The sequence below is a fragment of the Apodemus sylvaticus genome, chromosome 13 (assembly GCF_947179515.1).
Source record: "Apodemus sylvaticus chromosome 13, mApoSyl1.1, whole genome shotgun sequence".
NCBI lineage: Eukaryota > Metazoa > Chordata > Mammalia > Rodentia > Muridae > Apodemus > Apodemus sylvaticus.
In genome coordinates, this window is record NC_067484.1 from 51,498,626 (window position 1) to 51,563,808 (window position 65,183).

General features: G+C 42.1%; 3 protein-coding genes across 3 annotated transcripts in view; 2 read left to right on the forward strand and 1 right to left on the reverse strand.

The window, feature by feature from the left end:
- Positions 1-35,107: 35,107 nt before the first annotated feature.
- Positions 35,108-45,832, reverse strand: LOC127664214 (eukaryotic translation initiation factor 1A). Its single transcript, XM_052156092.1, has 3 exons — positions 45,723-45,832; positions 44,839-44,894; positions 35,108-37,809 (listed from the first exon to the last, which is right to left on the reverse strand). The coding sequence occupies exon 3, from the start codon at positions 37,610-37,612 to the stop codon at positions 37,178-37,180; it is 435 nt and encodes a 144-aa protein (XP_052012052.1). The 5' UTR covers positions 37,613-37,809; positions 44,839-44,894; positions 45,723-45,832; the 3' UTR covers positions 35,108-37,177.
- A 135-nt stretch (positions 45,833-45,967) lies between these two features.
- Positions 45,968-57,536, forward strand: Tmed7 (transmembrane p24 trafficking protein 7). Its single transcript, XM_052156091.1, has 3 exons — positions 45,968-46,389; positions 49,467-49,712; positions 53,740-57,536. The coding sequence occupies exons 1-3, from the start codon at positions 46,198-46,200 to the stop codon at positions 53,974-53,976; spliced, it is 675 nt and encodes a 224-aa protein (XP_052012051.1). The 5' UTR covers positions 45,968-46,197; the 3' UTR covers positions 53,977-57,536.
- Positions 57,537-64,317: 6,781 nt separating this feature from the next.
- The window catches only part of Ticam2 (TIR domain containing adaptor molecule 2), a 14,801-nt gene continuing 13,935 nt past the window's right edge, over positions 64,318-65,183 (forward strand). Inside the window, exon 1 of the mRNA XM_052156088.1 lies at positions 64,318-64,634. The gene's annotated coding sequence lies outside the window, so the exon portion shown is untranslated. The remainder of the gene's footprint in view (positions 64,635-65,183) is intronic.

Consider the following 65,183-nt stretch of genomic DNA (forward strand, 5'->3'; position numbering starts at 1 on the left):
TGATCCCAGCACTGGAGAGGAAGAGATCAATGGATTCCTACAGCTCCCTGGCCAGCTAGCCTCGTCCAATTGTCAAGCTCCAGACCAAATCGGAGAGCCTGTATCAAAAAAATGAGATGGACAGTTTGTGATGAATGAATCTGAGATTGATCTCTCTCTCTCTCTCTCTCTCTTTCTCTCTCTCTCTCACACACACACACACACACACCCTCACACACACACACACACACACACACACACACACACACACACACACACCTGAGCATAGACACATTAAATAAAAATAAATACCTTATAACAAAAATGCAAATGAAAACAAAGCAAACCACCCACCTGGCGCTGTGATATGTGCAAGACAAGCAGGCAGGTGTGGAGATAAATAGGAGCTCTGGTGTTAACATACCACTGCTAATTGTCTTGATTTATGTCCAACACTTTGGGTCCTTGAGTCTAATAGAGGGTCTCGTAGGGTCAAATAAATGGATTTGGCGCTTAAATGGTGTCTTAGTCAGGGTTTCTATTGTAATGAAACACCATGACCAAAATGTAAATTGGGAGGAAAGGGTTTATTTGACATAAATGTCTATGTGGCTGTTTCTCATCGAAGGAAGTCAGGACAGGAACTCAAACAGGGCAGGAACCTAGAGGCAGGAGTTGATGCAGAGGCCATGGAGGGGGACTGTTTATTGGCTTGCTTACCATGGTGACTTACCACCAGCCCACAGATGATACCACCTACAATGGGCTGGGACTTCCCCCATCAATCACTAATTAAGAAAATGCCTTACAGCTGGATCTTATGGAGGCATTTTCTCAGTTGAGGTTCTCTCCTTTCAGATAACTCTAGCGTGTGTCCAGCTGACATAAGACTAGCCAGCACAAATGGTATCTTAGTTACCTGTCTATTGCTATAATGAAACATCCTGACCAAGGCAACTCACAAAGGGAAGCATTTAATTGGGGCCTTGCTTACAGTTTTAGAGGGCTAGTCCCATGATCATCATTGTAAAGGGTATGGTGGCAGGTTCTTCCTAAACAGTTTAACTAACTAGGGACCAAGAAGTCAAACATATGAACCTATGGGGGCATTCCCATTCAAATTACTACAAATGGGTTGATTTAATGACTATGAGTCAAATATGTATGGAAAGTCTATAAGTGGGGAGCTAGGTTGGAATCAAGTCGTGAATTATGTAGTCTTAAAGCAGAATCTCTTTGCTTTTAATACCTGCAACCTATTAAATAGGCCTACCTACAGTATCAAGGGTAATCTCTGTCCAGTAAGACAACTGTGAATGTTAGCTACTGTAATGGTTGACTTTGTGAACTTGACACAATTGGAATCTTCTGGGGAAGAAAGAGTCTCAGTGAGAGACTGTCTAGATTAGGTTGACCTGTGAGCAATACCTGTGAAGGATTTTTTTTTTAATTGGGTTAATTGAGGTAAGGAGATCTAGCCTGAATTTATGCAGGACCTTTTCATGTACAACCCCAGGACTGTATAGAAAGCAGAGAGATGGCTGGACTCTGAATGCATGAACTGATTCATTGACCTGTCCTGGCGGCATGTGGGTTTCGAGCTGTTCTTCCAAGTTCCTGACACCATGTCTTCCCCGCAATGGTGGACTGTAACCTGGAACTGTAAGCTAAAATAAGCCCTTTATCCCTTAAATTGCCTTTGTTAGAGTATTTTGCTTTGTGTTTTTGTTTTGTTTTAATTGAGACAGGGTGTCACTGAGTATATCTGGCTGGCCTGGAACTCACTATGTACATCAAAGTGGTCTCAGACTCACAGTAATCCCCCTACCTGTGCTTCCCAAGTACTGGGGTCAAAGGGATTCACCACCTTTGATGATGGCTTTTCCTGGTTGTCAATCTGATTACATCTTAAATGAAACACATTCCAGAAATGCATAGCATACCTGTGGTCTAGATCTTGAGGCTGGAACACAGGTTTCTGACCCAGATCTTGAGGCTTAGTGGGCAAGAAAATCTTAGGCATAGGCGAGGTCGTACACACCTTTAATTCCAGGAGGCAGAGGCAGGCAGATCTGAGTTCAAGGCCAGCCTGGAACAAAGTAAGTCTCAGATCCAGGTGTGGTAGTACACACCTTTAATCTGAGCCACACCTTATGCTGGAAGCCTATATAGGGACATTGGAAGATGGAAGATTCATGCTTCTTTGACTGCTTGCACTTAGTTGCCAGCACATGTTGGAACCTACTTCTACAGAAGAACAGCTGAAACAACTAGCCTCATGGGACTGAGCAACTACTAGATTCTTGGACTTCCCATTCACAGCTACCTATCATTGGGTTAGTTGGACTACAGTAAATTCCATTAATATACAGAGAGACATTCCATAAGTTCTGTGACTCTAGAGAGCCCTAAGACACCACTGTACCCTGATGATCAAAGTATTTTATCACAGCAACAGGAAACAAAAAAGTCACCATATCTACAAAATATTTTCACAGCAATACTTAGATTGCTGCTCCATTAAAAAAAGAAAAAAAACTATGCATTGTAACCAAGCCAAGGTGGCAAACAAAATTATCAGTATACCTTTGCTAAATACAGCATAAAGCATAATTATACTGAATGGGGTATACAGAGAAATGATGAGAAAGTCACTTCTTTAGGAAAGTTCATACACCCTCTTGTTAGTTTTCCCCACCGCAGTGAAACACTTGAGTCCAACAGCTTTGAGGAGGGAGGTTTACTTTGACTAATTGTCTCTCAGAAGCTTCAGTCCACAGTCATAAGTCTGTTGTCTCTGGGTCTGTGGAAGGTAGACTCCCTGTCCTAGGAGTGTGTGGTGCAGCCAAGCTGCTTACTTCATGGTAGTTGGAATCAGAGAGAAACACAAAGGAGCCAGGGCACCAACATCCATTTAGAGGACAAACTAAAGAGACCCAACTTCCTATTGGTTCCCACACACCTCTTAAAGATTCCACACCTTCCTAAGAGAGCATCTCTATCTGAACATCAAGCCTTTAACACACAGGGTTTTAGATAATGCTAGGTAATATTTAGGCTCTAAATCACAGCCATGGCTAGTAATAGTGGTTGGTATTTTTAAAGGCAACTTAGGAATCAACTGTTCAGTCACTAATATCACCAACAGCAGCATATGCATTAGTGTAGTATATGAAGACTAATAGAGGTGGTGGTTTGAATATGCTTGGTCCATGAGAAGTGCTACTATTGGGAGGTGTGGCCTTGTTGGAGGAAGTGTGTCACTGTGGGGGTGAGTTTTGAGACCTTCCTCCTAGCTGCCTGAGGATGCCAGTCTTCTCCTAACTGCCTTTGGAACTCTTGGCTCCTTCTCCAGCACCATGTCTGCCCAAACGCTGCCATGCTTCCTACCATGATGGTAATGGACTGAACCTCTGAACGTGCAAGCCGGCCCCAATGAAATGCTGTCCCTTATAAGACTTGTCTTGGTCATGGTGTCTGTTCACAGCAATGAAACCCTAAGACAGAGGCACAAGCCATACTGCTGGAAATATAATTACATACCAGTTAGCAAAATACCACACACAGAGAGACACTAAGAAAATGTCACCAATTGAGTTACTATCACCTTAACTTTGGAAGCAATCTCAGCAGTCATTGTTCAGTGGGATCTAAAGGAAATGCCTGCTGAGAATATTAACATATATTATTAAGGAGAAAAGGAGCCAGTATTCATGTGTCTATTATACATGAAACAGAGCCATAATCAATTCAGTTCCCTGTCCCTCAATAGCTAACTCCAGTTCTACTCATCTTTTGTTAATTTACTTTATTGAAAATTTCATGCATCCTTAGGATCTGTTTTGATCAAATATACTCAGTTCCTCCCCTCCAGTTCCTCTCTTATGCTCCACAACACTTTTCTCTCCCAACTTCATGCCCATGCATTCTCTTAACTTCCTGAACTACTTGACTTCTCTCTCTCTCTCTCTCTCTCTCTCTCTCTCTCTCTCTCCTCTCTCTCTCTCTCTCTCTCTCTCTCTCTCTCTCTCTCTCTCTCTGTGTGTGTGTGTGTGTGTGTGTGTGTGTATGTGTGTGTGTGTCTTTCTCTCTAATACTGGCTGACTCTACTTATTCCTGCCTATGTGCTCATGGGTGTAGGACCATCTACAGGAGCATAGGTAGCTATTTCAGTTAGGGTTCCATTGCTGTGAAGAGGTGCCATGACCAAGGCAACTCTTACAAAGGACATTTAGTTGGGGCCAGCTTACAGGTTCTGAGGTTCAGTCTATTGTCATCAAGTCAGGAAGCATGGCAGCATCCAGGCAGGTATGGCGTTAGAGGAACTGAGAGTTCTATATCTTGTTCCAATGGCAAACAGAAGACTGACTTCTAGGAAGCTAGAGGAAGATCTCAAAGCCCACCCCCACAGTGACACATTTCCTCCAACAAGGCCACACCTTCTAAGCATGCCACTCCCTGTGGCCAAGCAATCAAACATAGAAATCTATGAAGGCCATTCCTTTTTAAACCATCACACTATGATTAATAAATATCTGAAAATAACAGAAATATGTTAATAATGTTTAATCTAATATAATTAACTGAAAAGCACGTGTATCATTTTTTGAGTTGAGATGGGCTTCCTCATGCTGCAAAACTGACCAAAGGATAATTCATCTGTTTGGTTGGGTTGCTAATTAAAGTATGGACAGATGAATATACATACTCTGTTTTGACATATCATTTTGGCATCATTCCTTTTATAGAGCCTGTACCAATTTTTAATCATGTTGCAGAAGCTTCCTGTGAACCCACAAAAAGCAACATCATAGTGATTTTATTATATTATATTTGAAGCCTAGAGTTGAAAAAAGAAGTGTCAAACATAATTGACAAAGCTACTTCATAACAGTAATATTTAAATATAAAACATTTATGTGTAGAGATAGATACAAAAGCAACTAAAACCTCAACTATAAATAAATAACAAGAACTATTATTTAAGTCCAGTAATAATAATTTACAGAGTTTGAGTCTCTCAGAATTAAACCTTCAGGCTTCTGTCAGATAACAGGTATTGCATTTCTTTCCTTGAAGGAACAACCCTGTGTGCCTGCCGTGCCAGGTTCCTCCAGTGATTATCTAGGGACGCCATGACCTCTGTGCCCACTACACCCACAAAGACAAGGAAGTCTCTCCAGAAACTATCTCCTGGAGGCAAACATGGTGGATGACACAGACTACATAGCTGCAATCCTGGCACTTGAGGGGCTGAGGCAGGAGGATTACAGTAAGTTTGTAGCCAGCCTGGGTTATTTAACAAGTATCAGGCCAGTGAGGGCTGTCCAGAATAGACCTTGTCTCAAAAACCAAAAAAGGAAAAAAGAAAATGTGTTCTGAAAAAGTCTCCAGAGACATCTTGGTTTTATTATTTTTTTTTAAAAAAAGGAGATAGATAATTCAAGTGTTATTCCATTTTACTCCAACTTGAACATAATTGTAAGGACCTTAGAGCTTGCACTAATCTTAAACCAATTTGTATTTAAGCCATCACATTTACCCACTTGCTTATAATACTATAGCTGCAAAGGCTGACACTCAAATATATGAACCTTGTGGGAGCCATTCTGACCATGGTGTTTACTATTCTAAATATTCTGTTTATAACTTTCGGGTGTGTGGGTTTGCCATTTCATAGTTAACTATTTTTGGGTTAAAGTGCTGATGTTTGAGTGTAGTGTTTTCTCAGCCTTTGTCTCAATCTCTGGTCTTTCTCTGACTTGCCCAAATCTACTGGTGATGCTTTCCTCTGTGTCTCTAACCGACTGACCGATGTGGCCATCCCAGCCTTTAGCTTAGCCTTGTTGTTCATCTCAAGTTCCTTGCTGAATTCTCTTTCTTGTCGGCTTTTTTCATCAATATTACTGATTTTCTCATCCATTTTGTTGACTTTTCTCTGTCTTCTTTTTCTGGGTCATGGATCGATTTCTTTACTGGATTCATTTAGTTGTGTTCATTTGAGTTCACTGATCATTTTTGCTAGTAAATTTCCCAGATCTTCAGTTGGTGTTTTACCCATTTCTCTGTCTTTGGATTCTGTAACTGAGGGTTTGTGATCACTGGGACATCTCTTCCAGTGTTGCAGAGAAGGGTCTTCTACATCTGGTAGGTTTACCTCACAACAGTTTGAGATTGCAAATCTACCTGAGGAGAGAACGGATATCTATGTAGCTGGAGTCACTCTGCCTGGCTTTCTTCTGTTTTTGAGTTTTTCCTTTCTGTTTCCCTGAACTTTTCAGGTGTTCTAGCATTCCTCTTGTGGATGTCCAAAGTTTTCCTTAACTTCCTCTATATACAATAGAGTCTGCTTCTTCTTTCTTCACCACTTTTTTTTATCAGATCACAGAGAGACAGCTTCCGATCCATCACCTTACCCCAAAATAGTAGATAAACATTTGTTCTCAGATGATCCCTTTATTTTTTTTACTTTTTATTTTTGGTGATGGTGCTTTTCTTCATTTGTGGCTATATTAGTCAACTGCTAGAAACACACACACACACAGGATTTATTAGAGTGGCTTACAGGCTGTGATCTGACTATTCCAACAATGGCTATCTCTCAACATAAGAATCTAGTAGCTGTTAAAGCTTGGATGTTTCAGTGGTCCTCAGTATAAGCTGGAAATCCCCAAAAAGTAGGCTCTAATGCCAGTGAAGAAATGAACTTGCCAGGGAGAGCAAGCGCTTCCTTCTTCCATGCCCTTTATATAGGCTCCCACCAGAAGGTACAGCACAGATTTAAGGTGGGTCTTCACACCTCAAATGACCCAGTGAAGAAAAAGTCCTCACAAGTGTAGGTGGCAGCTTGGGTTTTAGGTAATTTCAGATATAGTCAAGTTCAGAACAAAGAATAGACATCACGGTGGTTAAACCATTATCTAACTTGGAGCAAGAGACTGTGTGTTTGTCTCTTTGGAAACATTTGCTGGTTGGTGAAGCCCTGCCAGCTAATGTGTGCCAACCAATGAGGTCAGGACATCTGTGACCTTTGCAGTTTGGTCCCATGTTTATTTGTCATAACTCTTTCCAACCAACTTGCTTTGGAGCACGATGAAATTGAGGAGAAGAGCTTTTAAGGTCACACCCTGTCCTTTCAACATGATCCACGTAGTTGGGTTCTGCTCTCCATGGCAACGCAACGGGACATAGTGAACACTGATGCCAAACTGTCCTGTGTTCTTCCTGTGTAGTCAAGGTTCTCCAAAGAAACAAAACCAATAGGACTGTGTGTGAGAAAGCAGGATAGGTGTTAAAGAATCGGCTTGTGAGTCTGTGGGCTCAGCAAGTCCTAATTCTGCAGAGCAGGGCAGGATGTATCTTCAAGGATTACCGTGTTGAGTTAGTTTAGGGGCAGTCTAGAGATTGAATCCCTCCATTGCTAGAGGGGAACCCCAATTCTTTTTTCCTCTCTCTTAAAGCTCTGATTTTGTTAAATGAGGCACACCTACATTATGGGGGTAATTGGCCATTACACTCTCTCATTCCAATGAGCCTTCCCTACAGTTTTGAATGTTGCCTGGGCTGTATCCAAGCACGGCCTGTGAGGTTAACCCAGAAGTGCCTGTGTTGGCAGTTTGATTGCACAGAACTACTATCTTAGCTAAGGTCTCCATTGCTGTGAAGAGACACCATGACCAGGGCACCTTTTAAACAGGACAACATTTGAATGGGGCTGACTTACAGGTTCTGAGGTTCAATCCATTATCATCATAGCGGGAACCTTGGCAGCATCCAGACAGGCATGGTGCTGCAGGAGCTGAGAGTTCTACATCTTGATCTGAAGTCCTTCAGAAGACTGGCATCCTCGTGCATCTAGGAAGAAGCCCTCTCAAAGTCCACTTCCACAGTGACACACTTCGTTCAACAAGCCCACACCTGCTCCAACAAAGGCCACACCTCCTAATTATTTTTGCCATCAATTCTTAGAATAATTGTTATTCTAAGAATTTCCTTCTGAGACAGTCCTATGTTGTCTGTATTTTCTTATATTTCTCTTTTTAGCTTAGTGTGTGTGTGTGTTCCTAGTGTCAAGGAAGCCAGAAGATGGCATTAGATCCCCTGAAACTGGAGTTACAGACAGTTTCAAGGTGACATGTGGGCACTGGGAAGCAAATCTGGACCCTCTGAAAGAGAAGCAAGCATTCTTTTTTTTATTTTTTTATTTTTATTTTTATTTTTTGGATTTGGTTTTTTTGAGGCAGAGTTTCTCTGTATAGCCCTGGCTGTCCTGAAACTCACTCTGTAGACCAGGCGGGCCTCGAACTCAGAAATCCTCCTGCCTCTGCTTCCCAAGTGCTGGGATTACAGGAGTGCACCACCACGCCCGGCAGAAGCAAGCATTCTTAACTGCTTTGCCAGCTCTCCAGTCCCAAGTAAAAGATACCAATAAGAATTCTTGTATAAAGTGCACAGTTATATGCCCTGACTTTTAATGTATCTAACAGAAAAATATAAACTTGAAAAACTCTAGAAAATGAGAATAAGCCCATTACAACATTTTTTGGTCTTGAGTTGAAAGCACAAAATTATTTCATGCATAAAAAAATAGCAATATTGATTCTATATGTAGAATCTCCAAATTGACTAGAAACCTAATCAAAACAATTGGTAATAGGTACTTTTTTTTAACTATGAGGTTTATTTTGAAGTATACATCATGATACACAGTCACAAGGTTTTACCAAACTAGGACACTGCACACACGGGGTCACAATTACTTTAATGATCCCTTTTCCCTCTTTTACACTTTAAAGGCACACTTATTTCTACTCACTTATCGCCCCAGGAACTCTGAACAAATAAATTCTCTGATCAATGGCTTCCCTTGGGAGAATCCCACTTTTGCCTTGAGAACACTTATTCTCTATTAGCTTATAATTAACGTGACTTTTTGAGGTTTCAGTCATGAATTATCCAAGACAAAGCTTGTCTGATAGAGCCAAGCCTATAGCCAGAAGCACGGTGAGTGTGCAAACAAACTGAGGGTCTCAGCACTGGGAGCCCTGGACACTAAGTGTTGGTAACACAGATAGTCTGTGTGTAGCTCAGCATCTGGTTTGAGTTCTGCAGCACTTGGCTTTCAGTTAAAAATAGATGTAACACGGCTGAAACTCTCCCAGAGAGATTAATATGGCAAAAGTCACTCAGATGGAGGAAACAGAAAGAAGTCTTGACACAACACCTGTTTTATTTTATCAGCACATTTAAACATGGACTCTAGTACTGTGGAACCTGTCAGTAGTCAAACAATATAAAATACAAGACTCCTTTTTCTTTTCATAGGACTCTAACAACTCTTGCACCATCCTGGCTTTCTACAAAATTATTTATGAAAATGGCATATGTGTACTGTTCTGAGTATGTTTCTGGAACAAAAATTGGCCAAAGTCATATAAAGCCACAGAGGAAGTTCCAATAGTCAATTGTTAGGTGGAAAAGGCTGAGTTGGGATCAGATGAGTTTGTCCCCTTTTCTACAAGTTCATCTGTACCCCAAAACTTAGTAAGTCTAGGATGGCAGGAGCTAGAGCATTGGTTCTTGTCACTATTACCCTTTCCTGTAGATGGGAAATTATCTTAGCTAATTCTTCTATTGCTATGATGAAATGCCATGACTAAGACAATATATACAAGAAACCATTGGGGGCTTGCTTATATTTCCAGAGTGTGGGACCATGATCAGCATGGTAGGGAGAATTGCGGCAGGTAAGCAAACATGGCAGTAGAGGAGTAGCTGAGAGCATAATCACTGAGACAACAACCAAGAAGCAGAGAGAGAGAGAGAGAGAGAGAGAGAGACAGAGAGAGACAGAGAGAGACAGAGAGAGAGAGACAGAGAGAGACAGACAGACAGAGACAGAGACAAAGAGAGACAGAGAAACAGAGAGAGACAGAGACAAAGAAACAGAGAGAGACAGAAACAGAGAAACGGAGAGAGAGAGACAGAGAGACAGAGACAGAGAGAGAAAGAGACAGAGACAGAGAGACAGAGAGATACAGAGACAAAGAGAGACAGAGACAGAGAAACAGAGAAAGAGACAGAGACAGAGAAACAGAGAGAGAGACAGAGAGAGACACAGAGAGAGACAGAGAGAGATAAACAGAGAGAGACAGAGAGAGAGAGAGAGACAGACAGACAGAGAGAGACAGAGACAAAGAAACAGAGACAGAAACAGAGAAATGGAGAGAGAGAGAGAGACAGAGAGACAGAGACACAGAGAGAGAGACAGAGAGAGAAAGAGACAGAGAGAGACAGAGAGACAGAGAGACAGAGAGATACAGAGACAAAGAGAGACAGACAGAGAAACAGAGAAAGAGACAGAGACAGAGAAACAGAGAGAGACACAGAGAGAGACACAGAGAGAGACAGAGACAGAGAGAGAAAGAGACAGAGACAGAGAAACAGAGAGAGAGACAGGACAGAGAAACAGAGAGAGACAGAGACAAAGAAAGAGAGAGAGAGAGAGAGAGAGAGAGAGAGAGAGAGAGAGAGAGAGAGAGAACTGGAATAGTGTTGAATTTTCAAACCTCAAAACCCACCTCCAGAGACATGACTCCTCCAATAAGGCCACACCTCCTAATCCTTCCCAAAGAGTTCCACCAACTGGGGACCAGGCATTCAAACATGAGCCCGTGGAGACCATTCTCATCCAAACCACCACAGTGGTCTTCCTTTTTATTATAAGTTTCACTTATTTCACCATGTCCTACTTCCTGGGTGGAAGTTGCCCGGAGACCTTAAGCTACACAATCAACAATACTGTACTACGTGGATAGGGTCAAGAGACTAGTTTAATGTGGTGCCGCTGTGACAAGCAGAGTAACTATCTTTCAGAACTCTTATTTCATCCTCACTACCATCTTTAACATGCTGTCACTTGGGTTACTAAAGAAGTGAGGATTAGAGTCAAGCACAGAATATAAATGTTGTCAAGGTCACTTTTTTAAATTTTTATTGAATGTATTCTTCATTTACACTTCAAATGTTATACCCTTTCCCTGTTTCCCCCCTCCCAGAAAAGCCCCAACCCATCCTCCTACTCCTTGCCTCCAAGAAGATGCTCCTCCACCCAACCCACTCCCACCTACCCCATCTCGATTTCCCCATGCTGGGGTATCTATCAAGACTTCATAGGACCGAGGACCTCTCCTCCCACTGATGCCCAACAGGGCATTCCTCTGCCACAGTTTTGGCTGCAACCATGTGTACCACTTGGTTGATGGCTTAGTCCCTGAGATCCCTGGGGTGTCTGGTTGGCTGACATCATTTTTCTTCCCATGGGGTTGCAAACCCCTTCAGCTTCTCCAGTCCTCCCTCTAACTCCTCCACTGGGGACCCTGCTCTTAGCCCAATGGTTGTATGCTAGCATCTGCCTCTGTATCTGTAAGGCTCTGGCAGGGCCCCTCCAGAGACAACCATAACAGGCTCCTTTCAGCACGCACTTTTTGTCATCCATAATAGTATCAGGGTTTGGTGACTGTCTGTAGGATGAATCCCCAGGTAGGACAGTCTCTGGGTGGCCTTTCCTTCAGTTTCTGCTCCATTTCCTTCAGTTTCTGTGTCCATAACTGCTCCTGTGAGTATTTTGTTCCCTTTCTCAGAAAAACTGAAGCATCTATCCCTTGTTCTTCCTTCTTCTTAAGCTTCATGTGGTCTGTGAATTGTAAGTTGTTTATTTTGAGCTTCTGGGCTAATATCCACTTATTAGTGACTGCATACCATGTGTGTTCTTTTGTGACTGGGTCACCTCACTCAGGATGACACTTTCTAGTTCCATCCATTTGCCTAAAAATTTCATGAATTCATTGTTTTTAATAGCTGAATAGTACTCTATTGTGTAGATATACTACATTTTCTGTATCCATTCCTCTGCTGAAAGACATCTGGGTTCTTTCCAGCTTCTGGCTATGATGAATAAGGCTGCTATGAAGATAGTGGAGCATGTGTCCTTATTACATGTTGAAGCATCTTCTGGGCATATGCCCAGACCTTTAACATTTGAATTAATAAACAAAATAAAGAAGTTCACTCCTCAGTGCAGATTGGCATCAGCCATATACCTGGGTCCTCAGGTATATGTCTATGTCTAATTTTCTGAGGGACTGCCAAACTGATTTCCAGAGTGGTTTTACCAGCCTGCAATCCCATCAATAATGGAGAAGTGTTCCTCTTTCTCCACATCCTCGCCAGCATCTGCTGTCCCCTGAGTTTTTCATCTTAGCCATTCTGACTGATGTAAGGTAGAATCTCAGGGTTGTTTTGATTTGCATTTCCCTGATAACTAAGGATGCTGAATATTTCTTTAGGTGCTTAAAACTCATTCGAGTTTCCTGAGTTGAGAATTCTCTGTTTAGCTCTGTACCCCACTTTTTAATAGGGTTATTTGACTCTCTGGAGTCTAACTTCTTGAGTTCTTTGTATACATTGGATATTAGCCCTCTATTAGATGTAGGGTTGGTAAAGATCTTTTCCCAAGCTGTTGGTTGCTGTTTTATTACTTGTATGTGCTGGGATTACTAACGAACCCCTTAGAGGTGGACAAACACCCACGGTGTGCTGAGAGTGCTCCTGCAAACCTTTAACATTTGATTAATAAACAGAATAAAGAAGTTCTCTCCTCAGTGCAGATGGGCACCATCCAGTCTGTCAAGGCCTGGGTTGTCTCTCTGCTTAAACCATCATTTTCTCCTTCCCCGGGCACTGACGTTCTTGATTGTCAGGCCTTAAGTCTTGGGGAGGAAACATCAGTTCCTCTGCTTCTCAGGCCTTTGGCTCACACTGCACTAGGGGCTTTCCTGGATCTCTAACGTGCAGCCTCCATAATTAGGTGAGCCAATCTCTGGATCAAGATCCACTCCCCACCCCACCCCCCAAACCTGTGTGTGTTGGGGTGGGGGGGTCCCGAATGTATAATACAGATTCTTAGGTGAAGAAAGGTAGAAGCCACTGGTCCCTTAGCTTTTTGTGCCTACAATACAGACTAAATCCAAGTGGAAAAAAGTCAGCAAGATGCTTGTAAGTGAAATGCCACAGCATATCACAAGGATTATACACAGTGACACAGGTAAAATTTGTTTCTGGAAGGTAAATACATATAAGTAACACATACTCATATGTGTAACTCAGCAGAACTGTAGGTGTGTTTATACATATGATTTATATATACATATATAATATCTATATTTTACATATGAAACAATAATAATTTAAAATAGAACATGAGTTGGGGGAGAGGAGAAGCTGGGGAGGGTGAGCTGGATCAGAAGTATGTAAATCCCATACTCATGTATGAAATTCTCAAAAATTAGTAATAGAACCAGTGTTATAAATAAGAACAACCATATGATCATCTCAATGATGCAAAAATGATAAATACTCTCTAATGATGGAAAAACACTTAATATATTAAGACTAGGAGATTACTTTGACATACTAAAAGGCTCATATGAGAAACTGCAAAAACACATTCAGTGGTGTCAGACTGGCATCTTTTCTTCTATGGACACTTCTGTTCATTCCAGTACTTAAAACTCTAGGCAGACTAATTAGGCAATAAAAACAAATAGAAGGCTCAAAATTAGGAAGAGAGAAGCAGACAGCTCTTTGAGCAAATGATGTGACCCCCATAGATAAAAACATTAAAGATTTTCTGTAAAACCGAACAACCCTATTAAAAAATGGGGTACAGAGTTAAACAAAGAATTCTCACCTGAAGAACTTCGGATGGCGGACAAGCATCTTAAAAAATGCTCAACTTCATTAGTCATTAGGGAAATGCAAATCAAAACAACCCTAAGATTTCATCTTACACCAGTCAGAATGGCTAAGATTAAAAATTCAGGAGACAGCAGGTGTTGGAGAGGGTGCGGAGAAAGAGGAACACTCCTCCACTGCTGGTGGGGTTGCAAATTGGTACAACCACTCTGGAAATCAGTCTGGCGGTTCCTCCGAAAACTGGGCACCTCACTTCCAGAAGATCCTGCTATACCACTCCTGGGCATATACCCAGAGGATTCCCCACCATGTAATAAGGATACATGTTCTACTATGTTCATAGCAGCCCTATTTATAATTGCCAGATGCTGGAAAGAACCCAGGTATCCCTCAACAGAAGAGTGAATGCAAAAAATGTGGTATATCTACACAATGGAGTACTATTCAGCCATTAGAAACAATGAATTCACGAAATTCTTAGGCAAATGAATGGAGCTAGAGAACATCATACTAAGTGAGGTAACCCAGACTCAAAAGGTGAATCATGGTATGCACTCACTAATAAGTGGTTATTAACCTAGAAAACTGGAATACCCAAAACATAATCCACGCATCAAATGAGATACAAGAAGAAAGGAGGAGTGGCCCCTGGTTCTGGAAAGACTCAGTGAAACAGTATTCGGCAAAACCAGAACGGGGAAGTGGGAAGGGGTGGGAGGGAGGACAGGGGAAGAGAAGGGGGCTTACGGGACTTTCGGAGAGTGGGGGGCTAGAAAAGGGGAAATCATTTGAAATGTAAATAAATTATAATAAAAAAAAAGATTTTCTGTAACCCAAAGTAACGGTGAATTTTCCTTAAGATTATGGTATACAAATAAAACCCACAAAACTCAGTTATATTCTGCCTGCTGACAGTGAGCAGTCTGTGGTGGGATTTACAAAACAATTTCATCCATGACAGACTCTAAAGGAATGAGCCTGATGTGATGATCCACTTTGGAGGCTGAGGAAGGAAGAGTCCACGTTTGAGGCCACTGTAGGCTGCATAATGAGATCCTGTCTCTGAACACACACACACACACACACACACACACACACATGCACGCGCAAATGCACATGCTCAGCATCCACACAAACACACACAAAAGTGCTTCTGCAGAGGTCAGTTGACAACTCAGGAGAAAAATCTGTGTGCATATGGTTAAGTGATGTTTGATAGCCATACCAAACCATTCAATACTGAAAAACGGTGCTTACAGCAAATGAGGCAGAGAAAACTGCATCTCCCCATTCTAAACAATAAAACTGGGCCCTTACCAAACACAACATGCAAAAGTAAGTAACTTAAAATGGATCAAAGTAAGACCTAATTTGAAAACTCTTAGAAGCAAACACTGGACTGGATTTGGCAATGTTTTCTTAGGTGTGATAGAAAGGGCACAAGAAATTAAAAAAAAATGGTAGAATTATGCTTTTTATAAATTTTAACATTTTGTACATCGAAAAATAATACTGACCAGGTTAAAATAAAAGAGAAGAAGAAAGTCACACAATAGCAGATACTTGAAAATCATCTGATAGGAAGTGATATTCAAAATATGTAGATAATGCGTAGAACTCAGCGGCAGGAAAACTAACAATCCAATAAAACTAGACAAAGGACTTGAATGGAGAGCTATCAAAGATGTACAAATGAGCAATAAAAATATAAAGATATGCTCAGAGACTCAAAGAGTCACTTGGGAAATGTTACTGAAAATGTCTACGCTCTACCACACCATACCAGGTCAGGTGGCCACTATCAAAACGAACAACACAAACTCAGAAAGTGGTATGCATTGGTAAGGAGAATACGTACACACATAAGCAATGTGGCCACTATGACAGTGTGTAAGAGTATGGCCGTTCCTAAAGACAGCACAGAATTGCCATGTGTATTAGCATGCTGCTTACTGCTATCAAACCAACTGAAGAAATTAACTTGCAGGAGAAACGTTTCATTCAACTCATTATTCTGGAAGATCTAATCCAAGATCAGGTGCTCACACTGCTTTGGGCCTCTGGTGGGTGTGTTCCACGGTAGGGAGCAAACTGTCCCCCTCATAATCAGGGAACAAAAGAGAAGAGAAAGAGGTAAGAATCCCGGTGACCTGAAGACTCACACCAGGCCTCGTCCCTGAAAGGACCCATCACGGACATGGTGGTTTGAATGAGAAATGTTCTCCTTCCATCAGTCTTTGGTACTGAACACTTGGTTCCCAGGGGTGCTGTTTATAAATGCTTAAGGGGTATAGTATTTTTGGAAGAAGTATGTCAGTGGAGTCAGGCTTTGAGATTAGAAGTCTCTCATCATTTCCAGGTGACTCTTTCTGCTTTGTACCTGTGGTTGAAGATGTGAGTTCGCGGCTTCCTGCCACCATGCCTGCTGCCTGTCATACATACTTCCTTACCACTGTAGACTCTAATCCCCTGGAACCACAAGCCAAAATAAAGTTCCTTCTATAAGGTGCCCTGGTCATAGTGTTGTATCACAGCAACAGAAGACTAATATGCCTTCTGTGATGTCTATTCCCAGTTGTTAACTTGACTGTATCTGGAATGAATTACAGTCCAGAAATGGAGGAACACCTGTGACCCAGATCTTGAGGCTGGAAGGCATACACCCTTAATCCAGATCTTGAGGTGCGTCTTTAGTCGGAGCCATACTGTCTGCTGGAGGCCTACATAAGGACGATGGAAGATCAATGGCTCTTCTTCACCTCTTGCACTTCTTTGACAGCACATCTGTTGGAACCTACTTCTTCGGGATTTCAGCTTATAGAGAAAACCGGCTGAACCACCCAGGCTTGTGGGACTGAGCAGCGACTAGATTTTTGGACTTCCCGTTAACAGCTGGACATTGTTGGGTGAGTCCTGCTGCAGCCTGCACATTCATTCCATAAGTTCTGTGGCTCTAAAGAACCCTGACTGATAAAGAACCTCTCAGTGGAGCTAGCCTCAGAAACAAGCCTTTAACACATGGACCTGGGGCCGGAAGTAGCACCATGTGACCTGGGTAGTCCACTTCCGCATGTATTTGGAAGACTCAAAGAGGCTCGCAAAATGTTTTACACTCGGGAGCATAGCATCGCTATTCGCAGTAGATGACGAATTGACTATCCCAGACAACCATCTACAAACACGGAAATGACGCAGGAAACATCTGCGACATGGTATCAATTAGAGCCAGGTGGTGGTGGCGCAGGCCTGTAATCCCAGCACTCTGGGAGGTAGAGGCAGGAGGATTTCTGAGTTCGAGGCCAGCCTGGTCTACAGAGTGAGTTCCAGGACAGCCAGGGATATACAGAGAAACCCTGTCTTGAAAAAACCAAATCCAAAACAAACAAACAAACAAACAAACAAACAAAAATATCAGTTAGTATTAAAAGGGCAAGGTATTCTGTTATGTACTACATGTCAGACTCTTGGGACATTACAAGCCAATCGCAAATGGATAAATCTGAGACAGTTGACCGGAATTCCACAATGGACTGGTAACATCTAGGATATATAATGTAAACAGCCAGACCACAACACAATTAGAACATGGAAACAGACATGAATAGACATTTCACTAGGGAGGGGGGGATCTCCAAATGAAAGCTAGCACATGAACAGGCATTCAGAATCACTAGCCATTAAAAAATAGAAATTAAAATTATAGTCATGTGCCATTACATCCTATCAGAATGGCTAGAATAAAGAGTAGTAGAAAGAATGAATGGATATGGAAATTGGACTAGCTGTTGGCAGGAATTTAAAATGGTCCAACCACACTGAAAAATATTTTGATAATTTTCTATAAAATTAAAATTTATGACCCAGCGGTTGTACTCTTGGGCATTTATTCAGAAAGAATAGCAACTTATGCTTACACATACAAAAAAGAAATAAGCATGCATTACATTCTTTCTTCTTAAGAGCCAGGAAACTGGATGTGTGGAAAGTTAAATGAACCGTGGTGTATTTATTGCCAGGGATCTATGCATACACAAAACCACTTGGATGACTCCATGAAATTACAACGTGAAGAAGGGCCAACCCCAAAGCGTTGTTCAACGTGTACTTCCACTTACATAACATTTTTTTTTAAATGACTGGGTTTTAGGAATGAAAGACAGATTAGTCATCGCCAAAGCCTGAGGATAGGAGGGTCTCAGGAGAGGAAAAATATGTGCGGGGAGGGGGTATAAAACTTTCTTGTGTCTGGCTTAAGCTTTGCTCAGTACTGGGGCCCCTGAAGACTCTGGAGCTGCTGTGAGGTGCTGGCTAGCCCCAGGGAGGCCGATGCTGCCATGTGATTAATTTCGGCACCCAGAACAGAAAAGAGGTTGGAACTGTTGTTCTCTGCAGCATCTGTCTTTAAAAGTTCTTTAAATTTCCAAATATGGCCAGAGAAAATGTAGAAGAGGCAGCGCTTAACAGCTCCCGTATGCAATTAGCATCCAACAATCATTAGCACTGGACGGCAAGCAGAGCAATCAAAGGATCTCTACCTGATTATAGCATTAAGTACCACAGGATTTCTCCAACAACCCAAGAAAAGGCCTCTAAAGGCCAAGCAGAGTAGTAACAGCTTTCTGGCCATCCACCCTTTGGTATTATTTATGAAGTCCAGACATGATCTTCATGAGTCTAGAGATTTGCGATCTTGCTTTCGCCCTTGACACAACTGTGTTCCATTTTCCACAGCTGTCACCACTTTGAGACTCTCTGGAAGCCACAGCTGAGGAGCCCGGAAATGTGTTTTATGAAAGGTCACAGGCTACTTGACTCTGGACTGGTGTGTTTACGGAATCCCAAGTGTAGCTATTAAAGCACATCGCTGCCTGTTTATCCATTGATGCTGTTTGATTTCTGCTCACATAGATTTAAACTCTGTTCCCTTTGCAGAGAAGAAAGAATATTTTCTCTCCCCAGCTCCCACCCTCCTTTTCTAGAATTCCAATTGTTCCCACGGAGAGATGGGGGGGGGGTAAAGGCAAAGTAACTCAGGCCCTGTCCTCCCACCCTCCCACCGTCTGGGCTGGATGTGCACAAATCCTCTTTCCTCTCTAATCTGTATTTGACTGAAACCTTTGAGCGGTTGCCAGGTAACAGGAAGCCTATGTGAAAATCAGAGGAGGTGGCAGTCCCTTATGCCCCTCCCACTCCTTGGATAAAAGATACCCAGGGCTTAAGACTTTTCAAAAAAAATTCTAAAATTTAAAGCCTGTTTTAAAATTCTAAAATCAGTGTCATACTGCCGTTCTGTTCTGTTCTATTTATTCATTTATTCATCTATCTCCTTAATTTTTTAGTCTTACTGTGTGACTCTGGCTAGCCTGTTTTATGCAATCATTAAACACTTGGCTCATGGCTTTCTTTGAAAACAAGAATTGCTGACTTATGCCCTAGGATAATACATGTATTTACACATACATAATCTTTTTTTTTAAAGATCTATTTATTTATTATATGTAAGTATACTATAGCTGTCTCCAGACACTCCAGAAGAGGGCGTCAGATCTCATTACAGATGGTTGTGAGCCACCATGTAGTTTCTGGGATTTGAACTCAGGACCTTTGGGAGAGCAGTCAGTGCTTTTAACCACTGAGCCATCTCTCCAGCCCTATATGTAACATTTTGCTTCATGGTTTTAGCAAGTCTCAGACCAGCTGAACTGCCTCAGCCAACCTGGGCATGGTAGCTGCTTGTTAGAATTAAAGTATCGGGGACTGGATTATTTTCAGAAAGTTCAAAGTCAGAAAGAGCCATATTCCAAATGCAATGGTCCCCAGACATGCTGCACACTCACATGTATGTAATGGGGTTGCTGAGGAAAGGCACAGGACCAGACATGCTGCACACTCACATGTATGCAATGGGGTTGCTGAGGAAAGGCACAGGACCAGACATGCTGCACACTCACATGTATGCAATGGGACTCTGAGGAAAGGCAATGGTCCCAGACATGCTGCACACTCACATGTATGTAATGGGGTTGCTGAGGAAAGGCACAGGACCAGACATGCTGCACACTCACATGCATGTAATGGGGTTGCTGAGGAAAGGCACAGGACCAGACATGCTGCACACTCACATGTATGTAATGGGGTTGCTGAGGAAAGGCACAGGACCAGACATGCTGCACACTCACATGCATGCAATGGGACTCTGAGGAAAGGCAATGGTCCCAGACATGCTGCACACTCACATGTATGTAATGGGGTTGCTGAGGAAAGGCACAGGACCAGACATGCTGTATGCCCACAGCTTCTGCAGGAGGACCTAGAGGCAGCTAGCAAAGTGATGTTCCAGGGATGGGAAGAAGAGAAGCCAAGCCTTGCCTTCTCTATTTCTTCCCCACTGTAGTGAATGAGAGGTAAACAACAGCAGTGTTCCCAGATATAAGAAGGTGGAGAGTCTTGGACTGTATAATCTGCGTAGGACCGGAAAGCTGGTGATACCCTCAAGATGGAGAAACATCCTGTCTGGAGTACTGTACCTCACTTTACAAGCAGAAAGAGAGAGGGATTAGATGCTCTTAAAGATATATGACCAGGATTCGGCGGCGGTGGCGGCGGCAGCGACGGCAGCGCAGCAGTGGCTGGTCCAGCTGAAGGGCCATCAGCAGTGGAACCAAGGCGACACAGGGTCCAGTTAGGCCCTGCGCCCACAACCACTGACCTTCGCTGACCAGCTGGGCGGCAAGCAGCTGCAGTTGTACGGCACCTTTCCTGCACGGAAGCCACTTCAGAACTCGGCCTCCCACCAGTCAGGAGAGGTGCATCGATCTTGGTTTCGGACTCCAGGGATCGGACAGACTGAGGTACACAAACATAATCCGAGGCCAACACCACGGTGGTCTGAGCCCGACGGGCGTTGGCCTGCACCCAGGCCCTGGGCTGGTCGGGGGGCCATCGGGGTGCCAACCCAGCCAGGAGATTTTTTGCCCAGGCCTGTGCGCGCGCCGCCATTTTGCCTGCAGGACGACAGAGAGCTCTGGCGGGCAGACCTGTAATAGGCATAGCCTGAGGTTAACAAAGCGGGGGTCTAGGCCCCAAAAGGCACAGGACTGACCCCAAGAACTGGGCGACTTGGTGGGCCATCTGTGAGTCAACCCGCCCAGGAGGTTGTTAGCACAGCAGACTCTCCCGGCGCTTTCAGGGAGCGCGGGCACGCACGCCCACCATCCTAGTCACCTGGCCTGGCAGACCCAATTAACAGTCATAGCCCTAGGGGAACTTTGCTCGGACCTTGGCCTCCCAGGCTTTTGCCTGGACTCAGGGACTGGGCGGCCAGGCTAACCTTGTGTGCGCCAGCCCGGTTGGCGGATCGGCTGCCCAGCGGAGTGAGCGGAACACAGGGGAGGTCACAGTAGCATACATCTTCGGCACTCCATGGGGGTGCACACAGGCTCCATCTGGTCCACAGACACAATCTGGGGCAAGGCCTCAGGCAGAAGCCCTCAGCTCTACTCTCTCCGCTTCCGGATCCAGATCAGCCTGGGCGGCAGCACCACATCTCCAAGTCCTGCAAAAGGCTAGCTGGGCTTCCGGGCAGCCAGCTGGGAGAAGTCAGTGTGCTCCAGTGAATCCAGCGGGCCCCAGCGGGAGCCTTCGGGTGCTTGCTTTGGGATCTGAACAGCCTGGGCAGCAGCACCCTGTCTACAAGCAGTGCAGGAGTGAGAACTAGATGGCAAAAGGCAAATGCAGGAACGTCACTAACAGAAATCAAGGCAATATGGCAACATCTGAACCCAATTCTCCTCTACCAACATGTCCTGGATACCCCATCACACCAGTAAAACAAGATTTGGATTTAAAATCACTGGTCATGATGCTGGTACAGGAACACATGAAGGACATACTTAAAGAAATTCAGGAGAAAATGGATCAAAAGTTAGAAGCCCTTGCAAGGGAAACACAAAAATCATTGAAAGAAATCCAGGAGAATACAAAAGCCAACAAGGAGGAAATGCAAAAAACACTTAAAGAAATACAGGAGAACTTTGGTCAACAGGCTGAGGTCATGAAAGACGAAACACAAAAATCTCTTAAAGAAATACAGGAGAACTTTGGTCAACAGGCTGAGGTCATGAAAGAGGAAACACAAAAATCTCTTAAAGAATTACAGGAAAGCACAAACAAGCAAGTGAAGGAGCTAAGCAAAACCATCCAGGATCTAAAATCAGAAGTAGAAACAACTAAGAAAACTCAAAGGGAGATAACTTTGGAGATAGAAAGCCTTGGGAAGAAATCAGGGGACAGAGATGCAAATATCAATAACAGAATACAAGAGATAGAAGAAAGAATCTCAAATGCTGAAGATTCCATAGAAACTATGGACTCAACAGTTAAAGAAAATGCAAAATGCAAAAAGCTTGTAACCCAAAATATCCAGGAAATCCAGGACACAATGAGAAGACCAAACCTAAGGATTATAGGCATAGATGAGAGTCAAGATTTACAACTTAAAGGGCCAGCAAATATCTTCAATAAAATTATGGAAGAAAACTTCCCTAACCTAAAGAGAGAGATGCCCATGAATATACAAAAAGCCTACAGAACTCCAAACAGACTGGACCAGAACAGAAATACTCCCCGTCACATAATAATCAAAACACCAAATGTTCTAAAGAAAGAAAGAATACTAAAGGCAGTGAGAAAAAGGCCAAGTAACATATAAAGGAAGACCTATCAGAATCACAGCAGACTTTTCACCTGAGACTATGAAGGCTAGAAGGTCCTGGGCAGATCTCATGCAGACTCTAAGAGAACACAAATGCCAACCAAAACTACTATATCCAGCAAAACTCTCAATCACCATAGATGGAGAAACTAAGATATTTCATGACAAAACCAAGTTTACCCAATATCTATCCACAAACCCGGCCCTAAAAAGGATAATAGGAGGACAACACCAATACAAGGAGGGAAACTTCACCCTGGGAAAAGCAAGATAGTAACCTTTCATCAAACCCAAAAGAAGTTAAGCATTCAAATTTAAAAAATAACGTCAAAAATGATAGGAAGTAACAATCACTATTCCTTAATATCTCTTAACATCAATGGACTTAATGCCCCAATAAAAAGACACAGACTAACTGAATGGATACGTAAACAGGACCCTACATTTTGCTGCTTACAGGAAACGCACCTCAGGGTCAAAGACAAACACTACCTTAGAGTAAAAGGCTGGAAGACAATTTTACAAGCAAATGGTCTCAGGAAACAAGCTGGAGTAGCCATTTTAATATCAGATAAAATTGACTTTCAACCCAAAGTCATCAAAAGAGACCCTGAGGGACACTTCTTGCTGGTCAAAGGAAAAATACAAAAAGAAGAACTGTCAATCCTGAACATCTATGCCCCAAATGCAAGGGCACCCTCTTTCGTAAAAGAAACTTTATTAAAACTAAAAGCACACATTGCACCTAACACAATAATTGTGGGTGACTTCAACACTGCACTTTCCTCAATGGACCGATCAGGAAAACAGAAACTAAACAGGGACACAATGAAACTAATTGAAGCTTTGGACCAATTAGATTTAACAGACATATATAGAACATTCTATCCTAAAACAAAAGAATATACCTTTTTCTCAGCACCTCATGGTACCTTCTCCAAAATTAACCATATAATTGGTCACAAGACAGACCTCAACAAATATAAGAAGATAGAACTAATCCCATGCCTCCTATCTGATCACTATGGAGTAAAAGTGGTCTTCAATAGCAACAGAAACAACAGAAAACCCACATACACATGGAAACTGAACAATACTCTACTCAATGATACCTTGGTCAAGGAAGAAATAAAGAAAGAAATTAAAGACTTTTTAGAACACAATGAAAATGAAAACACAACATACCCAAATCTATGGGACACAATGAAAGCAGTGCTAAGAGGAAAACTCATAGCCCTGAGTGCCTCCAAAAAGAAAATGGAGAGAACATACATTATCAGCTTAATGACACACCTGAAAGCCCTAGAACAAAAAGAAACTATTTCGCCCAGGAGGAGTAGAAGGCAGGAAATCATCAAACTCAGGGCCGAAATCAATCAAGTAGAAACAAAGAGAACCATACAAAAAATCAACAAAACCAGGAGCTGGTTCTTTGAGAAAATCAACAAGATAGATAAACCCTTAGCCAGACTGACCAAAGGGCACAGAGAAAGTATCCAAATTAACAAACTTAGAAATGAAAAGGGAGATATAACAACTGAAACTGAGGAAATCCAAAAAATCATCAGATCCTACTACAAGAGCCTGTACTCAACACAACTGGAGAATCTGGAGGAAATGGACAATTTCCTTGACAGATACCAAATACCAAAATTAAATCAGGACCAACTAGACCATCTAAACAGTCCCATAATGCCTAAAGAAATAGAAGGAGTCATAGAAAGTCTTCCAACCAAAAAAAGCACAGGACCAGATGGCTTCAGTGCAGAATTCTACCAGACCTTCAAGAAGAGTTAACACCAATACTCTTCAAACTATTCCACAAAATAGAAACAGAAGGAATACTACCCAGTTCCTTCTACGAAGCCACAATTACGCTGATACCAAAGCCACAAAAAGATCCAACAAAGAAAGAGAACTTCAGACCAATTTCCCTTATGAACATCGATGCAAAAATACTCAATAAAATTCTTGCCAACCGAATCCAAGAACACATCAAAACGATCATCCACCATGATCAAGTAGGCTTTATCCCGGGAATGCAGGGTTGGTTCAATATACGGAAATCCATCAATGCAATCCACTACATAAACAAACTCAAAGAACAAAACCACATGGTCATTTCATTGGATGCTGAAAAAGCATTTGACAAAATTCAGCATCCTTTCATGCTTAAAGTCTTGGAGAGAACAGGAATTCAAGGCCCACACCTAAACATAGTAAAAGCAATATACAGCAAACCGGTAGCCAGCATCAAACTAAATGGAGAGAAACTTGAAGCAATCCCACTGAAATCAGGGTCCAGACAAGGCTGCCCCCTTTCTCCTTATCTTTTCAATATTGTACTTGAGGTACTAGCTCGGGCAATTCGACAACATAAGGAGGTCAAAGGGATACAAATTGGAAAGGAAGAAGTCAAACTATCATTATTTGCAGACGACATGATCGTCTACCTAAGTGACCCAAAAAACTCCACTAGAGAGCTCCTACAGCTGATAAACAACTTCAGCAAAGTGGCAGGTTATAAAATCAACTCAAGCAAATCAGTGGCCTTCCTATACTCAAAGGATAAGCAGGCTGAGAAAGAAATTAGGGAAATGACCCCCTTCACAATAGCCACAAACAGTATAAAGTATCTTGGGGTGACTCTTACCAAACATGTGAAAGATCTGTATGACAAGAACTTCAAGACTCTGAAGAAGGAAATGGAAGAAGACCTCAAAAAATGGGAAAACCTCCCATGCTCATGGATCGGTAGAATCAATATAGTTAAAATGGCCATTTTGCCTAAAGCACTATACAGATTCAATGCAATACCCATCAAAATCCCAACTCAATTCTTCACAGAGTTAGAAAGAGCAATTATCAAATTCATCTGGAACAACAAAAAACCCAGGATAGCTAAAACTATTCTCAGCAACAAAAGAAAATCTGGGGGAATCAGTATCCCTGACCTCAAGCAATACTACAGAGCAATAGTGTTAAAAACTGCATGGTATTGGTACAGTGACAGGCAGGAGGATCAATGAAACAGGATTGAAGATCCAGAAATGAACCCACACACCTATGGCCACTTGATCCTCGACAAAGAGGCTGAAAACATCCAATGGAAAAAAGATAGCCTTTTCAACAAATGGTGCTGGTTCAACTGGAGGTCAGCATGCAGAAGAATGCGAATTGATCCATCCTTGTCTCCTTGTACTAAGCTCAAATCCAAATGGATCAAGGACCTCCACATAAAGCCAGACACTCTGAATCTAATAGAAAAGAAACTGGGGAAGACCCTTGAGGACATCGGTACAGGGAGAAAGTTTCTGAACAGAACACCAATAGCGTATGCTCTAAGAGCAAGAATTGACAAATGGGACCTCATAAAATTACAAAGTTTCTGTAAGGCAAAAGACACCATCAAGAGGACAAATTGGCAACCAACAAATTGGGAAAAGATCTTCACCAATCCTACATCAGATAGAGGGCTAATATCCAATATATATAAAGAACTCAAGAAGTTAGACTCCAGAAAACCAAACAACCCTATTAAAAAATGGGGTACAGAGTTAAACAAAGAATTCTCACCTGAAGAACTTCGGATGGCGGACAAGCATCTTAAAAAATGCTCAACTTCATTAGTCATTAGGGAAATGCAAATCAAAACAACCCTAAGATTTCATCTTACACCAGTCAGAATGGCTAAGATTAAAAATTCAGGAGACAGCAGGTGTTGGAGAGGGTGTGGAGAAAGAGGAACACTCCTCCACTGCTGGTGGGGTTGCAAATTGGTACAACCACTCTGGAAATCAGTCTGGTGGTTCCTCCGAAAACTGGGCACCTCACTTCCAGAAGATCCTGCTATACCACTCCTGGGCATATACCCAGAAGACTCCCCACCATGTAATAAGGATACATGTTCTACTATGTTCATAGCAGCCCTGTTTATAATTGCCAGATGCTGGAAAGAACCCAGGTATCCCTCAACAGAAGAGTGGATGCAAAAAATGTGGTATATCTACACAATGGAGTACTATTCAGCCATTAGAAACAATGAATTCATGAAATTCTTAGGCAAATGGATGGAGCTAGAGAACATCATACTAAGTGAGGTAACCCAGACCCAAAAGGTGAATCATGGTATTCACTCACTAATAAGTGGATATTAACCTAGAAAACTGGAATACCCAAAACATAATCCACACATCAAATGAGGTACAAGAAAGGAGGAGTGGCCCCTGGTTCTGGAAAGACTCAGTGAAACAGTATTCGGCAAAACCAGAACGGGGAAGTGGGAAGGGGTGGGTGGGAGGACAGGGGAAGAGAAGGGGGCTTACGGGACTTTCGGGGAGTGGGGGGGCTAGAAAAGGGAAATCATTTGAAATGTAAATAAATTATATCGAATAAAAAAAAAAGATATATGACCAAGGGTTTTCAAACGTCAAAAGAATGTTAAAATCCAAGGGAAAATCCAAACAGCAGAATTATTCTCCAGATTCGATGTCATGGAGCAAAGTAGGATTTAGAATTATTATTATGATTTGGGAATAATATTCAACAAGTCCTCAGGGAAATTCAAAAGCCGAAGAAAATAAAAACTAAGAAAGTAAGTAATTGGGACAATATTTATATTTTTGTACACCACTCTGAAAATATTCATAAATGGTAACCAAAGCAAAGCAAAAGAAAAATTAAGCAGAAAACAAGCAAAGACCACACTATAACTATAATTCATAGGAGGGAAAACTAATCTAATTGAATCAACTCTTAAGTGTCTCTTTCCCATCTTACTACTAAGGAGTTCATGGGAAGTCAGCCTATTCCTGGAGAACAGTCAGAGCAGACACTGAGCTGAGGCTTCCAGACACAGTCCACAGAGACCACAGAGGCTGTGAGAATAGATACGTCCCTGACCAGAAGTCACAAGCCAAAACAAGGTACAAATTGATTTAACTTTAAATTCTGTTCCCCTGACGCCTTCTTCTGACCTCCATAGATACCAGGAAAAAACTGTTCTTCAGAACAGTTATTTTTGTTGGGTCTTGTTTTTGTTTGTTTGGTTTGGTTTGGTTTGTTGGGTTTTTTTTTTTTTATACAAGAATGCAAAAAAAAAAAAAAAAAATTAAAAGCCTGACCAGACCACCTCCCATGATTAATGCCCCACCTTGACCCCCCAGGCCTGAGAAAGACATGTCTGACTCCAGTGGTCTCCTACACATATGTGTGCAGAGCTCAGAGAGGCCAGAAAAGGATGCTGGATCCCCCAGGAATTGGAGTTAAAAGTTAAAAGTTAAAGTCTGTGAGCCACCATGTGGTTGCTAGGAATTGAACCAAGGTCCTCTGGAAGAGCAGTCAGTGCTCTTAACCCCTGAGCCATCTCTCCAAGCCCAAATCATTATAAAATGATTTAGTAACATTTTAATCTGGTTTACAATTTTTAGTGTTGTCATTCTGGAGAAATTTTAGTGTTTTGTCTTTTTTATTTAAATACTATGTGTTAGTTTTAGAACTACAGTGGTGATCTAGATGGCTCAGTGGGTACAGAGGATTCCTGCCGAGAATGACAGGATGAGCTGGATCACTGGAACCCACTTAATAGAAGAAGAGAACTGGCTCCTGACACTGCTGTCCTCCAATCTCCATGGGTGCCACCTTCATGAATAAAAATAAATTAAAAATACAAAGTATGAAATATTGCACATTTTACACAGAAATAAAGAATGTCATTCCTAACCCTAACAGTTGGTCGAATGTTGCTCGTATTTTTGAGTATTTTTGTTGTTCCTCTCCTTACCTACTCTTTTGTTCCCCCTTCAAAAACTTAAGATCAAAGGAGCCCATTCTCCTGCCTGGCTTCACTTCTTCCTCCTCCACCTTTCACACTGAACAGGGTACTTTCATTTGAAAACAGTGTTTCTGACATGGGAAAAAGAAATGGGTGTGGGCCTAGAAGTTATAAGCAGACATGGAGGTCGAAGGGTAAATCTGGTGGCCAGTGCACACGTTGAGATGGGAATCCTGTGCTCGGGCAAAATAACTGGGAACAGGTGTAAATGAAAGTCACAGTTGCCACAGTGGGTGGAGCTCAAGGACCTGTATGGATGTACATATCATCTGTATGGATTTACATATCATGTATGTATGTACATATATGTGTGAGAAACAATTCAAGCATTCATTTCTGAGAGTCGGGATCACGCTCTGGCTGGTGGAGCAGTGCTGGCAACAGAACATGAAGTGATCAGGTAATTTAGAGTCTCTTAGTACAGGGTTGGTGAGTGAGCCCTGGATGCCCCCCAGGCTTTTCACAGGAGGCTAACCTACTGAGAACAAAAACTATTCTCACCACACCGAGACTGGAGAGATTAAGGGCTCTGATTTAGGCTTTTTTTTTTTTTTTTAATAACCACCAATCAGAGGAGGGAGTTCTGTATGTGAAAATCAAAGCATCTTACTATGCCTTCAAGCCACTCTCCAGTATGGGAGTTACAGACTGATAAGTTTGGCCATGTGTCAATAATTGTTGGACTGAGTGATGAAAATATTGCAGGGGTGGGTGTCCCGTGCTGTATTCTTGACAACTGCATAACTAAAAGCGTTCTGTTTGTAACAATTTTATCAACTCAGGAGCTCTGGGGCTTTTTTATCAGTCTTGATCAGCAGCTCATGTCCAGTGTCTAGAACAATCTCTCCCCATCCCACGCCTGTTTAATCGCCATGCTCGGTATACACTGAATGCCTTTACACAAAGATTCCAGCTTCTGGCTCCCTCCTGTGCATTCTATGGATGAATTTCAGCTCTGAGCCATGCTCTTGACCCAACGTGGATTCTAAAGTGAAGTGCTATGTTGTGAGTCTTCCATTCCTCATGACAAACCTTAGTGTAGCAGTACCCACTGGCACAGTGGTGACAGCGGAGGACAGGGTTGGGGACACTGGGGAGGAGCAGAGCACAGTAAGTATGCCTGGTCCGCCCTCACATTTGTCTCCAACCTCCTTTTCCCAGACCGCCACCACCATGTTTTGTGCACTGTATTTGTCATAAAATATCTTGAATCTTTAAAAGAATGTTATTTCCTGGCCAGAGCCGTCTGGAACATTTGTGGTTCTCATGGACTAGGGGTCAATACAGCATTAACATTTTTCTGGAATTCATAATTATCATCTCAAGGGAGAGATATACCTCAATATCCTCTATGCAGGTATAAATATTGTTCTCATTTGTCATGTTTACTAATATGAGAAGCATGAATTTTGAAGCATCTCACAGCAATTTTATAACTCCATTTAAAAATGAGAATCTTGGGCTGGGGCTGTAGCTCACTTGGTACAGTGTTTGTCTAGCAAAGACTTTCTAGAAGTCAGGTATGGAAGTATGACTCACAGAACACTGATTCCTAACTCCCTGGGTCCTGAATGGAAATACTTAGCTACTTTGTTGTGGAAAACAGGATCGTGGTGTGCTGTCTACCACAGGCCTGTGCCCCCACCCCAACTCCTATTTTAAAGTAAGCCCCAAATGGACATGGGCATGGGCATTTAGAAAGCAGGTCATGAGGCTGGACCTGTCAATGAATAGAATCAGTACCCTTGTAAGAACCAGGTGAGAGGATTCCTCTTTTGGTATCTCAAGACATGGCTAAGCCGCCTGTCTGTAGACAAAAGGCTCTAAGGAAGAATGGGCACAGCCAACACATTGATCTTGGAATTGCCAGCCTTGAGTGCCATGAGAAATGAACTTCTGAGGACTGGAGAGATAGCTCAGCGGGTAAGAGTGCTGACTGCTCTTCCAAAGGTCATGAGTTCAAATCCTGGCACCCACATGGTGGCTCACAGCCTTCCGTAAAGAGATCAGATGCCCTCTTCTGGTGTCTGAAGACAGCTACAGTGTACTTGCATTTAATAAATAAATCTAAAGAGAGAGAGAGAGAGAGAAATGAACTTCTGATGTTTAGCCTACCCTGTTTGTCTTACTTTCAAGGACAGCCCAGACTTATTGAGAAAAGGTAGTAAAAGGGGGTGAGGGTGGGGAAGGGAGCTGTTGAGTAGCTTTCTTCACTGATTTATTGTGAGACAATTTTACATGGGCCTCTTGCCTCATGACCTGTCTTGAAGAGCCAATGACTCTGTTCTGAACTCTCTTCAAGAACATTTTTGATAACCAGTCTTGGATGACAAAGATCATACTTTTTTTAAGTCAGAAGACAGTTTATTCTCCGGTACAGAAGACAAATGTGTCCATCCGGAACAAAGGTCGGGCAGACCTACTTTGTCTTTTCAAAGATGGAGTTGCCCTGAACTTGGGGTTCTTTTCCTACAGCACTCTACTGCCACCTCTGCAGGAGTGGCTGGCTCTCTCTGTTTTGCCTTACAGGAAATGAGGCTCAGAGAATTGATATGAATATGCTGATGCCCACGTGTGCTGTACATGATAAAGTTTATTGTCTCTAAGGGGCTTAGTAGCTTATCAAACAGCTTAGCCAATCAACAGAACTGAACAACAGTGGACACAAGCCAGACCTACCGCACCGGATGCCCCACCTAATATGGCAACACGCATTCTTAAGTACCCATGGATTTGGTTTTTTCGAAGCAGGGTTTCTCTGTATAGCCCTGGCTGTCCTGGAACTCACTCTGTAGACCAGTTTGGCCTTAAACTCAGAAATCCGCCTGCCTCTGCCACCATTGCCTGGCTCCAGTATGGTTTCTTAATCGTGGTATAATGTAAATTTCTTAATCATGATATAATAAATTTAGAAATTAACAGAAGAGCCAGTGGTGGTGGTGCACACCTTAATCCCAGCACTTGGGAGGCAGAGTTCGAGGCCAGTGGGTTAAAAAGGAAATCCTAAGTGAACTTTCCATGTGATTAAAACTGAAGATAGAATACATCCACACAGTAGCCCTCTAAGGAGCATTTAGAGCTGTAAATGCCTGTATTAAGAATGAAATCTCAACAGGCATGGTGACACACACCTTTAATCCCAGCACTCAAGAGGCAGAGGCAGGCGGTCTCTGTTTGAGACCAGCCTGGTTTACAAAGTGAGTCCAGGACACTTACAACCCCCAAAATGAAATCTCACCTACACAACCAAAACCCACCACACATCAATAGATTACTCTACTTCAAGAGATATAAAACTAAACCTACAAAAGAAGAAACAGGAAAGGCAAGGGTAGAAACTAATGGAACCAAGTGTGAAAAATGAACATCTGGTTCTTTGAAAAGTTGCACAAGAAGTCTTTAGAGACTAAAAGAGAGGAGAAAGTGAGAAAGGAGGGAAAGAAGAAAAGAGAAGAGAGGAGGAGAGGAGAGGAGAGGAGAGGAGAGGAGAGGAGAGGAGAGGAGAGGAGAGGAGAGGGGAGGCTCAAATGGCTAACACCAAGAGTGAGCATCGCCTGCTAACCCTAGAGAGCACAAGAAAGGTGCACTGGAATGAGGTTGTCAGCATTTTCCAGAGTGAAGCCACAGTCTTCCATTCCAGCCATGACTGGGCTATCTGAAGGGCAGACTGAAAAAGTTAACCAAGGCATTACTGAAATGCCTGTGCTTACCAGTCAGCTAAGGAACCTTCAGCTTGAAAGCCTACCTACCCAAGCTGTTCCCATCCTCACAGGAGGAACTTGGTGTTAACAGATTAACATCAGCATAAAACCAGTAACAATGTAGCAATTCTACACAACACAGGCACAAACATCTATAAAAGTGCCTTTATACTGATCATTTCGAAAACAGCAGCAATTAAAACCATGACCCACTCAGGCCGGTGGTGATGCAAACAGTCCTTCCTGTCTGAGAATTATGGAAATTCTGGTCGTCTGAACACAGCACCTTGGGAATTCTGTAGCAGATAAATGCCCTTGTGTCGGACTCCAGTAAACTCCGGCAAGTGGCTAATTTTAGATTACAACACTCAACTAGGGACCCCAAAGTATTTACTTAGGAAAATATGGCTATATAGTTGTACATTAGGGACCTATAAGGATAAAAGAACCACCTGCTTGAAAAGGATACTCAGATGTCATTAGCACTTGGCAAGTTTTAGTTTAACTTTTTTATTATTAATTTATTTAATTTATTTTTGACTGTTAGCGGCCCGTGCTCATTTGTTTGCTTGGGTGTATAGCACTGTCAGGAGAACCTGCTTTCCATCCCTTTATGAGGAATGGTAAAATCAACCCAAGCCCCTGTTAATTTTATGTTAACTTGACACAAGCTACTATCTCAAAGGAGGGAACATCAACCAAGGCCTCTATAAGGTCTGGCTGTAGGGCATTTTAATTAGAGGATGGGGGAAGGCCCAGTCCACTGCAGGTGGTGCCAACCCTGGGCTGGTGGTCCTGGGTTCTGTAACAAAGCTCACAGAGCAAGCCATGAGCTGGCCAGCAGGCGGCACCCTCCACAGCCTGTGCACCAGCTGCTGCCCCAGGTTCCAGCCCTGCTTGAGTTTTTGTCCTGACCTCTTTCAGTTATGTATCACAATGTGGAAGTGTGAGCCAAACAAACCCTTCTCCCCAACTCAATTTTGGCCATGGTGCATCCTTGCAGCTACTGAAACCCTAACTAGAACCGCCCCATTCAATGCCTTCTGGAAACCCGAAAGCTCCCCATAGTTTTTGTCCACTTCAGGAGCTGTATACAGATGTCATATTCAGTCTCCGGACTGCTTTCGTCACGGGATGAGATCCTCAGACAATGAAGATGTGACAATCTACACAGTAAGTCAGGACGACTTGGGTTTTTTTTTTTTTTTCCTGTTTTTTTTTTTTTTTTGTTTTTTTGGATTTGGTTTTTTTTTTTCCCTGAGGCAGGGTTTCTCTGTATAGTACTGGCTGTCCTGAAACTCACTCTGTAGACCAGGCTGGCCTCAAACTCAAGAAATTCGCCTGCCTCTGCCTCCGAGTGCTGGGATTACAGGCGTGTGCTACCACTGCCTGTAAGTAGAACCAACACTTCCTGCTTGTACAATTCCTTTCTTCTTCCCTGCTCCCCAGTCCAGGGCACTTGCACCTTCTGCCCTAGTCCAACTATGCTCATCTTGTTGCTCTTGTTTTATTCTTGAGTGCCAGGTATTCCCACACCTGCTTGGAAAAACCATCCTAGTTTCAGGGAAAGAGCCTTAGCTCTGCTGAAGACATGGTACCTGTGGGGTCCAGCCTTCAACTCATGCCAAGTGAAATACTTGTGATTGTCATGTAGGATTTATTAAGAGATGATGCTGAGTCACCTCTGACATCTTTCCAGGGATAGCCATTCCCTGAAGGTACAGATGATGTGTTTTTTAAAGCTCATTAAATATTCACCAAGGACAAACCAACAAGAAAGCAAGGGAAAGAGGATATATATGATAAGGATCTCTAGGTAGGGTAGTGGGGAAAAGATAAAAGCTTGCAAGAGAAGAGCCTTTTTTAGAAGGAAAGTCGTCTCTTCCTGGGATAGAATAAATTGACAAAGGGACAACTGCATTTGTGGAGACTGGGGTTGAAGATGAGGAGTTTGCTTGTGCAGTGATTCACACTTGCTGAGTAAAGTCAAACTCTTTTGCTAAGCAGGGGCAGAGTTTGTGTTGTGGTTGGAGGCCTTTGTTACCATGATTCCAAACTGTATGTGATTTGGTCCGCATCACCTTTGTGTAAGATCTAAGGAGAAACGGTAGCACAGAAAAGACATGCCAACGAAAAGCAAATCCACTGTGGGAGGGGGTGACCAAGTGAATAAGTAAATTAAAGTGAACAAGTAAATTAAAGTCATTAATTAAAAATTCCAACTGATGGGTTGGGGGAGGGGCGATAAGGGTGCCTGTGTATTCCACACAATTTGTGCACACATGGTATTCACAGCTTAGCATATGCACACTGCAATAGGCTGTTCTTTCCGCACTGCTTGATGTCCCCCAGACTCAATGGTCTTTGAGGACACGGGTGATGCTGGCCAAGACCAAACTCTGCATTTCACCAAGTGTCTCAGCCTGGATGTACACAAGCCAATCCCATCCTCAGAGGGGACAGGAAATGATCAACCGCCTATGTTAGCCCTCCCTGGAATATCTGCCTTGGAGAAGAGATGCAGTTCTTTTTAGGGTCTTAGCCTACTTCCTTCTCCAGACAACCAGCTCTGAATACAATACAACTTTCAATAGTCAATTTTCAGTGTTTTCTATTGGTGTTTGTAGTGATGGCACAAACCCTACTGTTTCTGTTAAACAGTGATAGAGCAATATACCACCTAAAACAAAGTGGTGATCAGAGAAAACTGGGTACTTCAAAGTAGATACAGATGAAATCTGAGGTATTGGGAGTAAAATATTACACAAGAGTAAGAAATTGCTGACTACTGGCACATTGTTCACACTGAATCTATCATTCAGAAATAAATACTTTAAATCATAGTATGTGAGCGAGGTAGGAACATTGCTACTTCAGGAATAGCCTGGGATAAACAAATGATATAAATGATAGGACATCCTAGGATATGAAGACAAATTGTTTTTGTGGATTAAGAAAAATACTGGCACTGGGGTGAAGAGCCTTGAAGCTAGAGTGCTTGACTGGCAATCTTTGCATTGTAGGCAGCTAGGGAAACTGAGGAAAGCTAAGCTAAGAGCCATGGGCTTCTTGAGCGAACCTCAGGAGGCTGAAATGTGACAATGTTGTGGGAAAGAAAAAGAAACATTTAAATATTTCACTAAGTCATTTTAATTCTAACACTTAGGTCAACATTTACTTATAATAAACAGCATAAATCACTCATGGTATAAAGAATCATTCCTTCATCTAGAATATGAGAGAAAATGTAGATATTGGCAAGCAGGAAACAGGAAACATGAATACCTCAGTGTTTGCCTCTGAGAGTTTGCAGTGATCAAGACACAATACTACAGCCCCAAGCGCATCTTTGTGTGTGTGGTGATGCGTGTGTGAGCACGTGTGCATGTCGGGACTGAGAGGACATCTTCAGGCACTGGTCCACACCTCTTAACTTGTGAGTCTCTTGTTTGCTGCTGAATGCCATCAAGCTAGCTCGCCCATGGTCAAGTTTTCTTTCTGTCCTAAAAATTTACAGAGGCAATAGGATAAATCTTGGTTAACAGCATATTTCAATACACGGTGTAGAGCAATAAAAAGCTCCAGTGATGGGTTCTCTTTCTAAGACACACTGTCTTTCTGGGGGCGTGGGATCTGCTCCTAATCTGGCACCGTATCTGGTTTCATTTTACAAAATTAACCTTTACAAAGATCTATATATCTCCATCTAGAAAAGATCCACCAATCAATGATCAGGAAAATTGTATTTGCTTTTTCTTTCTAACTGGGAAATTTTCTTAAGCTACATTATTATGTGCTAACTGGAAAACCAATCAAAAAAATAAATAAATAAAAGTGAGGGTGAATACTGTTGCCTTCATGGTCAAGCACCATTTGTAGGTGTCAAGAACAAAACCTGAGAAAGGAACTATGCTTTAAAAAGAAAACATCTGAGGTCTGATAGACAAAGTTTATACTTACTCCCTAAGCAGCAAGGGTTAAAATGCAGAACCCTGATACCAGCATCACTTAAAGGGGAAAATAGTTAGGTTTATCTTAAATCCCAGAGTCTATTAAAAAAAAAAAAAAAAAAAAAAAAAAAAAAAAAAAAAAAACCTCATCATATACTAGAAATCACCCAGTCATTTATTATACCAGAGATAAAATGAACATATTAAAAGGAAAAAAATGTTTTATACCAACATATTTTTATTATGTTTCTGGACTCCGCCATTTGGAAAACAGGAACCACATTTTCATTAAGCTGTGGCTCCTCTTCCTTTAACCTAAGCTTAGTTTAAGGAAAACTTCACTGGTACAATTATATAACTAACTTTAATCAATACATAGTAATTATCCAAAGCCTCAATACAGAAGCTAACTTTTTGAAAACAACTTAACACAATCTACTTTGCAAAGTAAAAATTATTTATGTGCTGTTAACAACTACCTTCTTTGAAAATTTCTCTATCCAAGTATCAGAAGAACAGATTTACTTCTCTTTTTAATTTTCTATTTTCAGGTAGTTTTGGGAAAAGTAAAATTATATATAAACATTGTCAACTATTATATTTCTAAAGCCAAGAAAATGGGTTATCTCCTCTAAGTATTAATTTCTACAATGACTAATTTTGAAACTCAAAATTGCTACCCATGTGATTTAAAAACTGCACTGTAAGATGCTTTTATGGGTGGCAACAACTTACGTATAGAACGTGAAAGTATAAAATGGCATGGCTCCATAAATACAAAAATAGCCACATTCTATCTGACTCCAACTGCAGCCTTACACATCTGTTAGTCTGCTGAGAGGTCTCACACACAGCCAGATGACTAGAATATAGAGGCCGGGAGCAGGGGTGCTGGACCAGGCCTGACTTCAGCCCACGATGGTCACCGGGCAGAACTGCTGACAAAACACTCGCGTGCCAGAAATGAAGCATCATAAAAGGGAAGGCAGTCTCTTAACAGTGCACACTGCTGTGCCCTAAGTTCAGTTATATCCATAAGCACAAAGTGTTAACTTGTCACTTAAGATAACTCAAACTCAACATGTTTGGTTTTCAAAGAAATACAATACTTCAAAATAAATTCATCAATTTGGATTAACAAGTCATACACATGCCAAATGAAGTTTTACTTAACAGCTGAAGGTCAAGATGCCAATTGTGTCAAGCTATCTTCAGAGAACTTGGAATGTAACATGCTTAGGTCAGGTTAGATATCGTCAATGTCTTCATCATCATCTCCAATATCATCAAACTGGATTTCATCATCATCCCCAGGACCAAATGTGTCCGTTTCATTGATTTTGGCATGTTCCGGAAGTTCTCCATAGGCCTTCAGACTTCTTGCTTCATCTGCGTTATACTTTAAGATTACATCTGCTTTGTTATCTTGATAGTCTCGTAGCCCAATCAATATAATGTCCGAGGTATTTATCCAAACCTTTTTTCTCAGCTTCCCTCTTATGTGGCACAGCCTCCTCACGCCATCAAAGCACATGGCTTCCAAGCGTCCGTTCCCCAGCATCTTGATCACCTGAGCATATTCTTGCCCATCCTCTTTAAACACCAACTCTCTCTTCTCAGATTCGTTTTCATTTTTACCTCTGCGCCTGTTTTTGCCTCCTTTGCCTTTATTCTTTGGCATGATGAAAAGGGTAACCACAGGAGTCAGGTGAGGGACTCCTTGCAGACAGTGGCTGGGACGCCTTTCCAAGAGCAACTATGCTACTAGGATGGTGGCAGGAAGTATCGAGCAGTGGTAGATGGGAAGCAACTGGTACACTGTGAGGACACAGGACCCACAGGCAGCTGACAGTGTTCCAGAGTCCTGGTGTCTGACAGCTGAAAAAACAAAAATATTTTTAGCAAATATTAAGTGACCGTGGTGCACAAGCTGGGCCAGCTCTGGGTTCCACTGTGTTGTTTGGAATAGTGGCTTCAACCCTCTGCCTAGCCACAGATTGCTCTAGCTAATGAATCAACAGCCTTGACCTGAGCTACTCCATTTTAAGTGCCAAGGAAGAATGGCTCCACATTTCATTTACAAAAGTAATAAACACCATTATCTGCCAGCATATCAAGAGACACAAACTGGTATTTTGTGTCAATAAATAATGAAGTCTGAAAATATACTGAAACTTATCAGACTAAAAGACACCGGAGCTCAGTAAGCACATGACAGAACCTCCTTCCCTGGGACTGTTAACAGAAGGTGCACCCAGAGGCCAACTGTAACAGTGTACTGACTACTGTACTAATTCATCTCTTGGTCACCTGTCACAAGCTCACCCAGGAATGCTGGCACATCACACAGCAAAGGGCTCCTGTTCTGTGCCAGTGCCAGACCTCCAGCTCCACAACAGTCTCCGCTGGCTGACACAGTACTACTTTAAATGGCCTCTAGATGGCCAGCCTGCCACCCAGTGCAGTATCGGATACCTTTGCACTTGAGCAGCTGTTGTGTCCCCCCCCCCACACACACACACACTTTCAGGACTGCCCTCTACACTCTCAACACAGCAGCCTCTTTAATCCTTTCTTAACAAAGACATTGCAACCCGCAAATGTGGACTCCTTACATCAAATATAACAAATGTGAGCTTGTGAATTTATTGTAAACAAATTCTGACACAATATCCATTTATGGCTCCAACAAAACACAACTTCTGTGAGTTCAAGACCAGCCTGGCCTACATAGCTAGTTCCAGGACAGACAAGACTACACAGAGAAATCTTGTCTAGAAAATCCCAAAACAAAAATGTGTTCACACACAGAACTTCTGATAAATTTATATTTTTGCTTCAAATTACTTTTGTGTGTGTGTGTGTGTGTGTGTGTGTGTGTGTGAGAGAGAGAGGAGAGAGAGAGAGAGAGAGAGAGAGAGAGACCATGAACATGGTCATGTGGAAGCCAGAGTGCGCTCCAGGGTCCTCTCCTGTCCCCTCAGCACTAGCTCCAGGGTCCTCTCCTCTGTCCCCTCAGCACTAGGCACACTGGGTGGAGGAAGCCGGGATGCTGGGACCAGGATGTTAGGTCCTCATGCAAAGCACTATAGCAACTGACCCACCTCCCAGCTTCCTCCTTTTTCAGTTCTTTAGGGGATTTACTGGGTCTTTCTTTGTAGCTGAGGCTTGCCTGGAACTTGTGATCCTCCTGTCTCATCCTCTTTAATACTAGCTTAAAAGAATAAGAGTTCAAGTTTTATTTTACTCTCCATATTGATTTCAAATTGATCTAGCACAATTTATCCAATAACATGTGAAACATAATAAACCACAGTGGCACTCTTTTTTTCTTAGCGTGTTTCTGGATTAACCTGTCCTCGTATAATAGTATTTGAATGCAGCTTTATGGCTTATCTTGAAATAAAGAACCCCTGTCCTCAGACGCTTCTTCCACCTCTGCATCACTATACGCATTTTAAAATCAGTTTACCATTTCTGCAAACAGAAAATTACAAAAATATCATTTTTCAAAAATATTTTAGTATTCTGATATTTACATAGAGATACAGCCGTTATTTTTGCATATTGACCCTATCCAGTGATTTTTCTAAACTCAAAATTACTATCAGTAGTGTCTGGGGTGGGGTGGAAGACAGTTTGGGTTTTACAAACATACATTTCCAAATAATAATTTTCTCACTGGCTTTTCAAACTCTGTGGCTTTATTTCTTCTTGCCATACCATCTTGGTGAATTTTCTGTCATTTACTCTCTAGCCTCCTTGTTTTAATTTTTTTTTTAAGTAAATGAACTCAGTGGTTAAGAACTGACTGTTCTTCCAGAGGTCCTGAGTTCAACTGCCAGCAATCAAATGGTGGCTCCCAACCATCTGTAATGGGATTTGATGCCCTCTTCTCGGGTGTATGAAGACAGTCACCGTGTGCTCACATATATAAGATAAATAAAAATGTTAAAAAAAAAAATTCAAACATGTTCTGCTTTTTATGGTTTGAAGAACAAATTGTTTATCATCAATTCCCTGGAATTTATTGAGTCTTACTTTATGGCCTAGTACATTTTTACAAATATCACATTTACTTATTACTAGATTAATTCAGCTGTCCATTCAAGGTACATACCACAGTGTATTTAGAATCACGTGGTCAGTAGCTATTCCGGTTTTTAGCAATCCAGTTGCTTGGTGGAGGATGGACCACAAGCACAGAACTGAGTAATATTGTTCTGCTCTACAGGCAAAAAAACCATTTATATCCATGATTGTTCAGTCTACCTCATGTCTCCTTTCCCCTACTTATGATCCCTAGGGTGCCATCAGAATAACCCACAGTGTTTTAAAAAGCACTATCATTGTAGCAATCAAGTTCCAAAGCTACTTGATTTCCTAATACCTTGTCATTCCAGGTCATCAGCAATGACAATTGAGCAACAGTGCCCATTTCCCCCTATAGTCCTCAAATATTACACAACACAATCTAGGGTCTGATGTATTTCAAAGATTCTGCTTTGATTTCTGGGGCAAGTTACAGTATCAAACCACTGTGCCAACCAGGGGTTCACTGGGGAAAAAAAATGGCACAGTCAGGTTGGGCAATGTGAAGAAAGAGATTATAAACATGGAACAGCAAAGCCCATCACAGACAACAATGCAATTCTCTAGGACTATATGCAGTAGTGGTTCATAGTTAGTCAAAGAGGGATCAATAATTGGCCCAAGATTAAGATGCTTGGACAAGAAATTCTCACACCCTTGCTGACACTTCTTGTTTTTTTGGCACAACTGCCTATAGCTTTGAGGCCTTATTTGCAGTCTCTCAGTCTGGGCTACCCCCACCCTCCCCACCACACACCTTTGGCTGTTTGAGGTCTTTGCATACTTGTATGATTTTGCATGTCATTATGATCCATTTGTCAACTTCAGCAAAGGTAACTAAATCTTGGTAGAAAATGCATTTGGTCTACAACTAATGATTTAAACTTTTTCATATTTATATATACAATATGTAGGTCTCCAGGCCCTACAAATCTGAGGCTAACCCTATGTTACTATTTGTAGATCATGGTGACTCTATGAAGATAGTAACTAAAAGTCTTAGTATCACATTGGAAAGAGACTACAGTGGGAAAACAACATAGGTTGTTCTTTCCCCCATTTTTTTCACGGTATCATGCTATCTTTAATAAAAACATGTTTTGATGGTCTATTTTCTTATATATATTCTCTTCACTTAGCAAAAGCTGTATAAATTAGGAATGTAAACTCACGTATTTATAACTATCCGCAGCTGTCAATGCAGTTTGCTTTCCAAGACATAGGGCATTTTAATGTGATACAAGACAGTCTAGTAAATACACTACCTGAAAACACATACTATAAAAGCCTAGTACTTACAATGGTTAAAGTAGTTTTACTATGTACATAAAACAAAAGCAAAATTAGTGCAATTTATACAATTATTATTCATTTTCTCTATCATTCTATGACAGCTCTTTAATAATATTAGATGAGCATTTATTATGTGTCAAATACAGGAGCAAGAACAAAGTTCTCTATCTTATATGACGTGTTTGAAAATGGAGGAAGGTAACACAGTAATAACACTTAGTATGGTGTCTAGAAAATAGAGGTGATTATAGAATGGCACCTTACACTTCTCCAAGAAACTGCTTTCTGCTCTCCCCTAAAAGGATGCCTTAGTCTCCTCTGTGTCCACCGCATGCTTCTGCCTCAGCTACCTCTGCACTGTTCCCCTGGCATCCCTAGCTATACCCGTCACAGCTGGCTAGTCTGCAGCAGCTCTGCACTGACTCATAACCTCTCTCGTGTTAGTCACCTTGCATCAGCAGACACACTGCATCAACCATTACTGACATGGTATTTTTGATGACCTTTTTTTTTTCAGATCTTACTTCCATATTTGTATAGCTCTACCTAATCTTATTGCAGCCAGAATATTCTTTTTAACAACAGAACTGTAATTGGCTGTCCAATTTCTTTGATGGCTCCAACACGACTCTCTAGAAGCAGCTGTTGATGTTCTTTACCCATTACCTAATCACATTCTCCCCTTTGTTATTCTGGTATCTTTAGCAAGTTTTGTTCCAATGTTTCAGCTGTGTAAGTCTGTAAATCTCAGAAAGCAGAACAATACAATGCAGTGTCTGTGTCTGTGTAGAAATCTGGTAAGTGAACAGCACCACCTAGTGGTCACAATGCTGTTGGGGCAATGAGGGGTTCTGAACTACAAAGGCATGTTTCTTACTACCTTCAATTTCCACTGTTACACAAAACCTTCCAAATGCGAGTTTATAATATCAGGCTCATAACCCCAAATCTTTACTCGGCCATCCCGAGGAACTTCTGCGCTACAGAGATGAGCAATGAGGCCTGACACTTTCTTCTAGTTAAGACTACCACACTGACTTAGGTAGTTAAGTGGCTGAATGCCTGGCTTCTAGAGATTTCTTCCATAGTTTCCATCTCAGCCATGGTTGGCAGCTTCTGAAAACTAGTGGCTTCTGACTCTTTTTTTCTTGAGACAAAAGTGATCTGTGCAACTAAGCAGTGACAGGGTTCCTTATGGCTTTCTTTGTTCTTATATTCAGTTTTATCAAGTAGGCTGTCACACTCACACATCAAATTTTGAACCTCGAACTTATTGTAGAAAAATTACAACCTGTAAAAGTACTCAGATTTAGGAATTCAGATTCCAAGTGTCTGTCCTCTGGTGGAATGTCTGTCTAGCTGTTGAGCCAGAAATTATGAAAAGAGGACCGGATGATTGCTCAGTTGACATGAGGACCTGAGCTCAGTCCCCAGACAAAAGCCAGGCTAAGTGGCCTGTCCCTGCAATCCCAGAACTAGGGGCACAGAGGCAGGACCCCTAGGGTTTGCTAGCCAGCCTATCAGGTCGAATCTATGAGATGCTGGAAAACATGTCTCAACAACCCAAAGTGGAGAGCAAGAGGAGGGGGCATCTGATAGCAACTGCTGTCCTCCACACTTCTGCATGAGTGATGAATATTGGTCTATCTGACATTCACTTAAGAATGAGATGTCTGGGGGCTGGGGAGATGGCTCAGCAGTTGGGAGCACTGACTGCTCTTCAGAAGTTCCTAAGTTCAAATCCCAGCAACCACATGGTGGCTCACAATCATCTGTAATGAGATCTGATGCCCTCTTCTGGAGTGTCTGAAGACAGCTACAGTGTACTTACATGTTATAATAAATAAATCTTTAAAAAAAAAGAATGAGATGTCTGACAAATTCTTACTAAAAAACAATCCATTGAATTCATGTAATGTGTTCATATGTCTTAGATCCTATAACAAATACCTACAAACTCTGGCTAATATAAAAGTATGCTCTAACAGCTGAAATGAAGATATTGGCTCACCGTCTGGAGGCTCTGCAGAGCCTGTCCTAGCTCATTATGGACAAGCTTTGGTTTTCCTTGGCTTATTCCCAATCACTCCAATACTCCAATTTATGTGTGTGCCTTTATGCTCATCTAGGGGGCTCTAATCTTCTCTTCTATCATATCTTTATCTACTTATTGTATTCAGCTCTCCCTCTGAATTTTGGATAATCTCTTCTGGAGTTTACAATTGCAAAAATTCTTCCAAACTTCCAAATAAAGTGCTATTAACAGGGACGCCAATGAGATCTTGGAATTATGTCTGAAGGGATACAATTCCCCCCACTATAAATAGGCAATACATTTAAAATATAACGTGTAACTACATTTTCCAAATAAAAACTCAATGGCAGTAAAGACATTGCTTTAAGCCGGGTGATGGTGGTGCACACCTGTAATCCCAGCACTCTGGGAGGCAGAGGCAGGCAGATTTCTGAGTTTGAGGCCAGCCTGGTCTACAGAGTGAGTTCCAGGACAACCAGGGTCATACAGAGAAACCCTGTCTCGAAAAAAACAAAAAACAAAAAAAAGACATTGCTTTATATCTTTGTAACTCTAGGTCCACTGAGCACCCTGAGTGCCCCCCTCCTTCAGTCTGCTGTGCTGTTTTTGTTGAAACACATCACGAAAAATCCAGCTTTGAACAACTACAAACCCTCCTGAGATTTTCAGAAGTCTCTAGGGGTCTTTAGAAGACACTCTGAGAATCACAGCTTCAAAGTAAATACTATAAAGTACACATAGAGCATAGTATAAAATTGTTAAAGTGAAACTTCCAGTCCATATATATTACATAATATACATGTTATCTTCCACTTTATTGTGTTAGGCTTACCAAGTGGTTGCCCCTTTTACATGTCCAAGAACAGTGAACGTCTAGCACTGCTGTACTTTGAAATTTTGCCTGTTTGGTGATATTTAATTGTAATATTAAAAGTGACACTGCACTGTGATTCTTTTATTATTATTTAAAAAAAAAAAAGATTGATTTATCCATTATAAGTACACTGTAGCTGTGTCTTCAGACACTCCAGCAGAGGGCAATAGATCTCATTACAGATGGTTGTGAGCCACCATGTGGTTGCTGGGATTTGAACTCAGGACCTTCGTAAGAGTACACTTAACCGCTGTGCCATCACTTCAGCCCCTTACTACTTTTAGTTTTTGAGTCTTTAGTACATTACCCTCCCTCCTGAACCCTCCACAGTGCTCTGAGATTTTAACCTCATTTCTTTTCTGTTTATTTGTATTATCATCTTAAGAAAGGGTGGTTCCCAACACCATCCCCCTCCCACTCCCCCACCCCATCCAACCCCCCACCACCACCGCACACCCACGTGGCTCTGGGGATTCAACCCTAGGCCTTGGACAATCTCTACCGGTGAGCTACGGTACCAGCTCCAAGATAAGACGATTACCGGTCCAAGATCACAGTCAGAAAACAAAACCTCCATTTTTCACTGCCAACTTTAGTCTTATTTTTCACTCACCTACAAAATAATGCTTTGGTTTCTGACCTGGCTCAGGAAGGTGTGGTCTCCGCAGTCTGGAAGAAATGAAAAGAATGTGACCTTAAGCCTCCTTCCCACTGGCCCCAGCAAGCTTTAAGTGCCCCGGGCGACTGAGTGGACTTCCGGCTCAGGGTTTAAACGCCGCACCCAACCCTTACCTCAGGGCCTTGCCTCACTCCCACCTGCCTGTTATTTCCTTCTCAGAAAACCTCTCTACTAATCCTCAGCAACCTGAAGCCCACCCTTGCCTCTTTCATTAAAAAGCCAAATAACACAACAGCAACAACAACAACGAAAACCCAAAACACCAAAAAGAAAAACGGGAACACCTGACTCCTGTTACGCACGTGGGAAGCGTAGAATGAATGCCCTGTAAGAAACGCCATGTTGATCAGACGCAAATTACTTTGCTGCGGTTGGATCCAAACTCCCACATCAGTGAAATAGACACAGTTATCTTTTATTGTTTGAAGGGTGGACGGAGCTTGCTAGGAGGTACTCAACCGGTGTTTGTTTTAATTTAACCGAAACTTAGTGAGTGCTCACCACGTGCCAGCCCCTGAACTCGGGTAAAAACCCGTATTTCTCGGAGGCAGTACGATTTAGCACTATTGAGACTAAAGCAGAGAGTTTTAGCATCCAGGCCAAGGTCAGCGGGCCGGAAGGTAAAAGGCAAGGGTTAGAAATCCTAGTCTTCCACTCATCTCTGAGAACATGTGCTTTTAGCCTAAGCCGCCGCCTCCAAATACGACGGGAATTTTTGAGACAACTTCCTGCAAACCAGAAAGCTCTCTACCACCGGAGATTAGCCCTCACTCCCCTAAAATGAGCTCTTGAGATTTCCCCCCAAACTTGGTACTCACAGTGGCGAAATGCAGCGGAGCCCCTTCACCGTCGCAGCCCGGCGAGCAGCGAGACGACGCGCCCTTCCTAGGCAACGGCCGGCCACGCCCCTTCCCGTCGACTTCCCGCACTGCCCCCGCCCCTCGTCCAAGGAGGGCCGCCCACGCGACGCCGAGGCCTCACGCGCTTCCACGTCCTCACTGCAACGCCTCGCCCCACCCCCGGATAGCACATCCGGGTCACTGGAGCCTGTCCCGGCCCCGCCCCTTCCGCTCAGATTCTCGCTGTACTTCCGGTCAGCGAGGCCTCGTCCCTCCTCTGGGTTACCGGGTCTCCTGCCCCTGGCCCCTCAGGTCTTCCTGGAGCCGCGCCGGCACCTCCGTGCGTCTCTCCGGAAGCCCGCACTCGCTCCTCGTCGCAGGCTTCGCTGAGGATCGCGAGCCGGTAGGGGCTGGGCCTGCCGCGCGCTTCCGTTGAGGCCGCCGCGCTGCCGGGATGCCGCGGCTGGGGTCGGCGCCGCTCTGGGCGGCCGCCGCGGGCCGTTGGGGTTGCAGGCTGCTTGCTCTACTGCTGCTACTGCCGGCTCCGAGCGGCGGCTCCGAGATCACCTTCGAGCTGCCCGATAATGCCAAGCAGTGCTTCTACGAGGACATCACTCAGGGCACCAAGTGCACCCTGGAGTTCCAGGTACTACGGTCCCCGGCCTCTGTGGTCCGCTAACCCAAGCAAGAGTCGCCTCGGTAGCCTCTGCAGGACCTTTGGCTTTTCTTCTAGGGGCTCAGAGAAAGGACTATTTGTGAACTCCAGAAACGCTTCCTGTGGCTGTTGCATTCTCCGGTGCCACTCATTAAATTGAAGCAGTATTAAATAAATTAAGACATTCTTTTTAAAAAGCTGTTCCTAGGCACAAATGCCCAGTATCAGTTCCCTGCTTTTTAATCCACAACTCCAGTTTAATCGGATTTGACATAACAAAAATGATCTTTTTGGATGCGGGGGTTGGGTTGGATTGGGTTGAGTTTAGGATTTTTGTTTTTGTATAGCACCAGGACTCTTTCCTTACTGCAGAGGTGATTGGAAGCGCTCTTATGTGTTAAGAGGGTTTTTTGCTTTTTTTTTTTTTTAAGACGGTCTGTCAAGAGTATTGTAAAAAGCTGTGATAAGCAAGAGGCCCCTTCTTAGTTTTGGTACAATGTAAAACAGGAATTTTATTCATCAGGAGCCTAAAAAAGTCTACCCGGTTTTTGTTCTATTTTGTTTGTTTTTGTTAATAGGATTATTTAGCATTCCAGCAACTCTTGAGTGCTAGGTCACCTGTAACTGGACCTACAGGGAGATCTAACACCTGGCCTCTTCAGACACATGCATATGTTGTCTCCCAGTCAAACCCATAAACATAATTGAAAATAATAAAAATCATTTTTATTAGAAGTAACAATAGCTTAGACCAGGTTAGCATTAGTGGGGAAGGAGAAAGCGAAAGGTAAAACCAACAAGACTTGAAAATAATTTGTATATGATGAGGAAGAGAAGTCTAAAGATCAAAAAAAAAAAGGAATTAAGGATATATGTGTGTAATAATTCCCAATATATATATAATTACAAAGGAATTATAAACTGATCAGAATATCCTTTATTTAAACTTAATATGCATTTGTTGGGTTTTTATATCTGTAGCTACAATTCTTGGTACTATAAGTTTTAAATTTTTGTTATGTATACAGTATGCCAAATGTTTCAGATATGCTAGTTAATTATCAAGAAAACTGATGAAATAGAGAAGCGTTTTTATTCCTTTTGATTAGTGAAGCAGAATCCAAGACAGATTTACATCCAAACTTAGAAGTAGTAGAATGATAGCTTCAAGATGAACTCCTTTGTTCTACCTCCTTAAGGCCTAGAGAAGACATCGTCTGTAAGTGCGGTGCTAAGGTCACACAGGCAGGATGCTGGCAGGGAAAATTTAGCGGTGTACCTGATCTTTGAGCTGCACGTGGAAGGATAATTGAAGTGTGTTCTGCAATATGGCAGAGGAGGAAAGGGCACTGTAGACAGGTAAGTTTCTGAGAGTTCCAACAGGCCTGACATTAGTGTGAGCTGTCATGCTAAAGTTTAAGCAGGTGACGCTGAAGTAGTAAGAATAGCTTTAGCTGGGCATGGTGGCACACGCCTGTAATCCCAGCACTTGAGAGGCAGAGGCAGGCGGATTTCTGAGTTCCAGGACAGCCAGGGCTACACAGAGAAACCACGTCTCGAAAAAACAACAACAACAACAACAAAAGAATAGCTTTGCTTTGTGAATATGGAAGGTGCCAGTTTTTAGGAGGTGTCTTTGGACCAGTTGGTCTTTTTGTTTGTTTCCTGTCACAGCAAGGTTTGTGCTTTGTCTCTTTGAGCCCCCACAGCCCAATTCTTGCCCTAGAACTCTGCTTAGTTTAGTTACTTATGCCTATGTGACTAGAAGACAACCCAAAAAAACCCTGGTTGCAGTGGTCCAGATCTGAGAGCAAGTACATGTGGCCCAGACTTCAAAAGGGGAGAGCAAAGGCCCAACCTGATCTCCTCAGATCTCTGGATGTGAGATAGCCCTTGGCAATGTTGCTTTGTATTACATTTTCTTGTAATAGTCTAGATGTATAAACATCGAAATTTTAGATCCTGTGATTCTTTGGCAAGCAAATTCTGTTGAAACACATTGAAAACCAGATGTAAAGTGGAGAGAGCGTGTGCAGTGTGAGACTTAGGGATACAGAGTGGTGGCAGTAATGAGCAGGGTGCTCCTGGGCTTAGGGGTGATGTGAGGGAGTGCTGGACTCTGATAGTTATAGTGAGTTTTCAAAAGATTTGAAGTAGATTTTTTTCTTAGCTGAAGGATAAAAATGATAGGACACCCTCCAAAGGAGAAGTTGCAGGTTGTCATTTAATACACTGAGATTTTAGGGAAAATTACTGCTAAATGTGCTATAGTGCCCTGGACAACAGCCCTGCTACCAGGTTGGGAGTCTCCAGTTTAGGAGAGATTAGGTTTGAGAACTTGTAGGCATTTGGGGCAGTAGTATATAATGGATTAGTAATGGAAGACCTAGGAGATCAAGAAAGGGCTGTGATCATATGGGCCAGTGAGGAAAGCATGGTGTTTACATGTGCAAGGCCCTGGACTTAATCTAAAGTGAACATTCACTCACTCATTCATTCATTCATTCATTCATTCATATTTGTACATGTGCATAGTATAGCTCTCCAAGTACAAAATTATGTCTCATGTAGTTATTGAAATGATCTTGTAACAGTTTCATTGGTCATCATCTCAAGTGACAAAAGGTCATATAAATCATAGAAATTGCTTTCAAGTCTGAACGTAGCGTCTTTGTTTTATTGATGTACAATGTCAATACTGTGTTACCAAGATACTTAGAGCCTATACCGTCCACTGTCATAGTAGAGATTGCCAAATCTATTGTCTCTCCCCATCTTCTTTTTAACCTAAGTTCTAGGTTAAGGCCGAGCTGTATCAACCAGCACAGTGGTCTGAACAGTCAATATGATTAAGTTTCCTCTCTCCTATTAGGAGAGAATGTCTTCACTTTTTGTAAAGCTTTGGTTGAACTGAAATCTTTATGTGTGAAATCCAATGGTGAAAATCAAGACCTGTGAAATTGTGATGGGAAGACTTCTGCATATAGCTTTATTGTTGTGTTAGCAGGAAACTAGGTTAACTTTTTATGTGTGTTAGCTATAGTGATCTCTCTGTAAATCTCTTACAGGTGATTACTGGTGGTCACTATGACGTAGATTGTCGATTGGAAGATCCTGATGGTAAAGTGTTATACAAGGAGATGAAGAAACAGTATGATAGTTTCACCTTCACAGCCTCCAAAAATGGGACATACAAATTTTGCTTCAGCAATGAGTTTTCTACTTTCACCCACAAAACAGTGTATTTCGATTTTCAAGTTGGAGAAGACCCACCTTTGTTTCCCAGTGAGAACCGAGTCAGTGCCCTTACCCAGGTAAACAAAACAGCAGAAGAGCTGTTAAAGGAGGAGGGGCACATGATCTAATGCTGCGCATTCACTCCTAGATAGACACTGAATTTTGGTGCTATTCTTGCAAATTAGGCATTTGGCAGAGAACTTGATATTCCTGTGATGAAACCTGGTGTTAAAAGAGGTTATTAGCCTCCTCTATGTATAAAGAAAGGATGAAATGTCATAAGTTGGAAGTCACAGCTAGCTTTTCATTGCTGTGACAGAGACCTAAAGATGATCAACTTAGCAAGAGGAAAGGTTTACTTTGGTTAGTGTTTGCAGAGATTGCAGGCTCTGTCAGTTAACCTTTGGAGTAGAACAGCCAGGACCAAGAATGTTCATTAAAGCAGGGTTGCTCATCTTCACACCAGCAAAGAGAGAAGGGCCAGGGCCCTGGTCTACCCTTCAAGGCCATGCCCTCGTGATGGAGTCCCCCTATGCACACATAGCCTGTAGCTGGACATTTTGGCTATTTTATTGGGTTCTTATATCTACCACCCTTCCAAACCTTATTCTGCCCTAATCCCTTCTAACCCCCTGACTTAGAAAAAGAAGGTTGGAGGGGAAAGGGGGTACAGACATATTTAGACTATTTTCTGCTGATAAGGGATGTCGAGTTCCTTGGAGTGGGTCTAATCTTAGTAGTCAGCAATCCAGCAAACAGCAATGACAAAAGCAGCAGCCACTCCAGGCCCCTCTTAGGGCTCGTGTTTGTACCCTCCTGAGAGTCTCCAGAATTCCAAACCTAAACCAACTGCAGGTGGCAAAAATCACACCCCTCCTAGAGTACCAGACAGTCATTGGCTGTGGACAAACTGAAGCAGCCCCATATCCCACACCTTGGACTAAAAAACATATTCACACATATAACTGGATTTTTGAAGAAACCAAAATTCTTACTACATTTCCCCCCTTTTAGTCTGAAAAATGGCTTTTTCCTCTAACATCAGTCAACTATATACAATAAAAACAATTATGAGAACTATCAGGTAATGATTATATTTACATTGTCTAGTTCTTTTGTATTTGACAACTGTGGAGAAAGTACTCCACTGTCTATCTTATCTTGGCGAGTCAAGTTCTGTACCTAAATCACTTTCTTATAACTTGCATTTATCAACTTTAAAACATCTTTTCAGATCTTAAAACATTTTCTTAGGTCCTAAACAACTTAAGTTTTTGTCTTTAATCTCTAATCAGGAAAATTGTTAATAGAATAGTTAACTAGTCTTCCACCCCATTAGAGACCTGAAAAGGATAATTACCTGAGTAAACAGGAAGTTCAGAGCGACTGTACTAAAAACTAGAGAAATGACGGACTGCTGGCTACCTGGTCAGTCATCCAAGGTTCCTCTCTATTGGTGGGATGTCTAATCTTCAGCCAACAGGCCTAGACTATCTGACAGACTTAACTGTGAAGCAGGAATTTGGAAAGACTGTCTTTCCTTGTCTCTGCAAAGTTGTGCAGTTGACTTTCCATTGTCCTGCTTGTCCACAGCATGCTGTCAGCAGTCAAGGTAAGGGCGGTTTTTTTACCCAGTGGCCATCTTTGCCGCAACTGAAGCAAACTCCATATAAAAGTTCTGCGGTGCCCATTGTCTTCTTTGAAGTAGATTGGAGTGTTGCCAGGAGCTGCTATGTTTCTGTCAAAAAAGCCTTTATTATTAAAACACCTTAAGTGCCATATTGTGCAGATCTCTGACGTGTGTGAGAGCCACGTATCTGTTTAAAGTACATCTAAGTAGAAACCTGTTGCTTCTTTCTGGCCATTCACTGTCTGCTTGACGCTGCAAACATGCAAGAGGCTAAATAAAGTTTATTTCTCCTGTAATTAACCAAGCTAATATCTGACAAGACTACAAGTGAGACTATTTATAGGTGACTGTCTACTGACTTGCATTTCTTAATTATCCTTAACAGTTACATTAGTAGTTTTCAAGGACTCAGACTTTACATCAATTTTTAAATGATTTGCATACGTACAATATCTTAACCAAGGGTTGAAACAATATATTGTAGCAAATATAACCTTATATTTCTATTAGTATACAATACGAGTAAAAAATATTTAAGACTTGTTATTATTTTCTTAGTTTAAGAGGAGATACAATAATAGTCACCTAAAGGTTCTATCTCCTCCCATCAGTGCCATAGGCTAGTGGCCAGAGCTTCAGCATGGAGCCTACTGGGACAGTGTGGATTCACACCAGAGAGCCACTAAGATAAGCAGCTATAAAGAGTAGAAAGGCTAAGCAGCTGTGTCACTTTTAGCTGTGAAGGAGTGTTGTTGCGGTGTCCTAGGATGGCTTTAAATAGGGAGGAGAGACAACTTCGCAATTAAGAGCACTTGCTGCTCCTAGAGGACCTAAGGCTGGTTCCCAGCACCAGGTGATGGCTCGCAGCCATCTGCCTCTAGGTCCCCAAGAGCAGATGCTCGCTCTCTCCTGGCCTTGGGTCTTTAAAATCTTTTTAAAAAATAAGCTTTGTTCTATATCATTAGGAAAATAGAAATAAAGATGAAGCAAGATCAGCCATGCATTAATAAGTTTTGATATGGGGCTCACTGTTTTGTTCTTTGAATGTATATGAAAATTTCACTTTAAGGGTTTAAAAATAAACCCCCATCTCAAAAATGATAGGAATAAGGAATAAATTTAACTTAATTTCAGTAATTTTCTGTAGTACAACAGTTGTTAACTCAATGCTCCTTGACATAATCTGAGTGGTTCTTACTCACGAATTGCTATCTTGCCTCTCAGAAGGTCTTCTATAGTCCAAGCTAGCCTGTAACTCACCATGTAGTCCAGATTGATCTTCTTGAGCTTGGATCCTCTTGCCAAAACTTCCCCAGCACTCAGATTACACTCATGCACACCTGGCTGTACAATTCCAATAAACAGGTGATTTCCTAGTGTCTGTATGCTTTAATTACAATTAAGTATACTTGTCTTTCCTACATGATTTGTGAAATAAATCAGTAAGGAATCATGTATTTTATCACCAGGGATTGGTTTTCAACAGTAGAATATCAAACCCTGCTATATTTTTAAAAAAAGTATAATCATTTTAAGTCAGATTTAACAATGATACAAAGAAGTAAAATGTTAACAACATGGAATCTCATAAGCCAGTTAGCAATAATACTGAAACGTGAATGTCCTGGGAACATACGTATTGGTTTAGTTACTGGCACAACAGAGATTAGTGAAGAGATAACTTTAGAAAGTTATTGAAATCAATGAAAATTGTATCATTATTAACTAAAAGTTCTATGGCAGATTATTTTCCCCCATAAAATTAAGCAGTGCTGAATAGGGGCTGGCTGCAGGTAAGGTCGGTCATTGTGATGCTAGAGAGATGGTTTAGCACTTAAGAGCACTTCTGAAGACCCAGGTTTGCTTCCCAGGACCCATGTACTGGCTTACAGCTCTGTCACTTCAGTTCCAGGGGATCCAGTACATGTATGCACACGCAAACCACTCATGCGTGTATACATACATAAAAAAGTCGAAGGATAAAGGACATTCTCTTACACTTTCAGATTAAGAAATCAGCTAAAGATTTTGCTAATATTTTTGCCCTTTTTTGTAAGTTTCAGAAAGCTTTGCTGCGCTGGGTTAGGGTCTTGTGATGTTTTTGGCTTAGTTTTTGCGGTGTGTTGGCTTTGACCTGTGCTCCAATTATTGGTGAACTTACTGCTGTTGTATTCCTTTATTTCATAAAAGTTTTATTAGTAGTTACACTAACTAGTAAGAATGTTCCCTTTTGTTAGGTTTGTGACCTGTCTCCCACCTTAGTGCCATAACTAAATGCCAGTGTGGCACCCTGGTTCGGGAAACACATGGACCTGTGTCAGTAGTTGTCCCAGGACACTGAGTAGAAGAGCTTCACTGCCAGGGTGGCTGGCAGGAGTGACAGTGAATGCCAGCTCTCCCCAGCAGCGGGCAGAAGAATGTGCTAGCTGCAGACTGTGGACAGTGTTAAACTAACTGGAAGTACTTGTTTTTAGATGGAATCCGCCTGTGTTTCCATTCACGAAGCTCTCAAGTCCGTCATTGACTATCAGACACATTTCCGGCTACGGGAAGCTCAAGGCCGAAGCAGAGCAGAGGATCTGAATACAAGAGTGGCCTATTGGTCGGTGGGAGAAGCCCTCATCCTGCTGGTGGTTAGCATAGGGCAGGTGTTTCTTCTGAAGAGTTTTTTCTCAGATAAAAGAACCACCACAACTCGAGTTGGATCATAACTGCACTTTGAGATGCACCATTGCCACCGTAATATTACTGTCCTCAGTTTTAGGTACTGAAGAACTTAACATTGACAACATTCTAAAACCCTATTCATACTTGTTGGGAAAGATGTACAGTGCATATCCCCATGGGAGAGGACACCTTTTTTATTTGTAAAGGTGGAAAATTTTGGACCTTAATGCAGCTATTCATATGAAATATCTAACACCAATGATCTACTTTTTCTTGGTTTATATCTACTCTTCATACACTAAACTTTGGTATTCTGATTCCTTTTAACCATTTAAAAGTACTTTTCTTAATAGGTAGTTGATACTTTAAAAAAAATCTTAGATTTATTGTTTGTGGGTATTACAGAGGAAGAAAACTGCCTTTTAATTGTTTATAGTGAATAAAGTTATGTTTTTAAGAAAACCAAATGTGATTAACTGTAGCCAAGCCCTATTCTGCACTGCTTAATTTTACGGGGGAAAATAATCTACTATAGAACTTTTAGTTAATAGTGATGCAATTTTCATTGCTATATCATGATATAATTTATTTCTTGCTAGTTTGAAAACTGTACAGGTTTTTTTTCCCCATTCTATGATTTCTAACTAGCTATGTTATCTGTTTAGAAGTGTTACCACCCCATAGAAAATAGCATAATAGACTTAAAAATCAGATTGTTGTAACTGTTAGGATAAAGAATAATATGAGACACTATGGTATGGTAAATGAAGTAGAAACATTTCTAGTGAATTGTCTGTCATTGCATTCCCAGGGCTTTTATAAAGAAGAGAAGACCTGAGTCTTAGAGCATTCTGGTGCACTAGTTCTTGGTCACGTCATTCCCAGAGTAGGTCAGCAGTTGTGAGCTCACTTAAGTGCCATTTGTCTTATCCTCATGGTGTGATGCACTGAGAGTTCATTTTTATCTCCCCATTTTGTCTTCTTTCTGCAGTCTAATTAGCAGTTCTACAATCAAACATTTAGAATGCTATGAATGTTTCCTATTTAAAGATATTTAGAATTGGTTTGTACTGTTTGTGTCTTGTACCTTGTGTGGATTAAACTGATTGAAATGAGATTTTGATCCAAGTATTCAGAATAGAATTCATAATGATGGGAAATTGTATAGGTAAGAAGGCTTTTCTGCTTTTTTAAAAATTAAAAAACACAGCAGTTGCTTTTCAGCCATGCCTCTCTTCATTACAGGCAATGAGAACTGAATGAGTCTCCTGTTGTAGAGACGTTAGCATATGACACCATAGGATAATGACTGCCTAGCAGCTCTAGTCACTTAACCAATACTGACTAGAAGTTAACTAAGCCATCTTAGAATGTGCCCGGGCCTGCGCACACACTTCTGCATGCAAGAGCAAAACGAATTCAAGTTTTCTTGCGTACTCATTTCAGATGTCACAGAGTAGGAGTAAACACGCTTCCAACCTCTTAAAGACCAGATCACTACTCCTTAGACATTTACAAACAGATTAAGAAGAGAAGTTTAAGATTTTGCAGGTTTATCCATTTGAGTTCTTGTACTGAAGCCCTACGGCTTTTTAAATGTTCCATTTACTTAGTCGTGAATGTTTTAAGCACCAATGTTAATGTAATTGCTAAGCACGGGAGTATGTAAAATTCCATGTCTGCTTGCTAGTAGACTCTGGATGCTTACACTGTAATTAAATGGAGTCAGGTATAGATTTTGCCAGGTTTGGCATATATGATGCCCGCATTTAATCTGTGCCTCTCAAAACGTCCTGATAGTAAACTATTACTATAAATCATTTTTTTGTGAGACTGTTGAGTCAAACTTGAAATCACCAGTTACCCAGTGTCAGAAATAGTATGAATTTAGTTTCATCTCAGTAGCTGGCTAAATTTTGACAGGTATCTGTTCAACTGGTATGATTATATAAGGAAATAGATACCCACACATAAATGCCATGTAATGTTTTTCTTCCTTCTATGATATAATTGAAAGTTGGTCTTTTTTCTGTAATTCTTACATAAGTTGTTGCAGGAGTTTAAATTTCCCAAATATTTTTGGTTGGTCATATGACTCAATACATATTTGAATATCATAATTGTATATATTTTTAAAGTAGAATAAATAATGGAAAGCAACTTGATACATGAGTTTATACTAAAATTTCAACTGGGTAAAGGTATGTTTTACAATATTGCTTTGCTAATAATCTAAACATTCTTTTATCTATTTAAAAACATAGTTTGTGGCTTACAGCTTTTCCTCTGAGCTCAATAATCACCTTTGAAAATACAGTGGATGAAAAGCAATTTATTGAAAGGTTTCATTTATATCTCTGAACTATCCATTTTTTGTTTCAATTTCTAAATGTTAAATTTATGTTTAAATAGAATAAAGGTAACTGTGACTTTTCTTTTCAAAAATTAGACAAGTTAATATATAAATAATTCAAAGGATTTTTGTTTACTTTGAAAAAGAATTTTCTCTGAATTAAAGATGGTTCCACAGGATTGCACCAATCAGTTCCATGTAAAATAAAAAGGAAAAAAATCAGCAAACTGACTTCACTTGTTTCTATCAGGATTTAATTCTTTCTTAAACTCCTTAAAAAAAAACATAGCTCATCCTACTGTTTTAGAGTGGTCAGTGTTAACGTGTTATAGTTTCGGGGCGTGAGGGGGAGTCAGTGTTTCAAGGGTGCAAAGTGTATAGAAGCAAGCCAGGTGTGGTAGTGCACCCTTTAATTCCAGCGCTGGGAGGCAGAGGCAGGCAGAGCTCTATGAGGCCAGTTTGGTTTACAAAGTAGGTTCCAGGACAGCCAGAGAGCTACACAGAGAAATGCGGTCTCAAAGAAAGAAGATGGAAGAAAGGAAGGAAAAAAGAGACAGAAAAGGCACAGCTCAGTACTGTGTTGTAATAATAGTGTTTATTTTCCAGTTCATAACGATGTGTGAGGAGGAATTCACCAAAACAGAGTACTGTCTCATTTCCTGTCCTTACTGTTTTTAATGAAAATGTTCATGGAAGACAGTTATACCATTAGTTACTCCAAAAGATTCTTAGTCGATTTAGGTTGTTTAAAATTTAGTGGTGTTGACTGGACTCCAGCCCTTCATAGAGCAGTCAGAAGAGACAGCCTAATTTCTGGGCAGAACTCTTCAAAAAGGGAAAAATAGCCTGTACAGACTGGCATTTCCTGAATGCTTACACTGGGCAGGAGTGTGCTGTGTGTTCTGTGTTGACCGCAAGTGTCCTCTAGGATCCTATGAACTAGGAGTTTTATTTCTATTTTTAGGCAAGGCATAGTATAATTTGAATAAAAATGCCCCCCCTTGGGGAATGGTACCGTTAGGAGGTGTGCCCTTGTTGGAGTAGGCATGGCCTTGGAAGAAATGTGTCATTTTTAGGTCTCATGCTTAAGCCACACTTTCTCTTTCCGCTGTGTGCTGATTTGAAAGAAGAGCTCTCAGCTCCTCCTCCAGCACCATTTCTACCTGTGCGTTGCCGTGCTCCCCACCATGATGATAGTAAACTAAATCCTGAAACTAAGCCAGCCCCAATTAAATGTTTTCCTTTTTAATAGTTGCTGTGATTGTCTTTTGTTGTTGTTTGTTTTTTCAAGACAGGTTTTTTCAAGACCAGGCTGGCCTCCTACTCAAGACATCCGCCTACCTCTGCCTCCCATGTGCTAGGATTAAAGGCGTGCGCCATCACTGCATGGCTTTTTTTTTTTTTTTAAGTGTATTTGAGTACACTGTGGCTGTCTTCAGACACATGAGAAAAAGGCATTGGATTCAATTACAGGTGGCGCCGTGCACGAGGGGGGGGGGCCCCCGCCGTGCACGGGGGTGGGGGGGGGTGGGGGTGGCGCACGCCTGTAATCCCAGCACTCTGGGAGGCAGAGGCAGGGGAATATCTAAGTTCAAGGCCAGCCTGGTCTACAGAGGGAGTTCCAGGACAGCCAGGGCTACACAGAGAAACCCTGTCTGGAAAAAACCAAATCCATAAAACCAAAAACCAAAAAAATCAATTACAAATGGCTGTGAGCCACCTGTAGTTCCTGGGAATTGAACTCAGGACCTCTGGAAAAGCAGTAAGTGCTTTTAACCGCTGAGCCATGTCTTCAGCCTATTGTAGTCTTTTCAGAGCAATAGAAACCCTAATTAAGGCACTCAGAAGCTAGGAAATGAGCACAGTGATTAGACTTTGTCTCAGGGACAATGGGACCCTGGGAGGGCAGACTCCAAAGTTTTGATGTTAAGTATAGAAACAGTGATTTGGCTTTGGAATCCTTGGGTTAAGTCAAGATTATGTGACCTTACATAAGTGATTTCATTAAGTACTGATTGCATCAGTATTTCTCTTTATCCCTGACCAAAGCAGTAATATTTAATGTTGCCACACACCTTTAATCTCAGGCAGAGGCAGGTAGATCTTTTAGTTTGAGGCCAGCCTGGTCTTTGTTGTGAGTTTCAGGATAGCCAGAGATACCTTAGAAAGACCCTGTCTCAGCACATATTATTTATTTATAAAATGCCTCATATATAATTACTGTATGTCTTTTTATCCACCCCATTTCTGGTCTCTTGGTTTTCTGTTTCTAAAGTTTTTATTGTGGCATGAATAGAATCTGACTCTCATACAGTATGAGACAGATAAGAAAGTGCATGAATATCTGTCATCAACATAATTACCTGCTAAAAGTTTGAAAAGTTAAGATGGTCTGACCTCCAAGAACAGAACTTTCAAGGCAGTGAACTCAGAGAGATGAACAGAGTGTACACAGGGCAACATATTTTAAGTTCCGCTGAAAATAGAAGCAATGTTTGATCTCATGGGTGACTTTATTTTGGACTTTACAAGTTTGGGAAGAAAATACAGATATGTATTTTCCCTGAGTGAGTATGCAAAAAGATCTCATGGTTTAATTTGCATTTTTCTGATGAGTAATGATACCAAGCTTCTCTTCCGCTGTTAGCCTTTTCTGTGGGGGTTGGGGTTCATTTGATTGGAGAGAAGGAAAGAAGATTGCCCATTTTTAATTGAATTATTAGGGGGTGCCATTTTCAGGTGACTGCTTTGCAGATATTCCTAATTACAGGCCGACTTTTCCTCTTTACTGTGTCACTGCCTGTGAAGAAACAGTCTGATTTCCTTTCCTTATTTTTATTTTGGCTGCCTGAACTCGTGTGCGCTCAGTGCCTGTTAAGAAAGAAATCATTCAGCAACCTTGGTTTCAAACTAAATAAACTGAGGGAGGGAAGATTACATATAAAGCAGAAATGAATTAACTAGAACACCAAAAGCTGTAAAATCTATCAGTAAAATTAAAAGATGGTTTTAGTGGAAAAAAATGTTGACAAATTTTCAGGCAGGTCAAGTCAGGAAGAAACATAAAGCAGATATATATTACCAGTAGCAGAAAGGGAAGTCATGTGACTTGTACTACACTTCTACTGCGAATAGTAAAGCTATTGATGAATTAATAAGAATGTAAAACTACCTTATGGCAGTAAGTTAATATAAAGGAAATAGAACTTAATTTCTAATTATCTGTACTTTTTCAGAGATGTTAATAAGTCCTAATTTAACTCCATGGTAGTAAAATAACTGAATTATTTCACTTTCTCAAAGATGATGTTATGGCCAGAAAAGAGTCCATTTTGGTAAATTTATTGCCTGTGGTGGTAGTTAAACAGAATGTTTTATAAATAACCAGATCAAACTGGCTGGGAGTAGTCACATTCACCATTCCTGCTGAATTTTTACTTTTTTGTTTTTTTGGATTTGGGGTTTTTTTTTTGTTTTTTGTTTTTTTTTTTTGTTTTTTTTGAGACAGGGTTTCTCTGTGTAGCCCTGGCTATCCTGGAACTCACTCTGTAGACCAGGCTGGCCTCGAACTAAGAAATCTGCCTGCCTCTGCCTCCCAGAGTGATGGGATTACAGGCGTGTGCCACCACCGCCCAGCACTTTTTTTTTTTAATTGAAGAAAAAGTATTCAGAGTGCCTTCTGTAGTAATTGTGACTTACCTATTCCTCTTTGCAGTCTATCAAGTTTTGCTTCATTTACTTTGAAGCTCTGTTATTCCATGAGCAGGTTTAGGGCTGTTGACTGACTCCTTTATTACGTCATACCCTTTATCTGTGGTACTAACAAAGTCAATCCAGTGTTGTCTGACTAGTCTTAGCATGGTATATAAAAAACCTTTATTGAATTTTAACCAGTTGGTGTATTCCAAGTATGTTTTACATTTATTTAACTTTTTTAACTAATAATAAAAGTTACATTTATGGTATCCATATCTTGTTTCCAAAGCCAATTTTGTTTGGAAGCTATTTAAAAAGTTTTTCTTCTAGCCGGGCGGTGGTGGCGCACGCCTGTAATCCTAGCACTCTGGGAGGCAGAGGCAGGCGGATTTCTGAGTTCGAGACCAGCCTGGTCTACAGAGTGAGTTCCAGGACAGCCAGGGCTACACAGAGAAACCCTGTCTCAAAAAAATAAAAAAGTTTTTCTTCTGTTTCACTGTAGTTACAATTTCAGTATTGATTCCTTTGTGAAGGTCTAGGCTCTGCGTGCTGTCACTCTCTGTTGTTGTCTGAATCTCTCCCCTGAATACAGTCCTAGGCCTCATACACAGCGTGCTTGTCTCCTTCGCCCTCCTGATTTTATTCTCTGAATTTGATCCTTGATTTGGTTGTTAATGCTTACACTGTTTTTATTTGATTCATCCACCCCTCCCTCTCATGCGTGTGTGTGTGTGTGTGTGTGTGTGTGTGTGTGTGTGTGTGTGTGTATATGTGTGTGTGTGTGTGTGTGTTATAAATGTTCCTGGTAGCCGGGCGGTGGTGACACATGCCTGTAATCCCAGCACTCTGGGAGGCAGAGGCAGGCGAATTTCTGAGATCGAGGCCAGCCTGGTCTACAAGAGTGAGTTCCAGGACAGCCGGGGCTATACAGAGAAACCCTATCTCAAAGACAAAAAAAAAAAAAAATCCAAAATAAATGTTCCTTGCTTCCCAGGGCTCACTACTCTGCCAGCATAGCTTAGTGATCAGCCATCGCTAGGTCAAAGGCTGTGTTTAAACACTTTAGATGTGTAAAAACTGCTCTGGTGGATGTGTGTATGAGCTAAGAAACTCATGCAGACCTCTGTTAGTCCAGCTTTTCATCTTCCCATATGCAGTGGCCTCCCATCAACCAGTGATGGAGGGAGGACTTGAACACAGTTCTCTTCTACTTAAACTTAGGTGTGGCCAGGAGTGTAGTGTGACCTTCAGTACTCTAGTGTCTTGTGTGCAGGCTTTCTTCCTGTCATGTAGAAATATGGGAGTTTACTGAGGGCTGTGGCTCCCATTTCCAAAATCTCCATGAAGTCCTTGGCCAGTTGGAACATTGATCTGATGCTCACCTTGTGACAAAAGAGTCTAGATTCACATAGTCTTGAGTTATCCTCATTTCTTCCTCTTAAGTTTATAACTTTTTAGCTGACAGTTATCACTGTGTGTTGCTATCCATATCAGGTTAGCTTGGCTTCCGACAGAATACTTCCTGATTTTTATTGGCAGCCCACACTAGTGATGCTAGAGTGTTGAACAATTTCGAGCAGTTTTCTGTGTGATGGTATCCTGACTCTGCCATCACTAAAAGTCAGATTTACTTTGTGGCATTTGTTTTGAATCTTACACTAATGAATTAGTCTATTTCACAGATGCTGGTAAAAGATACAGAAGTCTTGGATCTGAGACAAAGAAAGGGCTTTATCTTGTGGGAAAACAAGCAGCGTTTCCCAGTACCTGAGTTCTCACTGTTCTCTTGCCCCGAGTCCTTATAAGTGGTGTGAGAGCCAGTGGTTGCTATGCCTGCAGTAAGCCAGAGGAACCTGACACCCTTACAGCAAGCACGAAGCTAGTTTTTGTTGGTCCTGGAGGGAAACATTAACTTCCTATTGCAGGGGTACTCACATAAACACTACCTCAAGAAAATAGTAGCCAGGGTCTGGCATGTTGACAGCCCCAGTGAGACATGTAAGAGTACTAAAGACCCACAGAGGACCATGCTTCATCTTGAACAACTTACTGGAATGGAGTTCATATCCTCCACATTTTATAGAGGTCCTGTGATCTGCATTGATACCTTCTTAGATTAAACATGTCCACTGGTGCTTTATTCACTTTATTAATCTTGAAGTAACTGGATTTTGCTCTTACTGAGCCTATTTGGTTTTTTAAGTTCTGGCTTCATTTACATATTTGTTCCTTATTTGAATCCATGCCCCAATTATTTTTATGATGAGTATGAGGTTTAGGAAGTTCCTATTCTGTTTCCTTTTTTCCTCCCCCTAAAAGGATGTGTGTATAACAAATTTATCATTTTCCTTGAGCAACACACATGTGTTGTGAAGACCAGTGAAACATTTGAAGCAGTTTAAAAGAGAGAGTGAGAAAGTTTGAGTCAGTTTATCCTGGGCCTTGATGACTCCTAGCTCGTTGGGACACTTGATGTGTTGAATGGGGAAGTAGATGTTTGTTAATTCTCTCATTAGTAGTTTTCACTGATTTGAATATTTGGGAGGAATGGCAAATGAAGTCAGATTTATTGATACAGAGGGAAATGTTATAGTTGATAGAGTGGTAATCCTTGCAACTGCTTACCTTTGCCGCATAGCAGGAACACATGGGTGTCTGCAGTTAGTGACAAAGGATGGCGTTGACCTTTCCTTTTGTAATGACTCTGATGATCTGTCCCTTCCTACTTGATGGCCTAGCCCAGTAAATGGTCAGCCCCACAAATAAGCGAATGACAACAAAGATTGACAAAAGCCAAGCAATGTTTGCTCCTGTGTCAGGGGACATGCGCTGGAGATGTGCGGCTACGATAAGGCTGGCTTTCCATTGGGAACAAAAGCAAAGGTTTTGTTCGCCTTTGTACAAGTCACAGCAATACAGTTTCAGATCACACCTCGGGATTTAGAGAGGAGGGGTTCTTCCTGGTACTTCATCACAAACAGGAGGTTTCTTTGACTTTCCAAAATAGCCAGGAGAACCAGAATACTGACCCAAACTAATCTCAGTTTGTACAGTTAGAGTGATGTGATAATTATTGTATACAAATTATACACATACGTAGTTTATATTTGTCTATGGCAGAAGTGGAGAAAGGGAGGCAGGCATGTCACACACACGCACACACTCACACTGATTTGCAGAACTGACAGGAAGGCGGCCAGAAGAGCACAAAGGTCACGTGGTATAGCAGTCAGGCGGTCAGGAGGCTCAGGGTGAGATCAGCCACTGCACCGCAGCAGTTTGAGTAGTGACTACCTCCAAGCTCCCTCTGTCAGAGGTTCATTCGGTTGGCTGCATGCAGGGAGTACCTTGGAGCTCCGTGCAGTGGGCTTCTGAGACCGGGACTGGCTTCCAAGCCCAATTTGCTATCTAGGTCCTTGGATTTGGTCAAGTTCCTTTCCTTGGCAGCAAGGGAAAATTGTCAGAATTATCTGGGTGGGTATGGTGGTGCACACCTAGAACCAAGGACGTCTCAGTAAACTGGAGGCCAGCTTGGCCTAAGTCTCAAACTTAGGACACGTGACTGAGGAGCAGATTTAACATCAAAGCTGGCCTGGCCGCTAGGTTCTCCCAGCATTCCTCAGTACCTACCTGATACAGGGCGTGGCTGGCATAACTCTTCCACTACCTGGAATGCTCCAGCCAGGAACTAGGCTGCCCTTCCCTATTGGCTCTTCCCTAGATAGCCCACCCATGTTGGTTACCCACCTTTTTGTTTACTGTTTGCCCTAGGCTGCTACACCTGGTTTTCCTCCTTGGCTCTGGGCCACGCCCACTCTGGACTCTCTTAGATGCCTCTCTCTCATAGCTTCTGGCTATGCTCTCCCTTTTATTTACAATAAACCTTCTCCATTTCCATACCCACGAGCTGGCATGTCCTTTCCTAATTGTTCATTTATATTCATTCTACAAAGTGAGTTCCATTACGAACGGCGTGGTAAGATCTTTTCTCAAAATCACCAAAATTTCAAAATAAAAGGGAGAGGAGATAAGATGCAACTAGACTAGCACCGGAACCTGAAGTAAAAAATCAAGTTTGGGGACTCTGGGAGGTTTGCACTTTTACTGATTTTTTGTCGTTGATTAGTTTAGTTGGTTTTTGTTGGTCTTAGGGCTGTAAGGAACAGACAGAGACAGAATTCCTTTCCTGCTTTCTCCTGGTCTGGAATTCGAGATGTATTTAAAAGGGAAAAAAGCAGAAATTTCAAAGGAAGAAATCAAAACCCAGGGAACCCAGCCAATATTTGCCTGGGTGGCAGTTCCCCAGGGCCTTTCCCCTCCTCCGCTCGTGGCCATCTGCTTCCTCCTGGGGACAGTGCATCCCCACCCTGTAGTTGGTGGCCCAGTCTGGCGGGACCAGGGGACGCAGACCACGCAGAGCACGACTTCCAAAGGCAACGTCCACCGCCCTGAGGACTGCACGCCGCTCCTGGACGTCCACTCTGCAGGCTCGGGGGCGTGGCGTGCAGAGTCACACGGGCCTTGGGACCAGATCTACGGCAGGCAGTCGCATCCTAATTTTCAGACTTGTCTACAAGGGCTTGCTCAGTGCGAGAGGAAGACCGAGGAAGACCGAAGAGCGCCTCGTGGCCGCAGCGCAACACCGCTTCCCAGGCAAGTTGCAGGCGGGCTGGGGAGAAGCTTGCAGCCCAGGCCTGTCCCCTGTCTGCCGGGCACGCCCGGTGCCTCTCCATCCGGGCGGTGCCTCGCTCTGAAGGGGAAAACCCGAGCACATGCTTGCCAGTCGTGCTTTTCATTGTGACTAGCAAACTTGATAGAGTTGGAGGGGATATGGAAGGACGGAGGGGGAGGGAGGGAGGGAGGGAGGGAGGGAGGGAGGGAGAGAGAGAGAGAGAGAGAGAGAGAGAGAGAGAGAGAGAGAGAGAGAGAGAGAGAGAGAGAGAGAGAGAGAGGGAGAGAGAGAGAGAGAGAGAGAGAGGGAGAGGGGGGGGGGGGAGGGAGGGAGGGAGGGAGGGAGGGAGAGAGGGAGGGAGGAGGGAGAGAGAGAATGGCAGCAGATAGCCAGGATCTTTTAAGCGCTCTCTGCCATGCCTGCTTCAGCCAGATTCACCGAGCCAGGACCGGAAGTTTTGTGGATTTTATCTGTTCTTTCTGCTTTTCCCGGGCTAATTTGAATGAAAGTGAGCTGGCTTCGGTATTGCA

Excerpts from the sequence above, each read along its gene's own strand:
- Tmed7 (XM_052156091.1), top strand. The coding sequence starts at position 46,198 with ATGCCGCGGCTGGGGTCGGCGCCGCTCTGGGCGGCCGCCGCGGGCCGT. Across the intron at positions 46,390-49,466 it reads AGTGCACCCTGGAGTTCCAG|GTGATTACTGGTGGTCACTA; the intron begins GTACTACGGTCC and ends AATCTCTTACAG. Across the intron at positions 49,713-53,739 it reads GAGTCAGTGCCCTTACCCAG|ATGGAATCCGCCTGTGTTTC; the intron begins GTAAACAAAACA and ends ACTTGTTTTTAG.
- LOC127664214 (XM_052156092.1), bottom strand. The coding sequence starts at position 37,612 with ATGCCAAAGAATAAAGGCAAAGGAGGCAAAAACAGGCGCAGAGGTAAA.